A 70,627-nucleotide genomic window follows, 5' to 3' on the forward strand; every position below is an offset into this window, starting at 1 on the left:
AGAATGATTTTTGCATATGCAATTATGGTAATTGCCAGCATAGGCAGTGGGTGTTGCTGGAACAAAGTATTTTTTTAAAAAAAATGAAATACTGGATCAAGTGTCTGGAACATGCCATAAATGTTCCAAGCGCAGCCCAGCCCAGGGCATGTAACACCCATGGCACATCTAGATGGATATGGGAAAATGGGAGTTTTACAACTTGGAAGGCAAATCACGCCACCTTCCAATTTCAGTTATTTCCTCTTAGGCTTTTTCCTGTCCTGTATTTACCACAGGCTTCCTTCTGATTGCCTCAGGGATGTGCTGCCATCTCACTTAAATGATGCTCAGAGCAGAGGGTCAACTCCAGTGCAGAATCACAGAGTGGTTGAGGTTGGCAGGGACCTCTATGAATCATCTAGTCCAACCCCTGCTCCAGCAGGGACACCCAAAGCACGTGGCACAGGGTGGCATCCAGGCGGGTTTGGAAGATCTCCAGAGGAGGAGACTCCACAGCCTCTCTGGGCAGCCTGTTCCAGGGCTCTGTCACCCTCACCATCGAGAGCTTTTCCTCATCTTCAGGTGGAATGTCCTGCCCTTCAGTCTGTGGCTGTGGCCTCTCGTCCTGTCACTGGCGCCACCAAACCTGCCCCATCCTCTTGACACCTCCCTTATGGTGATGAGATCCCCCCCAGCTCTGCAGAAGGCGGGATGGGGGGATCCCCTTCTCTTCTGCAGGCAGAACAGCCCCAGCTCCCTCAGCCTCTCCTCACAGGGGAGATGCTCTGGGCCCCTCATCATCTTCGTAGCCCTGCGTGGGACTCTCTGTAGTCGCTCCATGTCCCTCTCGTGCTGGGGAGTCCAGCACTGGTCACAGGACTCCGGATGTGGCCTCAGCAGGGCTGTGTAAGGGGCAGCTTCCAGTGGCTCCTGCTGCTTTGCTCCCTAACACTCAAATCTTTGGGCTGCCGCTGAAAGACCAGAACTTCACTTCCACCCTGGCAGGCATTTTGTGCCTGCATCTCCACAAAATATCATCATCACGAGACTGCTGCTCCTTCCGAGCACTGGTGAGCTCACTTTTTTTTTCGTTTCCTAATGGGATTGACGAGTGCTGAGATAAAGTGAAGCTTCCTCGCAGGACCGGTGGCTCCGCAGACAACGGCACAGCCGGGCAGATCCTGCGTCCTCTCAGGTCCCCGTTCCAGGCTCTCCCACACACGTGGCAGCAAGGGAACAGCACGCAACTGCAGAGACTGCCATGGGGCTCAAACTGTGTAGAAATACTTTGATTTTCAGTGTTCCGTGCAGCACCTCCGCCCTCAGCTTTTGCTTTCCCTAAGAAGAGCCAGTTTAGGTGCAGCTGCTGCAGCAATCAGAGAACTCTGCTAAGGCTATTACGAGCTCCTGAGGCAGCAAGGAACAATCCTGCTGCGCAGACCATATGCAAATGCTGCGCATACCTCTGTGTCCCATTTGGGACAACCAAATACCACCCATTTAGGCTCATCAACCAGACCCATGTGAGCCCTTCGTGCGGCCACGGGACTCGAACTCGCGATCCAGCCGACGCCTCCGCCCTCTCCGGGCCCCCTCCCGGAGGGTCCCCACCCTGGGCCGCTCTGCTCGGCCTCGGCCCCGCCCCCTGCCCGCGGCGCGCCCCGCTCGCTGCGCATGCCCAGAAGGAGCCCTCCTCCGCCGCCCTCCCCTCAAGGGGGCGGGGCCATCACAGCGGCGCCCTCCTATTGGGTTGCGAGGAGGGGGTGTGTGTGCGCTGGAGGGCAGGGCGGGCAGCGCATGCGCAAAGGGCCGGGGCGGGGTGGCCTTCCCGCGCGCATGTGCCACGGCCGGGTCGGGGAAGGGGGGCGGGCTCGCGGGTGACGGTTGGTGGCCGTTGCCTGCTTGAACGGTCGGGGCGTACGAGGTGTCGCACTCCCTTCAGTCTGCCCTGCCTCGCCTGCGCTCGCCATGGAGGAGCAGAAGGTGAGAGCCGGCCGCGGCGGAGGGCGGGCGGGGAGCCGAGTGCTCGCTCCTGGGAGCGAGAGGCGAGAGCGGCTTCCCCGCGGCGGCTGCCTCCCTCTGCCGGGCAAGTCGAGCAGTCACTGCCCGCAGTGGCCCCCGGAGAAGCTCCCCGCAAGGGCCGGTGAGAAGCGTGCTGCCTCCGTGGGCAAAGGGGACTACGATTAAGGAAGCGACGGTCACGTCCTATTGTACTAGCAGGGCGGCCGTGATGGAGAGGCGCTTTTCGTTTTCTCTGTTCGTTCTGTCGAGCATTACTTTGTAGCAGGGGTACGGAGAGGTTGGAGAGTCACGTGGCTGAATACTGAGTTTTGGCCTCTCGGTGCCTGCGTTTTTGGGATGCTCGCTTTATGCTTACAGTTGCTATTTTAATAAAGTACAGCCCTGGCATAAAGCCCTTTCCTAGTGTATGTTCCTGTCATAAGCAATTACAGAGTGCAGACAGGCCCGTTGGTTTCCCATTCATGTAGAGCTGTACTGAAGGGAACTAATTAATGGAAGTATCTTTTCTTTTGCATTTTTCTTTTTTTTCATGTGACTGCTGTGCTGTAAATTCCTCCTTCCCTCACCTGCTGCTGTCTCCCTCCAGGAATTCACTGAGTAGCAGGGCTGTATTTGGTAAAGGGATTGTGGGGATTGTGCTTGGGGATTGTGCTTTTTTCCCTTACTCTTTATTTATTATTATTATTATTTTTTTTTTTAAAAAGCCCTTGCAAAAATTTTGGCTCATTGTAGCTTTTTAGCTAGCAGTCCAAACCTACTTTGCTTGCTGACTTCTTGAAGACTATGCTTTTATGTACTTAGAGTTTTGCAAGCAGTCTGCATGACTGGCATTGCTAATGGCTTGAAGTGTATTGATCTGAGAAGTTAGTTGCTTAGTTTAGCGTGTGTTACTGACTGTTCATCATCATCTATGTTTAGAAGGTGAGATGTGAACTTTCTGAGAGTGCTTCTCTAGTAGATGCTGCGTGAACTTGAAGCAGCATGTAGTTGTTTGGCATGCCCAGGATGGCTGCAACTGTCACGTGGGTGCTCTGCACGGATGTTCCTCAGTGACGTGATTGTGCATAACTGAATTTCGGTGCTACTTGGAGGCTCTGAAGGCAGTAGAATAATCATTATTAATCATATAACTAGCAATTATTCTGCTGCTGATTTGCAGCTGTCCATGACTTTGCTAAAATGCTGTAGCTCTATGATTGAAATTGGTTCTCTCATCACTTGTTTGGCTAAAACTGGAAGGTCTCGGGGACATTTTTGGCCAATAATATGAGCAAGGAAGCTAGGGATGCTCATAGAGCAGGGTGACTTGTATATTCTCTTAAGCAATTTTGCAAAACTCTGTCATTTCCAGCATGTGAAAGAAATATGGAAGACTAAGTTAATGGAGACTAAGTATGACACTTCATTTGGAAATTTGGTCCCTTTATGGAAAATTAATGTAGCATAAGCACTCATGTGCTTTAGAAATTCAGATCTGCATGCAGCCATAAGATTGAAGAGTTTAAGTTGCTTCTTAACAAGTAAGAATGATGTAATTGTTTAATTTACTAAAGTTTACTCTTTAACATTCGAGGTGCCCAGCTGCTTCGACAGATGCTGTAGGGTAATATAATGTCAATTGTTCGTTATTCAGGGAGGGGCTGTTTTCTTTTATGCTCTTGTCAAGACTACTGTGCCACCACATGCTGCAGGGCTTTGTCCTTTCACCTTTGTCAACCCTTGCAAATCAGCACTGTTGCCTTACAAATGCTGTGTATTTTTTACTTCAAAAAAGTTCTAGATTCTGAGAATAAGAGTAGGTACTGAAAACTGAAGAGGACTACTATGCCAAGTATTAGAAGGAAATGGCTTAAACTTCAACTGCTGTATAATAATCTAACGATGATATTTGGAAAATGATTTTGAAACTGATTTTTAGGACCTCACTTCAACACCCTCTAGCTAACATATCTGTTAACCTCCAAGGTGTTCCAAGAGTTATTTATAACAAAGTAATGCATTCATGAATGTAGAGTGAATTTAAGTATCCTTAGGGGGATAAATACCAAGAATTTTTATTGAACTTGATACTGTAGTTGCTGTCATATTATGTAATTTATGTATAAGGCTCAATTGCTCTGTAAATATAATTTTCCTTAGTGTGCCTGTCATTGTACATAACTGTAGTGAATTTGCAGAAATTCCATTTATAAGAAATGGAGAATAATGCAGTGGCCTGAATTTATCATATATCTTGGTAATGTTTGGAAGAAAATCTGTGTATTATGTTAGTTGCTCTTAAAAGCTGCCTTTCTATTTTAGTGTCATGTGCTTTGGTGGTTCATATACACTGTGCTGTTAGTGCTGCTGGATTTTGAGGCCTTTTTTCACCTGTTCATAGATTAGGAATGTTTATTGTTAAGATGGGTCAAACTTGAAGATGGAATTCCTCTTTGGAGATATTGGTAGCTTGCTTAGACCCTTACTGATCCTTGACTGATTGTTGAATTTAACTTCAGCTGTTTTAGGAAACAGCTTGTTTGACAGTTATTTCTAGTCTCTGCCATATTTTAGACTGCTTAGTTAAAGGCATTCTAAACACTCTTCAAATGTAGACCTTTTCTTTTAGTCTTATTTACTACTGAATAATGCTTTTGGGTTCTCTAGCTGTGTATAACAAGACTTATTTTTTCCACATGGTAGAACTGAGTAAGCCCTAAAATCCTAGTTGAAAGAGGATTGAGAGTTTTCTTGTTCATCCAAATTGACAGTTATGTTTATAGGATCTAAAGCTTAACTGCAGGCTTTCTGACATGCAAAAACAATTGCTTCTGGTCTGTAGTGAATGCAGAAGCAGCTGGTTATATCATAGCATTTCATCGCTAGCATAGTGTGGATAAAAGTTGTTTTAAATGTAAAATTTTAACCAAGCACTGAAAGGATTCTGTAATTAAGCCTTGCAAATAAGCCTCACTGTTTCAGAAAGATACCACCTTGACTTGTTTGCTTTTCTAATGAGTCCTAATTTCAGTTGTCACAAGTAATTGTATTGTATCTTTCCGTAATGGTATTGTTTCAAAGTGCGTGTTTGTAAAAAGCAGTGGAACTTCCCTTCCTGTTAGTTGTCTCATATGTGAGCTACAGTGTTTTCAGTTTGGAAGCAGACAAGAGGTCAGAGAACTGATAAATACATCCTAAGAGGTTTATTTAAAAACTGCTGATGAAGGGGCCAAAGAAAACAGGTAGAGGCACGGCTTAAGATTAGTGGTTAAGTTCCTTGAGGGAGATAGGGTTAAAGAGTTGTTTTAGATGTTTGTGTGAAAGGATAAAGGTGCTTCCTTGCTTTTAATAAACAAATGCTACTCAGTATTAAATGATTTCTTTTAAACTAACAAAAAATTTTTAGCTTGTCAGAATGCCTTTTGGGCCTTTAATATTATTTTTTTTCTTTCAAGAACAGAATATAATTTGAATGTGTATGATGGAATTCTGTTAGTGCTGTAGGAAACAATCTGTGATACCTTCCACATATGCTGAAATGGTGATGGTTAAAGTCATGTTTCTTTAGTAACGTCTTATTTTTTGTAATTCTAGGAGACGCTGCAAAGGATTGTCTCTACTCTAGCAAACAAAAATGATGAAATTCACAACTTTATAGACATGCTGAACCATACAATAAAAAATGTTCAGGTACATACATGTTTAAGGTTGAAGTTTACATCTGGGAGGGGAGATAAACATTGAGACTGAAAAATGGGAAATTATTTGAAGTTTACAAGAGGTGAGCTGTATGAATTGAGTTTAAAATCATCATGTTGGAATCAGATAGAAAAAAATCTTGTTTTTGAAGCCTGTCTACAATGGGAAGGAATGTGGCTTATTGTTTTTGTTTTTTTTCGTGTGTGAAAAGCTGTCACGAGACTTGATTTCTGTAGTAGGCAAGGCTTCAAACTCCTCTCAGTTGGAGGTAGTCTGTTTTTTAAAAATACCACTCTATTTGGTATGTGGAAAAAGAGGACTGTTTTGATGAGAAAAGAATAAGAATTCTATAATCTTTTCCTTTTTATCATGTGCAGATTGGTGTGTGTATGTCAGTTTTATCTAATTTTTGTAACTTCTGCTCCAGAACAAGGTCTAGGTGTGTTTTCCTTGTCAACGAGCAAGGTTCCCTATTGATGAGCAAAGACTGCAAGGTTTGCTATCTTTTGTTAACGCTAAACCAACTTTAGGAATGAACCTCATTCCTCATACATTCCAGATGGTTTCTTGAATGTAGATTATACAAATGTAGTGTTGAATTAAGCCATTTTTACTATAGTGGATTACCTCTTTACAAGTATCTAGTAATGAAAGGGAAATGAAGGCCTTCTGGTATTAAAGCTGCCAAATAATTGGTTATGTGCAAGTTTTGTATCATTGTCAGGCTTGCACAGATTTCAGTTGAAGTGTCCTCTTGTCAAGTCAAGTTAGGAGGTGGCAGTATTTTCTTTTCTCTGGTAAACTGAGAAGTAATAAGAAGGTAAGGTAAAGTACATAGTCATGGTAAGGTGTGTTTGGGCAGACAGCATATTTTTTGGTCAAAAAGACCTACTGTGTCATATTTTAATACTGACTGCAACAATTTCAATCCTCTTAGGAAAACTCTTCTAATGTTATCTCCGAGTTGGATGAAGAATTTGATGGTCTGTATTCCATATTGGATGAGATGAAAGGTACTATGACCAACACTATTCAACAGGAAGAGGCCCGTAAAATTCAAGCTCTACAGGTAACTTCATAGCTAAAGTAAACTTTTGCAGCTAAGTAAAAACATTTTTTAAGCTGCTTATTTAAGTCTTAACTGAAAATGATTATTTTGGTTGTGTTTGCAAGAAATATAACTGGAAATGTGTATTCTAAGTACTTACGTGGTCCCTTCTGTTAGGGTAATTCATAGTTTTTGACAATATGCAGAAAGCAAGTAGTTCTACCTATTATTTACAGCTGGAGAATGTCTGCATAGGAGCAAACTTTGGATTTACTACCATCTTACTAAAAATAGCATCTGGACTGGAATTTTTTTTTCCAGTTCAAGGCAGAACAGCAGATGAACTTACATATTGAAGTAATTTGCTAAGGCCGGGACTTGCATTGGGTTCAACACTGGGTATGTTGAACACAAAGGCCAACATCCTATTGACAGAACTGGTCATCTTCCACTTAACATTTGGAGACTTATATACACACTTTGGAAGATGCTGCATTCTTGGGAAAAATGTTACACTGGTGTCTGATACTAAACTTATATGAACTTCATATTTATACAGTTCCATTGGTTAAAGTAGGAGATTTTTGTTTTGCAGTAAGTTTCAGAGAAATTGAAGCAAAAATATAGCCGTTTGAAACACGTGCAAGGTCTGTGGTTTTTGCAGTAGTTTGTTACAAGTTAACTTCAGCTTTCAGAAAAACTAGTGTTGCTGCAGGGAGCCATAGGAAAATTTACAGCTTTTAAACAGGCCATCTTTCTAGCCTATTTTTTTTATACTCCTACTTTTATAGTCCTATAGTCCTATAGTCCTACGCTCCTCTTAGAGCGTAGTATTAGAAATCAAGTTTTGTGTTGTTCTTTTCACGTACACAAAGCAGTAAAGGTTTTCTTGAAAGCATCATGTTCCCTTACCTTTCCTATTATTTGGTTAAAGAAGTTTTAGGAACTGCTTTGTAAGATAAGGTTCCCTTTGAAGGTCTTTTTTATTACCATGCTTAAAGGTTATTGATGTAAAACTTTTCAAAACTTCTGGCTGAATATTAAAGCAGATTTAAAGTTTGTTCTGTAGTTTTATCCTGAAATAATAGACCATTCTGAGTTTTGCATGCAAGCTTTTGCTAGAGTTCCTGTGAAGAAATGTGTACAACCTTCAACTAAGGTAGTTAAGTGCTTTATTTCATGTTTTCCAGCTCTCTTGTAGCAGTACTAGGCAGTGTTTCCAAATTCTGTTTACAAATGGTCTCCTTCAGATGCCATTTGTATAATATCTGAATATTTATTAATTTTTGGATGAATAATGCAAAAAAGTTGTTATAGCAAAGCTAAGTTCTCAAAGTTCTAAGGAGGAATCTTTGTTATATTCCATCCCATCTTGTAAGAAGAGAATGTTATGGTTGTGACAATGGTCATGTTAAGTTTGACACAGAATTCATATTGCACATATGAAATTCAAAAAAAAACCACAAAAAACTCTATTGTGCAGCATGTCACTGTTGAAGATCTTTATTAGTCAGAATTTAATATATCTGTACTGAGGTATCTCTACTGTTTCTTGTTTAACTGACAGTTTGTATAGCTATTTGACTACCTTTTTTTTTTTCTTCTAGCTTATGTTCAATTTCTTCTTTTCTACTTTTCATTCTTTCATTCCTTCTTTCTCTGTGTCATATCTGTACACACTTTGAGAAATTCCAAAAGGATCTAATTAGCAACTTGAGTATTGTCTGCTCTGTAGTGTACTGAGCCGAATAAATTCCACTCCTCCATCTTGGAGCAAACACTGTTGTTTTTTTTTATTTCTCTCTCTCTCTCTCTCTCTCTCTCTCTTTCTCTAAGTGACAATGTTTGTTTCATTACAAGTTTGTAATCCTTGACTTTATTCTACCTGGGCTAGTTTAGACAAATCTTGTGGCTGTTAATCTGAAATACAAATTAATTCTGCTAACCTTTCCTCGGTCACCTATTGTTTTGTTTTGTCTCCAACTAGAGTTATTTTAAAATGCTGATTGCTTATTCCTTATATCAGGTACTGATGTATTGTTTCTGCTAGTATATCTGGTTGTGCAGCAAGTCTTGCTGGTCTTTAATGACACTAATCTTTTATACTTAGAAGTTGACAATTTTGAGTTTATATAGAGTTTTGCAGTTTTTATAGATGAATGCACCAGTGTGTATTGATTCACTAATTTCAGTGTTTTGCAAATGCTTCCTTGAAACTGGGGTGCAAACCCGAACAGATTAGAGCTGTTGGGGCCTTCTGTTAAATGCCTGCAATCTGAATGTGCGTGTACATGCAGGGGGGAGAATAGATTTTCAAGGTACCTGCAGTTTGAGGAATACTCTTCAGTGGAAAAGAAGCATTGTCAGCTGCAGTTAGAGAGACCTTTTGCAGAGTAGTAAATAAATTGTTAAAGAGGACAAGCTTAAGGATTTACTTTAAAAGTTGAGCAAGAGTCCTTAGAAGCCTAGAAAGAAGACTTAGCTGTTAGATGACGGTCTAGAGGCAAGGAAATAGACACTCTCTGAGTGCTGATAGAATTCAGAACTTCCTTTTAAGGTAATGATGAGTGAATTTCTGTACAATTCGTTAACTTGGATTCCTTTTGTTTCACTCAAGTGGGTTAAATTACAAATTGTTCTGCAAGCTTATTTGCTTTCCTACATATTGGGGGTTGGACTAGATGACCTCTAGAGGTCCCTTCCAACCGTAAGCATTCTATGATTCTATGATATTTGTGTCAGAGTGCTTGAGAACAAGAGTATTTTCAGCTCCTTGGATCTTGCTGTCCCACAAAGGCAGGGTATGTTTCTCTGTTGGAAATTCCTTTCAAAAGTATGCCTGGACTGGTTGGAGCTTAAAGTAGGGGCCTATCCAGGTCCATGGAGACACCTGGAACTGAAAGTCTTGAGAAATAAATAGCTCTTATCGAACAGCTCTCGAGGGAAGTTCAGCTTTGATTTGCATTAATTATTTTAACTTGTAGTCAAGAAGAGCTAGTATTCATCTTGCCAGTATGTGTTCTGGTACTGGAAACCATTTTGACACTTACTCATATGGCTGTTTGGCTTGACTGTATTTGTTAGTTGAATTGATCTGTTTCACTTAACAACTCAACTGGGATTGAAACAGGTTGTGAAAGCTTGTGTGTGTAGTGCTGCGGGATCAAGAATTGCTGCCTGGTACCCACGTGATAGCTCAGCCAAACAGCTGAGCTATTTCTTAAAATCAGAAGAGGATGAAGGCAAGTGGAATGTTACAGATGACTGACACAGTCATTAAGAGCCCTACTTGTCTTTCAGCAGAGGCTGGTATCCAACTGCATCCCCAAGGGATGTTCTTTTGGTGACAAGGCAAATTTCTTCTGTAACTGAGGCACAGAAGGATCTATGCAGGGAGTGCTTTTCCTAACAGTGGCTCTTAACAGACCAGACCAACAGATGACAATTGCCTTATATGTGATTTGGTTTTATCCAAATCCTCATCTTAGATCGGGATTGAAAATTGCTGTTTGAAAGGAGGGGGCCTTCTTAGTTTAATGTTCCTTTAAAATGCTTGTGCTGAAGCTAGATTCTTCTTAAGCTGCAGAGGGAAAGCTTGAAAAATAGGGGCTACATAATTCTTTTATGTTATGATTGTTTCCAAATACTCAGTTCGTATAGAAGGAACTTTGAAAGTATTTGTCTTATTTAGCACTGCCTAACTTAACAACACTAAAATGCTTATGTTCATTCCAAAATACTATATGTTAGTGAGATGCTAATGTAAACATCTAGGTACTACATAATTTCTGAAAAATAAAATGCACCTTTTGCATTTGTTGCTTTGAGGTGTTCCCTTGGAACATTTTGCCATATGATGCTTGCTGTATGACTTGGTCAGCCTTGAATATCCTCCAAAGAGGACAGCAGCTGTCTTAGGTAAATGACAACTTGCATTAATCACGTGCCCCAAAAGTCTTCTACAAACTGTGTTTAAACTTACAGCTCTTGAACTGTTTCCTTGCTGCTGTTTTGTCCTCAAGCATTACGAATGAGGTACATCTAATGTCTTGCCAAAACTAGTTATAGTTCTGAAGTGCTTGAGGGTAGTTTGTTCTTGAAGTTAATAGAATTTGATCCTGAGACACTGACTAGTTCAAGTCTTTTTTTTTTTTTTTTTCCTAAAAGCTTTTTTCAAAGAAAAATGATTATACGATGGTCATTTGTTCTAAGACTAAGGTATACAAGTATCAATTTGGTTAGAAAAATAGCTGTAGATCAAATGACAATACAAAAGCTGCTGGCAGGACTACAGTTTGAATTAACAACTTGTCAGATGTGCAGTATGCTTAGGACCCTACTCTGTATGTTTTGGAGATGTATCCATAGTATACAATACTAGAAATGATGTTGAAACACTGGACTGATTTATTTACCTGAAATGTTAGCTTAATGATAGTTTTTGGTGGTCTTGGTTAAAGAAATTTGTCTTCTACTGTTTTTCCTTTGTTCTTCCTCCCTACTGCCCCCAGTCCATTATACTGGCATAGTAGACATATGCCAGACATATACTGGCAAAGTAGACATACTTTTAGGATTTTCTTTTATGACAGTTCTACTGCTTCCCTCTGTCAAGATTATTGTTACATGAGTTAACTGATCATGTTTAATGTAATGCATTTCTGTGAATACAAGTAAATGTGGATACACTCAGACTTAAGCAGCCATCTTCTGAAATCATGATTTTTAGAATAATTAGATTTATAAATGAAATCTAGCTTTATAAATCTGAGTTACATGAATTCCATTTACTAAATTCCATTTACTCCACTCCTGAATTTTATAGGATGTGCTGTAGATATATGTGTACTAATGAGGCACAAGAACGTTCTAGTTAACATAGTATGTATCAGTTTTAGTAGCTTTGTTTAGCTAAGTAGTCCTGCTTTGCTAGTGTATAAAAATCACGTATTTGCCTCGAATAGTGATTTTTTTTTTTTTTTTTTTTTTTTTTGCTTCAGAATCAACTTAGTCAGTGTAGTAGTGCGCTGGAGAGTTCTGAAGAACTGCTAGAACTTGCTGCACAGTCTCTGGACATAAAGGACCCTGTGGAATTCTCAAAGGTAGAAAATATTAAACTGATGTGCATAAGGCAGGTGCTGATGCTTGTCTCAATGTTAAATAGCCTTTGCATTTCAGAGCCTGGCAGGAGACATTTTTCAAGAGTAAGGGTGGTGATGCACATAAAAGCATAGTTAAGTGTCCACTGGGTCTAAGAGTTACAGTCTCACCAGTTTTAAATTAGCTTTTGTCAAATTGGTCTTAGTAGCTTCATTATTCAGGGAACTTTAAAGCATAGTCAAGTTTAAATGTGTCCGCAAAGCGCTGGAGTTAAAAAGCTCAGTCTCGCTCTTTTTTTTTTTTTTTTTTTTTTTGTAGTTTAATTACCCCTAGGAGATTGAAGTAGTAATCCACTGCATTGTGGATTGCATCCACGAGTACTGCCTTGCTTAGTAATTCCATCAGAAGTGAGATCAGTTTGAGAATCTCTGTAGTGCTGTGTAGCATCTGCAGTGGAAAAGGTTACAAGCTGCAGAGCTTATGGTCAGCTACAATTTAAGTAGACTGCTATGTTAGCTGCTTTCAATCTTCAGTGTCACTTAAACACAAGTACCAGAACAATTTGAGACTTTGTGCTGAGCTGTGAGGCCATACTTAATTTGTCCTTTATGGTAGGTTATATATAGTATATTACATATATTTGTAGGGAGGAGGAAAAGGAGTTCCTTTCCGGGATAGCTAACAATCAGTGTTCAGTAGATCTGTGTTGATGCTGGGTAACCCAGGAAGTGAAGATGAAATAAATGTGCATAGTACAGAACCAAAACTTAGAATGTGAATGATAGCTAGCCCTCAGATCTTTGGCAAGTGGCCTGTCAGTTGTCCTAAACTGTTATGTGGTACTTGCCAAATGTCTCAATATTTTGTTTGTAGCCATGCATAAATGACAAGATGTGTTTGTTTTACAGAACTTTATGCAGGTGTGGATCTTTAGTTTGTAACCTTGAACTTTATAGCTGTTCTCAAAAATCTTAGGAAACCAAACTCATGGCAATTTTCCTGTATTCCCAAAAGCTAATTATGTATCTTTGCAATATGAAAACAAGACCCTATTCAGGGCCTCATATTGTCATTCTAATACAAATAGCATATATGATGCAACAACAGATCTGTAAATCGTAGTGAAAATGTGTCCAATTGGAAGGGAATACTTACAAACTAGTAAAATAAGTCAGGGGACACTTTCCTCCCATAGAGTTAGGTCTTGTTTAGTGTAGCTTGTTTTAATAAAACTTTCATCAGTAGCAGGTTCAGCCACACCAATCCAACGCCTAATTACTTTTGCCTTTCTGTGTTTTACCTGGAGCAAGGGCACAAATCATTTTAGAACAGTGCCAAGAAAGCTCTCTTAATGTGCGAATTATGCTTTTTGGATACAAGTTTGTGTGCTGTCTCGCTTCTTGAATCTCAACTTTGATTCATTTACCCTGAAGAATGACAATTTCTAAACTAGGTGTTTTTCTTAGCATTTCGGTTTAAGTTGTCTTTTTGGCTTGTCATAGTGATGTATAATGACTGAATTAGCTCTTAAGCACTGTACATATTGTTCTGAACTCATTGTAAGTTTTCTTTTTAGGTCCTCCAATTCTTTTTTTCAATCAAATATTCTAAGGAAAGTTATTCTTGAGTTCTTCTAATATTTCTTTAACATGTAGAATTTGAGACTTTAAGATAATAAAAATCAATTCAGTTAACTTTAGGACTTGAAACTTGCATTACACTAACTCGAATGTGGAAATGTGCTTTGGTTGTATTATGCATTTTAAGAAAATGCAGCCTTGGCTATTGACTAGCTGAAGCTACCACTAAACTAATAAAAATACGAACGGCTGCTGCTAGGGAAACTCCATCCCCAGCTTTAATTAGCTTCTGCAGTAGTCCAGTTCAAGAGAAATTAGCATAAGACTAAACATTTTTTTTTCTTTGTTGCTTTTCTTAGACTTTTGATGGCATCATTAGCTCATCTTGAAGTCAAAAGAACATGAATTCCACATAAGAGAGAATTTAGTGGCTAGGTAGGATGTAGTTTGACAGTTACACAGCTGTCTAACTAAAATAGGCCTTGGAAACACTGGCATAAAGTGGCCTTGAAAACAGAAGTTCAGAGAAGTTAAATCAGGTCTGTCTTGCAGTTCTGGGCACAAAATACTCTGCAAGATGTAGAAATTATGAAGGTTCCTAAGAAGGTTTTACACTTTCTGAAGTGACAGCTACAGTTTACAGCTGCCATATAGGACAATCTGTTAGTAGTTTCTATAGTAGGTTTGTTTTATATTAAGACACAGCTATCTCTTAAGCTAAGTCTTTTTTAGGCTTGTTTGCACTTTCTGCCTTGAGAATATATAATCAGTTTTAGAGCACAGGCAATCGTGATTTTCCCCTAGTGTGCTTTATAGCAAATAAAATATTTTGGAGTAATTTAAAAATATATCATAAATACCTTTTATGTTTTAAAATATTTTGGCTTGTCCTTTCTTTGAAGGCAAACTCAGTTGCATGTTAGATCAAACAGCAATGTTAACCCCAAACAGGGATTCAGTAGGTTGGTCTAAGCCATCACTTAGCTTTCTACAATAACATTTCACTCTGCATTTGCAGCTCCTCTTGGTAAGGGAGGGGGATTGTATTTCTAAATGCCAGTAAAAGCTTACCTCTGGAATTACCACTGCTATTTCTGCATCTGTTTCAGTGGTATCATTTAAATGCTGTGGTAATATTCTGTGATTTATTTATTTATTTCTATCTAGGCATATGGAGAGACCCTTTTAGGAAGCATTATCTGAGTAGCATTGTAACTTTCAGAGGAAACATGAAAGCAGGTTATAAGTAATGCTTAGGAAGTGGAGTAATTTGGAATTGGTTTGGTGTGGCTTGAGATTTGTTATAAGGTGATCCACTTTTTCAGTTCTAACCAATACCATTAACATGCTTTATGCGGAAAATTTGTTTTGATACAAATGTTAAATATGTTGTAATCTTCAAATCTGAGCACCACAGTTTTGAGAATATTGTCTTCTTGCATGTTATTGTCTCTGAGTCTTGCATGGAAACACTAACTACCTTCTCTCTCTTCTCCTGATGTGCACCAAGGCTTCCAGACAGATCAAAGATAGGTACAGTACAAAGTCTACCCTTTTTGTCTCTCTGGATTAATCTTGTTCTTGAAACTGCATTTATTTTTAAAGTGACACAGTCAACTTAAATTCATTCTAACTCTTTACTCCTTCCTAAATGTTTTCTGACATCAAAACTTAGGAAAGAAGAGGGAAAACTTGGATCCTTTTCACTTTTAGTATTGTTCTTTTTTGACTTGGGACCTTTAATACCTTACTAAAGAGAAGATGCTTTTAATCCATGGAATTATAGCTCTGTAAGAGCAAAATATAAAGTTTTTTTTAGCAAACCTGACAACTGAAATGGAATAATGTTTCGAGTTGACCGTGTCCCTTTAAATTATGATAAAACCTTGATCTTTTCTTAATACTTAGATGGGCTTGTTCCTTTTGAATGTGAGGTCTTGTAGCTGTTGAAGTGTTTCTTGTGACATCACTAGGGATGATGTCGTTGAATTCACTATCTCTAGTTGTTTTTCGTTGTTCCTTCAAAGTACTGTTCAGAAAGCTAAACTTGTATTACTTCACAATAAATTTTAAGGCCGTCTTTCCTGACTCGGAAAAATGCTAATAATGCTCTGAGACTCTGGCCTTTCAATTCATAAAACCCACATGCTCTGTGTAATTGTTTGAGACAGCCCACAAGGGGTTTTCAGCATTTGCTACTCACTGACCAAATAAATTTGCTTTAATTTGCAATCAATTTACAGTTAATCTGTCTAGTTTTTTTCTGAACTTTATTGTAATATTAGTAACTATTAGAAAAAATAATTTTGCTTTTCTGTGGATAGAGAACTAGTCCACAGTAAATCATACCAGTAGTGACAGTGACTCTTTGACAAGGAACAAATGTAGCTTTATTCCTTTCAGTTTGTTGCAATGTTCTATAGTTTAATGCTGTTGAATTAGCTGTGGCTGGTGCTGTGTAGAATCACTGAGCCTAAACAGAAGTTAGAAACTATCTGTAGTTAACTTCTTAATATTCTGTTACTGTTCACCAAGGAAGAATAATTTTTTGATTAAATTTTGGCTGTAACAGTCCAGATGAACAGTACACTCTGATAGATGGCCTGTACGGGATTTCAGAAAGTCAGCTTTATCTTGGGGAAACCATTCATCCTGTTAATTCTGTCGTCTTTTCACTCTCGTAATTGTATCGTATTTCACAATATGCTTATCATCCTTAGCATGCTCCTATTTTACTGTCCAGCCCTCATATTATTTCGTTCATCTTGTGCCTGCCTGAAATTTCGATCTTTTCCGCCATTCTTAATCTAACTGTAGCTAACACACAATCACCCTTACATACTAGTGAAGCTAGTAAGTGAAACTAAGGTTTTTTGTAACTTACACAAAATGATAAGCATTAGATGTTCCAAATATATCATATATGTGTAGGTGTGAAGTGGATACTTTTCTTTACAAGTGACTTTTTATTGTGTGTATGTTGCTTTCCAGCTATCCTTTTAAAACATAGAGAGGGGACATGTGTGCTATCTTAATTTTATTGACATGGTGCTGCATGGCTTGGAGTCTTAAGAGATAAATTACATAAGAGACTTGCTCCTTTTTGGTTTGATCAGTCCATGCACAATAGGGGTGCTGTTATAGAAGCAATCTTACACACACACACACACACACACACACACACACACCAAGCTTACATTTCAAAAGTCAAAATGGGAGTAGTTAACTCTACAGTGCTTCAGTGTCTCTTCTAAGATTAATTCCAGAACAATTTTGTCATTGTCAAATAAGGCAAAATATGAAATTAAAATATTCACCCTTTTAACCAGTATTTTAATGCCCTCTGAGTAACACTTAAAACTTAGTCTCTTCCCCACCTTGGATCTTGTTTACTGGGATGGTCTTTGTATATTTTGAATCTAAAGATTTTGCTTTAAAATTTCAGGGTATATAGTGCATGATGCTGGTTCTTCAGTACTGTAGCTTTTCGTGCTTTGTGATTTTGTGCATAATGATGGTTCTTTGTTTTGTTTCACTAGTTGGGGGAGAAAAAAAATCTGGGCTATTGAAAAGACAAGGCTTAAAGTTTTTCTGCATTCCCTCCAAATGTCTTTGTGCTAGTAAGACAGAACCACTGGGAACTTGCATCATATTCTCAAAGCAGTTGCACTAACAAACTCCGTGATTTGGAATCTTTGCTAAACATTAAGAATTTTAAAAATGTGCTAGTCTTTGATTGGAGAAGCAGTGTTCTGGTTAGCAGTTTGAAGTTAATGATACAGTCATCTAATTCCTGACTTTGAAAGTGACTGTGGCACTTAATCCAAACTGTGTTTTGCTAATGCTGTTTTCATGGCTTTAGGGTTACAATGGCTTCAGCATTCCGTATTTCTCTGAAACCAAAGGTCAGTGATAGCATGACTCATCTAATGGTGGACTTCTCCCTGGAAAGGCGGATGCTGCAAGCTGTAAAGTTTTTGCCAGGTAAAGTTGTATGCAAAATATTTAATAACGATACAGTAAATTATTCAAGTAGTAACCACTTCTACCTCCTCGTGAGAAAATTGCTTAGTTTATATTCTGGAGGTTAGGTTGAGTTAAGGTTAAGGAGGTTAAGTTGGAGGTTAAGTTAAACTACTTTTCTGGTTATATTGTGTTAATTTTCACATTATAATAGCATGTCAAAAACCATTGATTTTATGTTTAATTGATGAGTTTTGATAAATAATAACTCTTCCATACAATGTTCTGTAGGTGTTTTGTGCAGTTTCTGAGTCCTGGAAGAGGTTGGTGTTTTTTTTTTTTTTTTTCTTCCTCTCTAAATACTCACACCTCAAAACCGTGAGATACTTTAGGTTTCTTAGCATGGTAACTACGAGCTTCAAACTTTTAATGACACCTTGGATTCCATTTTCTGTAAGCTGAAATAATTTTATGCAGAAGCTGTCAGCTAGTAGGTTGCTCTTCAAAATGATAGTTAAAAAGGTTTAAAACACAAGACAATTTATTACCAGTTTAATGGAAATAAACATAGTATTCTAGTATATATGTCTCTTCATTCAGATTTAAACCAGTTTGCCCTTGACCAAGAATATCTTGGCAAGAGTAGTGTTGGCAGGGATGTAAATCATTCCAAATCCGTTAAGGACTCGGCAGTGTCAGTTTACACTTCTGCTCACTTACCTTCTGTAATGCAGTATGTGGTAACTGGGCTGCTTAATTACCAGTGTTATTCTTAGTCAGCAGCTAACAGTGTGTCCAGAAAAAAATTCCCATTCTATTCCTGGATGACAATCACAGTTCTGTATTTAGCAGATAAAGGAACAAGCAAAATAAGCTGATCAGTGCATCTGTTTTACATGAATATGAGTAAGTGTTAAGATGTGACAACAAGCATGAACAAGATCTTTTATCTAAACAAGGATATTCTTTAGTATGTCCCTTGTTATACATTCCTTTCCTTTATTAAAAATGTAGGAAGTCTATTAAATAATTAGAAAGTTATTTCTAATTATTATTTGGACTTTTGAGTGATATCAGGCAGTTGATTTTGTTTATAAAACTCGATTCCTTTAAATATAGCTCCAAACTATCAAGTTTTTCCTAAAATCCTTAACACCCAAATCAGTTATCCAGTTATCCCCTGAGCTGGAAGATATCTATGGAGAGCTGAATAATACCCCCCATAATCTGTGAGGAAACAGTCAGTGACCTGAGACTCCCCTTGGACACCCACAAGTCTGTGGGATCAGATGGGATCCACCCAAGGGTTCTGAGGAAGCTGGTGGAAGTGCTCACCAAGCTGTTCTCCATCATCTATCAGTGGTCCTGGTTGACAGAGGAGTTTCCAGATGATGGGTGACTGGCCAGTGTGATGCCCATCTACAAGAAGGGTCAGATGAAGGCTCTGCCCACAGGCCTGTCAGCCTGACTTCGATATCAGGGAAAGTTGTGGAGCAGATCGTCTTGAGGGCCACCACGTAGCATCTGCGTGACAGCCAGCAGATCAGGTGCAGCCAAGAAAGGTTCATGGAAGGCAGATCCTGCCCCAGCAAACTGATCTCCTTCTGTGACCAGGTGACCCACCTGGTGGTTGAGGGAAAGGCTTGGGATGTAGTCTGACATGGTCTTTGTTGAGAAAGACACTGAAGTGCTGGAGTGTGCCCAAAGAAGGGCTACAAAGCTGGTGAGGGGCCTGGAGCACAGACCTTATGAGGAGCAGCTGAGGGAGCTGGGGTTATTTAGCCTGCAGAGAAGGAGACTCAGGGGAGACCTTATTACTGTCTACAACTACCTGAAAAGAGGTTGTAGTGAGGTGGGGGTCGATCTCTCCTCCAGAATAGCTATGGATAGGACGAGAGGAAATGGCCTCAAGTTAAGCCAGGTTTGGTTCAGCTTCAAGCTAAGCTCTAGAACAGACTATCCAGAGAAATGGCGAGGTCACCATCTCTGGCAGAGTTCAAGAAATGTGTAGATGAGATACCTAGGGATGTGGGTTAGCAGGCAGAGTGTCGAGTGGCTTATGGTTGGAAAAGACCTTCAAGATTGAGTTCTATAATGATTCTCTCATTCTGTAAGTGCTTGAATCCTGATATTTACCACATAGGTAGAACTGTGTTGATCATTAATAGACTTTCATACCTCAGGAGATGCTAATGATCTTGTGCAGAGAGGATGTTCCGTGTTGTGGTATTTGGACACTCTTTGCCAGAGTCATGATGAAGACTTAGTCATTCTAAGCAGTTATAAAAGACTTCGTGTAGTGCTTTGCACTCTGACAGCAATAATGGGAATAGGTGCTTACATTTTGCGTATACAATATGTTGAGAAATATTTGTGCTTATCCTACTTTTTTTGTTTCAGAAAGGATATTGATGTTAAGTTATGATTGAGTGATTTTGAAATTTGATATGATACTCACAAAAGGCTTGTAATTAGAGTGTGGACACTGCAGCATTAAACCAATCCAACTTGCTAAGGAAGTACAAACATAGAAAAACGTGTTATGAAGGTTAACTCTAGTGCTAACGCTTTTTTCCTTCTCCTGTTTTGTTAGCTGTGTGTTAAGTGAAAGTGACATGCTCAGTCTTTTATCAGATTTTGCTAATGGAATATATCCCCTAAAAGGATTGTGTGACTGAGCTGAAGACAACTTCTACCTCTAATCCAGGGAGAGCCAATTAATATTCAGTCTATTTTCTTTTCTGCAGTCCCTAAAGCTCCAGAGATAGATCTTGCTGCATGTCTGGTTGCTGATAACTGTGTAACAGTATCATGGAGAATGCCTGAAGAAGACAATAGAATTGATCACTTTGTACTGGAGTACAGGAAAACCAACTTTGATGGGCTTCCTCGAGTAAAAGATGAACAGTGTTGGGAGCTAATAGACTATATTAAGGCTTCTGAGTACACATTGTCGGGTAAAGATTTTTTTATATGTCAAAAACAAGTTTCAGCTGCTTACAATTGGAACTTTTGTAAAAAACAAAAGCTCATTTCACATTTAGTGAAGCTTTCATTGTTTCATATCTTGAATGCCTCGCTGCTTAAAAGGCTCTGCCACATGTTTTGAGTTTGAGGTTTTTATGTAAATAAACATCTGGTAAATTTTTATGCTGATATATGTGTGCTTTATGCAGATTTACATAAGACAGCTATATGAAGTAGACTTTCATCTCTTTCATGTCCATGATTAATCTCAACTCACGTTTCTAAATATCCACTCTTTTAGGCCTGAAATTTGATACAAAGTATATGAACTTTAGAGTACAAGCTTGCAACAAGGCTGTGGCAGGGGAATACTCTGATCCAGTGACTCTGGAGACCAAAGGTAAAAGCAGAAAGGCTGTAAACTGACATGTACTGAATCTTGTGTGTAGATTTAGTCCTGCCTTCAGCTACGAGCTTGTATATTAATGGCTGTATTTCAGCAGTGGTTGGGCAACCATTTTCCTAAAGGATTAGGAGGGATTTTGCTATAAAGGTTTGTAAATGGGAGGTTCTTCTAGCATTCGGATGCTAAAACAGAGGCAGTGATGTAATTTTCTCCAAGGGAGCCTTATGTACATCGTTTTGGACTGTGCATGTGAGATTATCTAAGACTAGATCATGCTGAGAATATAGCAAGAGGAGATTAACTTTGTGACTGAGTGCCAGTTGGATGCTTATAGCATTTAAGCAGTTGGTGTAGCTGGTTTGTGATTGGTACTTAGCATGTGACAGGTAATGGCCTTCTGTAAATAGAAGATGCTGAGAAGTATTTTTTAACATGAGCTATAGATTCTTCTCATGATCAGCATCTAAAAGATAAACAGCCTCACATTGCTCTGATTATTAAGCCACTGTGTTAAATCAGTTGATCCGAGACTGGTAGCTTCTGATATTCAGTTGTAAACAGGCTAGATGAAAAATTCTGTGAAGCTTGCTGCTCTTGAAGCAAGGAACTGATGTTTTGTAAAAGCTGCTTAATTGTTATCATGATGGAGCTGATATTCCTAATGCTTTCATTGTGACAAGATAAAAGGGCATGGTGACTGCTAAGCATGAGATAATTAAAACGTGAATTCTGTTTCTAGGATATAGGGCTTTATTAGAAACAAAGCTGTATGAAATCTGCATGAGTTTATGTGCATTCTAAAAACTTCTAAAACTATTTAAAAATTATTTTAATACTCTTAAGCAGCAGAGACTGGTGTATAGTGTACAGAATTTGATCCTGCTATTCACTTACATTCTTCAATGTTAGAAACAATTATAATTTTGATAATCTATGAGGTTATGCTGTCCATGTTAACTTCATTGTGTATGTGCACTTTAATACTGGATCCAGTTCACCTTCTTTAATAATTGGCCCATAAAAATATATACTTGGTCCATGTACTTTATGTTTTTCAGACTTATTGTTGAACTCCAAATTCACAAATCTAAAGTACAATTTTTTTCACTAGCAGCCTGTAAAATTTGATATTAGGACACTTTATAAAATAGGCTGTAAATGTCTTTAATTGACTGAGCATTGTTTTATTGCTCAGTCAATCCATCATCATAGATGATGGATTTGGCTGCACATAAATAGAGTGCTAGCTGCATGCATGCTCTAGTGTTTTAATATCTACAGCCTGCTGTACAGTTAGGTTAGTGTCCACGTATGGAATATCTTGTCAATATCATATTCTTCATGTTTAAAAATCTTTATTAGTCAAAAACACTTAAGAGAATGAGGGCTGTACAGTATGGAAATAGTTTTATTGCGATTGGATTCATACATAGATTTCATACATTTATTGCTGTAGATTCATACAATTATAAATAGGCTACAGGTAGCAGAAAAGCACTGGTTTAAAGGTTGTATTTAATAAGCTACAGGCTGAAGATAAATAGTTGCGCTTCGAGAGGCTCTTTACCTTGATTTTAAGTATTGGACTAGTAAACTGAAATTTTATGAAGCTGCATAGTTGCTGTGGTTACAAGTTTTCCACAGCTTTTTTTTTTTTTTTTTTTTTGTAAAAATACCCATCAAGAGAGGGCAACACTTAATGTTTTTACTGTTTCATATCTTTTCTTTACCAGCATTTGTGTTCAATTTGGACAATACTTCGTCTCATCTGAACTTGAAAGTTGAAGACACTTACGTTGAATGGGATCCTACTGGAGGTAAAGGCCAAGAAAAAATAAAAGGAAAGGAGAATAAAGGCAGGTAAGAATTATAACTTGATTTGTGAAGATTTTTATTGTCTGGAATGTCTTACCTGGCAGTTAAAGAAAGGGAGAACAGTGGGAAATTGAAACAATTTCACTTCTCTGGGTACTCATATGACTGGCAGAACAGTGGAACATTAAAGGAAGTTTGACTCAGTATTGCTTTGGAGAAACTGTTCATTACAGGGGAGAGGAAATAAAGAATGAAGACTTTTTCCTCAAAGACAGATTAGTTGACCGAGCATGACTTGCTTGCTCTTAAGTTTCCAGTTTGTCCTTTCCAGGCAGCGTGGAGTGGCATAATTTATGTATGCGTTACTTTCCCTATTGCTATGTAATGTCAAGAGGCACAGTAAAAAATTCTTAAGAGGCATCTTTGGACTGGGGATAATGTACTATATCTGATAGAACCGTTGTTTAATAACTGCTTATTTCTGTCTGACAGTGGCCACAATCCTGTACTGAAGAGCAGTAAAAGGTGATAACGTACCTCCTGTTCCTAGGACACAGCTTCTAGTTTTGCTGCAATCTTCAGGGCTTTCCCTTTGTTCCTATGTCTCCTTAGATCAAGCAATCTAATAGCCTTTGTCAGTGACTAAGGCAGTACATATGCACTTCTCAAGTACTTTAGAAATTTAGTTTGGAATCATGGATATGTCTCTTTTTCAGTGAGCAGAAAACAGTGCTCCTGGAAGAATATTTCTTAGAGCGAGGGACCTTATTTGCAGTAAACTGTACTCAAGTCCCAGTACAAAGACGGCTGTTACTTATCAGTCTTTGAGGCTTAGAACGTTCGGCACACAATGACACACTAGATTTTTCACAAATGCAGTCAAGAGTATTTCCATGGGTTTAAATTGTTTTTGTATTTATTTTTGATTCAAATACTTGTTGCCATTGATATCTTGTTGCATCTTGAGAGATGAAATATCAGCTAGCTTGGAGTTTTACTTTCAAACAGGCTGAACTGAGTTACTGACTACAGCTGTTCAAAATAGGAAATTGTATTTTCAGTACAATTCAGTAAAAGCAGTTAAAATGTTTAACTGTTCTAACTATGCAATTGTTTACAATATATTTTTTCATAACTTTTTCTAAAAATCACTTTTTTTCCTCTAATATCACTGATATAGAAGGTGTAGAACAAAACTCAAATTAGAACCCACAGGTTCTTAATTTCTTGCAGAAGGCTTTTGTTTCTTGTAAGAGTATCTATGCAAATATTTTACCTTAGAGAGAAAACTTGCAGCTTGGTCCATGCTTGATGAAAAGGTGTGTAATTTTGTATGTTAAACATCAAGTGTGTGACTTTTAAAGCCTGGGAAGATGCTGGTGAAAACAAGACACTAAACTAACTTTAACAGATTTCATAGACTGGAATAAAGCTTCTAGATAACTTTAAATATCTATTATTTTACTTTTTTCTCTGAAAGACAAATCATATTGCTTAAAATGTATGCTCTTATCTGAAATGGGTAAGACGATTATGACTAACTGCAGTGTTGTAGATGACAATCCTAGTGATGAGACTAGAATATTTTTTCACTGAATATTGGAAGAAATGAATACATTTACTGTAATGGAAAACTATCACAAAACTGACTCATTTCTGTGAAATGTATTTCCTTTTTCTTTTGAAAGAGACTTTATCACTGAAAAACACACTTTTCATACTTTTATGCCTAATGCTAAATGTCACTGTCTGAACTGTTAAAGGCTATTAGATTTGAGTAGAGCAAGCCAACTCATGGCTGTTTGCAGATGATTTGAACAAAAAAAAATGTTGTTGAAGACCTACCAGTTTGTGTCTTCCTAATGTTGTGTCAAAGGTAGCAGAGCAACTGCTTTTTTTTTTTTAGTGTTTCTCTAAATGGCCAGACTGCTTTCTGCATTAACTCATTCTTAGCTGATCTAAAAGAAAGTGTTTATTTTTTATTTTATTTTATTTTTTTAATGGAAATGCAAGTGAATGGCAGTGGCACGTTTAGAGTAGGGTAGAATCTGCCATGAGTGTGTTCTCGCTTAATTTATGCTTTAATTCTTGGCTTTGCTGTTTTTCTTCCATGCAATCCCTTGCTGCTTTTTCTTTTGGTAAGTAAACTACTTTTTTTTTTTTTTTTTCCTCCTGTTAATAGAGCATTTGATGTGGTCTACACTGCATAGTGTACTCTCACCCTTTTCATGTAACTCTTGAAAAGCAATTTAGAAACTTAACATGGCTTCTGATAAATACTGTCAAATGTATATACTAAATTAGGAAAGTTAAGGTAGACAACTATTTTTGGCAGTTTGAAAAGTGATTTGTTGTAGGATTCTTTAACTGTGTTAAAAGAACTTAGTTGTGTAGTTGGAACCAGAGATTCTAGAATGCTTCGGCATGAAAGCTTTATGCCACTCAGCTTTTTTTTTTTTTTTTTTTTTTTTTTTTCCCCATGTTATTTTGTGGATGTAGTGGTACTGAGCAAAAAGCTCAAAATGCCTGTTCGTGAAATACTATTTGGAAATAATTCTAGAAAGTTTCAAATCCATGTTCAGTGAATCTAAAAGGAAGCAAATTAAAATACAGTACTGGACATTTAAGTTAACAACTTTGCCCATCTCTAATTGTAACATCATAGTAATACCATGAAATTTAAAAGAAGTTGAGTTGGAGAAAAAGCATTCTTACTGCAGTAACATTTCAAAGGTTAAAACACGATAAGCTATAAGGAAAGAGTATTTAAAAATGACTCTGCAGTTCAGCATGACGTTTGCTTCATATTGTTCAGAAAGAAAGAAATTTAACTGTAGACTGCTTAGACATCCTTGGGAAGTTAAAATTTGCTTTTAAGAACAAAAACCTGAGATGTTTCCTTGTCTCCAAGCTTTTAACATTCACTACAGTCAGCCTATGGGGATGTTAATTTTAAATTGCTAGTAGTTCTTTTTGAGGCCATAACCCAAGTCAAATAAAATGTTTAAATTCAGTCATTTAAAATTGTTCTCTGAGGCAAGTGATTCCTTATTAGACTGTTTTCCAGGGCAAAGTGTTTCTTCATTTATTTTGCTATTCCTTACGTCTTTGAAAGTATGATTAGAAGATGTAAACCTTTCTTGACTGGAGTTAGGTACTTAAATTTGGTAACTGCTCTTTTTGAAGTTCTTTGCTATTTGGCTTGCACTTTTTTTTTTTCCCTGGGACTTTATTCATTGTTTATGCAAGTCCTACATGTGCTGAAAAACCTACCTTGAACCCGTAATTGGAGTTTTCCTCATTTCCCGATACTGGAAGTTATTGGGTGCCTATGCACCAAGCATTTGTAGTGGAGTCATACTTACTTGATTCTTGGGCAGAAAAAGCCACCTGAACTCCCTAGTTTCTAAGTTTTCTACAGACGCACATTCAGACTATGCCACGCATCTGCCTTTTTTTCTGCTTTTTTTGTGTCTTAACTGCTTCTGGGCTTGTTTCACCACAATGCCTAGCATCTTTCCTGGCTATTACCTCTTCCTTCTCTGCTTTCTTTGTGCATGTTTACTAGCTCACTACTGCTTGGTGTTAAGTGCAGCTGATAGCTGTTATTTCAATATTTTTAATATATGTTTATTGCAACTTAATTGAATCTTGCATGGAAAAAATTCTTTAGTTTGCATTTCTATAATAGCATGCAAATTTTTGATGTTCTTTTCTCCTTAGAAGTGGTACACCGTCTCCAAAGAGGACATCTTTTAGTCCAAGGTCCTTAATGAGGGGCAGCAGAGATCGTTTTACTGGTGAATCATACACAGTGTTGGGTAAGGTGAACTTCTCACTTCTAGTAGGTGTGTAGTGCTGTGGAAGGGCAGTTAGGGTAGGAGTCTGAAGGAACACTCAAGTTCATTCGAGGCTGTGAACTTGATGCTGTCCTGCACAGAAGTATTTATGCCTATGCAACACTAGAATATCCTTCCTCAGCAAATGTGTTCATGCTTTTAAGATCATTGTAAAAAGGCTCTTAATGTCTGACAGTCAGTGCTATTGAAGGGGGGTTCATATTAAGTACAACTTTTGTGTGGATGTGACAAAATACTGTCTCTGTATTCTACTTTACAATGAGATCATCTTATTCACTTGAGTTATTTCTTTTGTTTAGATATTTTTGTATTTATAAGTCTCTAGTTGAAATGAAACTGAGCAGACCTTTGGTGCCATCAAGGAAGCGAGCACTTAAGTATCTAATTACAGCATTATTATTATTTTTTTTTTGTAGGAGACACTGCTATTGAAAGTGGACAGCATTACTGGGAGGTTAGAGCCCAGAAGGACTGCAAATCCTACAGCGTGGGAGTAGCATATAAAAACCTGGGAAAATTTGACCAGCTGGGAAAGACTAATTCAAGCTGGTGCATCCATATCAACAACTGGCTGCAAACCACATTTTCAGCAAAACATAATAATAAAGCCAGGACTTTAGATATACCTGTTCCAGACAGAATAGGAGTATACTGTGACTTTGATGGAGGTAAATTATGACTTTATGAGATCTAAGTAAAAAGTTATCTGACTAAAGTTACCAAGTTAAAGCAATACTAGGCTATAAATAGTGTGTAAGTATATTAATATTACTTCTTGACTGAGAGTCCCTTTCAAAAGTAAGGGACTGACCACTCTGTGTAATATTGCATGTAGTGTGAATTGACACTAGACTTAGGTGATAAATCATCTAGCTGAAATGTTTTCAAAAGTGTGGGCTTTGATAAGATCCGTACTTAATGTGTTCTAGAGAATTACTCCTGGAGAGGGATCAATCTTGGATATTTTTGCTGGGCCGGTTTTGGTAAATTTTTTTTTCTTCTCTTCCTCTTTTAGGTCAACTCACATTTTATAATGCAAACTCAAAGCAACTGTTGTATACATTCAGAACAAAATTTACTCAACCATTACTACCAGGCTTCATGGTCAGTATCTGAATTTTTCCAATTTATAGCACTGAATTCTCTACAAAATACAGTTATTAGGTTTCAGTAAAGGAGGAAAATGGGAATGCAGTTTGATTAAAACTATATATGCATTTCTTGACTATTTCTTCTTGACTTCACATAGTACTTTTAACAGCCATTCTCTTCAACAGGGGGAGCTCCCCACCTAGATGTCTCTTCTGTCAGTAAAATATCATTAAGTCCTTCTAGATTAAATTAACTGTATGTGCTGGTTGCTGATGAGTCTGCTGCAGTAACTCATCCAAACTGATGAAGCTAGAAGCCCAAGATGCTGAAAGCTGCCAGAGCTGTCGTCATGATCAGGTGCTAGATCAGGTTCTTCCCTCCAACAAAGAAGGTTCTAGCTTTCAAGGCTGAAAAGCTCTGTGGGATTTTGCTTGCCAGTCATTTCACTAATTTGCATAACTTGTTTTTTCAGGATGTAAGCAGTGGAAATGTGCTGCTATTCTACAGTCTCAAACCATTCAAAAATTTGAGAAAAGAATTCTTTGTGTTTTCTTTATTGATATAATTTATTGATAAGTAACTGAAGTTAGAGGCCTTAGTTCTGTAGCACCAAGCATGTGAATTGTGCTGTGCTACCAGGCTCTGGGTCTGAGAACTTACTGATGTGAAGGAGACCAGCGTGCTAGTTCATGCTAACAACTCAGCTGCATAGGCACTGAATAGCTTTAATTTCTTTTCTTTTTTCCTTTTTTTTTTTTTTTTTTTTGGTAATCTTAATTCAGTCCATGAAAAGCATGGCATGATAGTTTATAACTGTGATAGAGACAGTTTTTGTGGTAGGCAGGAGGAATGGAAAGAAGTAACTTGCCAAGATATTCTCTCATCTGACATCCAAACATCTTGCATTTTTGATATCACAAATGTATTTCCATTTATGGTATTGGCTAGATACACTGTCAGTGTGTCTCGATTTTAGTAGCTATTTATTTGAAAGCCACTAAACAATTGGACTTAATTAACTCTATTTTTTTTTCCATCAAAGTACTCAGAACAGATTAGCTTTAGAGCAGTTGGAACATGTCTTAGCCATCTATCTGGTATTTAAATGTATGTAACACAAAGGCAGACTCTGTTCCCCAGGCATTCAGGGAAACAGTTCAGCTTGCTGCCTGCATCTTATGCAGAATGTAGCTTGTTACTTAACTTATTTAATGTAAATATGGTAGAATTCTCTTATAGACACTGCTTGTTTTAGCATGAACACTTTAAAATAACAAAATAATACAGCTCCCATTCGAGTATATTCATAAATAAGGAGATGCATTCTTTTTAGTTTGTCAGTTGTAGAATAGAGATCACTTGCATCTGTGTACCTGAAGCATCTCATCTTAATTTTTCATACCATACTTATATTGTCACAGTTCCATCAGTTCATACCAGAACTAAGTACCAGCTTTCTAGCACATGAGTTTTGCTTTGAAATATCAGTCTGAGTAGTTGATACTAGTAAATCAGTTCTTGGAGAAGAAGCAAGTCTTATTGTGTTAGCTCTTAGAGATAGTTGCAAGAACAGACATAAACTTATGTTGAAGCATTATGGGCCTAATGATCTTAAGATGAGCTTCAGCATGGCTAGAATTCTATGCAAAATGCTGTGACTGGAAAGCAAGAGAACAAATGTGGTTGCAGGACAGGTTTTGTGTTAATACTACTGTATAGGGGCAGGAAAAGAGGTGTAAATATCCTGAATTTCACTTCTTTATTGACCTTTTTCTCTTTTTTCCCCTTCCCTAGGTCTGGTGTGGTGGACTTATATTGAGTACTGGGCTGCAGGTGCCAAGTGCTGTGAAAACGCTTCAGAAAAGTGAAAATGGATTGAGTGGTTCAGTTGGCAGTCTAAACAATGTTACTCAATAACCTGTCCATTTAAACAGTTCTATTGCTGATTGATTGTTCTGTATAGTTGCTACTCACAGAAGCTCGTGAGGCTTGGATTAACCTGGCTTTGCTACCCACTGCTGTTTTAAGGCCTGGGTACTACTAGTGCGAATGTTTTTGACTAAAGTGTTAGGAAGAAGTTGCTGTGAATCCATGGAGCCAAACAGAAAAATACTGTTATGTATTTGGAAAACAGATGGGGAAATCAAGATCTGTAGCTATGTACTTTTCTAATACTGCACTTGTATTTTGTTATGGACTTGGAATATTCATTGTGTTATAAATTTTATTTTTCTATGAGGAATATGACAAATGCTATTTTCTTAGCTGTCCTAACATGCAACACCTGACAGTTTTTTATTGTTACTGAGCTTCCACATAGAACTTGATATGACAAACACATTTCAGAAGAATACATTAATTCATGTAAGAGGTTGTAGGCAAGCCATGAATCAACAATCTGACCAATCTGTGCTGATAAGGATTGTTTCCCATAAATCACTTCAGTATTGTATTTGAAGAGTGAGTACAGCTCACGTTTATCAGAATTTATAGAAAATGTGAAAATGTAAAGGCACTTAAACACTTTTATCATCCACAGAGGCTTATAATAGCCAGCTGTTGAGCTAAGTAGTACTGTAGATATGAGATTGAGAAGCAAAAATCAAGATTTTTAAAGCCACAGCATGGTTCCTAAAATATCCTTAGTTTTGGGCCATTTCTGACATTCTAGTTTTTTGAGTGTGTTGTAACTGGACTTTGATAATTGGCAGTTTGTACTCTACCTACCATTTCAGATGGGAAGGACAAGCTAAGCCACCAGTCCTTGTCTGCCTGTAGCATAACAGCATTGCAGCTGAGATAGGGAGCAGAGGTGAGCGTGCCATGTGAATGCAACCCTCTAGGAAGGCAGGGAAGCTCTTGCTAAAGCATCTTCTGGCTTTTACTGGAGCAGCTCCAAGGCTATCTAAGACTTCTCAAAGAGCTCTCAATATCACAGCTGGTCCTGAGCAGAGGTGGCATCTGAGCTCCTGGTGGTGACGGATGTGATCTTGGCCCCAGGAGACACTGGAGCAATCCATGTTCTGGCTAGCCCAACAACTGGTACTTTCTGGACAACCAAAGACGACCCAAAATTGTATGATTTTTTCATCTAGAAAATGGAGCTTATCTATAGCATTCCACTCTTAACATACTAGCTTGTACCGTATGCATGGACTTCTCAGACTGGCTTTTACAGGACTTTCTACTTAGGGCAAGTGGAAAGTCTAAAGCCAAGGAAGTGCTTTACAAACTAACATCACATTTGCTCTTGGAACTGTTTTTTTGAATCAAATGAAATGGAGCATGAGTGTTTTTTCATCTCAATTCTTAATGGAAGCTTGTTAGTAATAATAGTCAAATAATTAGTGGGAAAGCTAAAAAAGACAAAAGATAGCATGTTATTCTTTGTGGAAGGTCTTAAACCTTTTCAGTTAGAATTACGTGTTTTATCTACTGTTCAAGTCTGTTTTCCTCTAATCAAGAACACTAGAATTTTTTAGATGTATATTTGGATTAATGGTGTTTCGTTATTGAAGATTTCACTCACCTGTTTCAAATTCATACTGCTACTGTCTAGTGCACCAGCTTCTTTTCTACAGGGCCAAAGTATTCTTTTTTCTGTAAATCTTTTCATCCTTAAAAACATGACCGTTCATTGATGTTAATGCTTGTTAACATCAGTGGGTCCTTTTTGTCTATCAAAACTTCTTAAGAAGAGAACTTGCTTGTAATAAACTGGCAGTGATACCCAGTGGAAAAGTAAATTTGAGTCTTAATTTCAGTACTTGTTTCAGAAAGTTTTGTTCTTGAGAAATTTTGAGTTTGGCAGTAAGGTTGAGCCCTTAGTGTTCATTTCTTATGTCAAACTTCACTAAAAATTGCATTATGAACAAAGCTAGTTGTTAATTTTTTTTTTCTTTTCAGAGGAAAGTGTAAAAACAATTACCAGTTGAGGTGCACCCTCCTTCGTCAATTAAGTATTGTCAGCCTTGAAATGTAAAGGTATGGGAAGGTGACATGGTTATTAAATGAACAGCATCCGAATCTGTGTATCACAAATACTGTTATCTATAGATGAATAACTGTGAGTGAACTCCAACATGATGTAAATGTAAATTTACATTTAAAATTTACATTTACATTTAAAATGTAAATTTAAATTACCAGCTTGTTTTAGCAAGATGTAAAGCAAGGTAAACCTGATTATACACAAAGTGTAATTTTTTTAAACACTGTTATAGTAGTATAGTTTGAAAGAAGCTTGAAGTATTTCGTACTGTTATTTGATTCCCAAGGTTTCATTTAACCAATATCCTAGGTAGACTTAATGTGTGACTTAAAGGATGAATTTATTATATATTAGTTTGCACAGATGTCAATCTTTTGCTGCTAACAGCTAGTCCCATTATTTTAGTGGGATAATGGGATATGAAGAATTGCCTTAAGCACTTTAGATTTTTTTTTTAGACTTTTTGAACTAGTATGTTTCAAACTGAGAACCAATGTATTAGTGATGCTTTTTAGCAGTTGACACTGTTTGTATGAAGTAAACTGGAGGAGAGAGGAGAGGGGGGGAAAAAAAAAAAAAAGGTACCTGTGCACCTGCAGAGCAAGCTCCTGAGGGAGATGCCTGCGGCCTGCGCAGCTACTCTTCTGGGGATAGCTCCTGAACGAGCCCCACCTTCTCAAGGGCTGCACTTTGCAGTTGTAGGTGTGGGCGTTCAATATACATATGTCTGCTGGTGTAAATACTCAGCTCTGCTACTCAGAGGACTTTCTTCTGTACTACCAAAACAACAGTTTTTATTAATGGTACTTAGTAAACTGGTCATTAGTATTCTAATTATCAGAATTATGTTACTGAAATAACTGGGTGTAAGAAACAGGTTTTCTCTCGAGTCCTTGCTATAGTGAACTCTGACTTTCACTGAACTCCACCAGGGAACATCACTTTTCGAAAAGATTGCTTAAAAGCACCAGATCAGCATTTCCTCCCATGCCGAACTGCTGTCCTGTGGGAAAGGAGCAGCAGGCCCTTTACAGTGTACAGTTCCCTGCAGCCTTCCTCATCCCACTCCAGTCCTTGTTCCTGAAGCCCGACTGGGGCAACTCACTGGTTCCCTCAGGGAAAGCATCTACGTGACACTTTGCTTCTGTAAACGCCCTAGTTGGGAATATCAGCTATAGCCTGGTGGGCGTTTTCATGGGGATTTTTTCTTTTTTCCTGTAAACCCGCTTCCTGTTCCTGCGACCTGCGCTGAAACCAAGGGCACACCTGACCCAGGGGATCCGGCTCTCCCGGCGCGCTGCCGGGGAGCCCTGTCTGTGTGTTTGTGTGCGCGGCCCGCGCTCCGCCTTGTACGCGACACTGCCCTTTTGTACCAATAAACAGCTCTGAAACCACGGCCGGTGCTGGGCCCGTCTGTTCCGCGCGCGTTGCTCCCCGCCGCGCTCCGGCCGTTAACGGGCTCCGTTCGTAAACAACGGGCGGCAACGGGAAATGGCGCCGCCGCGCGGCGCGCGCATGCGCGCGGCGCCCACGGGAGCCGCAGCGCCGCCGGGGCCGCTCGGTTCCGCGCGGGTCGTGTGGGTTCCGGGCCCTTCGGGTCGGTTCCGCCCGGCTCGGGTCGGCTCGGGTCGGTTCCTCGCCGCGCGGCGCTGACCCTGCCCCTCGGCCGCGCGGGGCAGCGCCGCGGGCGGGCAGGATGCGAGAGGCCGCGGCGCCCAGCGAGGCGGGCGGCGCGCGGCGCGCGGCCTGATGCAGAAGATCAACCGGAGCGCGGTCCTGGCCCTGCTCAGCGCCGCCAGCCTCCTCTTCCTGCTCTTCCAGCTCTACTACTACCGCTCGCACCCGGCGCTGAAGGTAACGCGGCCGCCGCCGGGCGCCGCGGGGCGCGGGGGGCAGGGTGAGCCCTGGCTGCAGGAACCCCCCTCCAGCGGCGGGAACGGGCAGGGAAAATGGTGTGTTCTCCCAGGATTTGTGCCTCCGGAATTTATTCTCTCCGGCTTGTTCAGAAGCAGAGCTTTTAGAAAAAGAATAAGGAGTTTTTAGAATCCTTGGTAGGGATTTTTAGAATCATCTCAATGCTGTATCTGTAGTTCGTTTTCTGTAATTTTCAAGGCATTTAAGACCAAACCCCGTTTTCGTACCTCAAGTGGTGATTTAAAATGATTTGTTCAAGGTAATCTTTCTGAAACGCGGAAAGCATTGCTAGAAATGAAACGCCCTTCTTCTGAGGAATTCGTGGTTTATAGGAACTTCTGTCAACCGCGTGCCTTCATTTTGTTTTTGCAGAAGACCTTGTGGGTATCCTGTTTCCTGGCTCTCCTTTTCCACGTGAAGGCATTCCTGATAAACGCAGGGAATCCTAGCACTGTCATTGCACCATCCACCTTGGCTTCTCTGACTAGAAAAGATGAACGAATAAGGCTGTGAATGATTCACATTTTTCCAAAGGCAGAAGCTGAGGCATTTGGCTTCATGATAGGGCTATACTCTCGTTCAGGTTTAATTCTCTAGGACTGCATCTGAGCAGAGTGAGGAATGGCCCTACCTTGTCTTTCCCGCGGTGGTGTTTGCCTGCTTGCCTGTCACCTTCCCATTTTACACATAGTGGCAAACGGGCTTAGAGACCCGAGGGCTGCTCGTGCAGCCCCTGCGTGTCTGTGAGTCCCCAGGGCCTGTGTCGTCCCTCTAAACACACTAAGCGAGAAGGGCTGGCCGTGACCGCACATCCTCTATGGGGCTGAGATCGCCGGCATAACCACAGTCATCACAGTCATTATTATAGGGTGCCGACTGCCTAAGTGCCTCTAAAAGCATTTGAAGAAATCCTAAGGAGTAATTCATACTAAACTTTTTTTTTTCCCTCTCTCCTTTGGTCTTCCTAGAATGGAGCAGGTTTTTCAAAAGGCAGAGGAAGCCAGTCAGGTCAAGACAGCACTAGATGGGTATGTACAACGTCATTCACTTATATATTTTTATATATATATTTATTTATAATTTATAGTATCTCTGCAAATCTGACAAAACTCATGCAGAATTGCAGACTGTGGATCTAACCCTCTTTCGTCTCCTCTGGACAGTTTGTATTAAGATCTAAAAGGTACTTTTTTCACTAAATAGTGCTATGAAGTGTTTGGAAATATCAGTGTAAAGGGGCCTCGAGATTGGATTACAGTTTTGCAGCCCTTGCCTGTGCAGTACTTAACAGTGTTGTTTGTATTTTAAGAGGCAAAACCTGTTCTTTCTGATGTAGAAATTTTGATGAAGGCTTTTGTGGTCTTTTTAACCAAATACTGGAAACTGTGACTTACTGCAGCTTTTTTTGACAGGATTGTAGCATGGTAACAAAATTAGTTGCAGTTCCCATGTCACAAAATACCTCTTTGCTTGCTTCAGCTGTTTGACCTGCCACTTGTATTTCGCATTGCTTGCTTGTTCTGAGTCATAAAGCTCCTTGTAAGCAGAAAGGTGTTACATTTCAACATTTACCAGTTGCCTTATTCCATTGTTCAGGAGCAGTGCTACGAGTCCCCTTAGATACTCCAGCAGGGAATTTTTGTCATGACTTATTTAAGTTTTGCAATATTGAGGGCAATCAAAGCATCATGCTGGCCTGAGGGAACCAGAAGCTCAGTTATAACATTTGTAGTTAGCACTTGTTTGGACCTTCTGTTCTACAGAAGTCATTTTGTCAATGGATCTCCCAAGAAGAGCACAGATAATTAAGAACCGAGTGTGCTTTCCTTTAAATGCAGTTTGACATATGTTGCTAGTTAGCAAAATAGCCACTTAAAACACTTGTTTGTGCTGAGTAGGAGGGAAGATGCTCTTGTTAAGAGCTGTACTTGGGGGTAATCCAAACAGACTGCTCTGGACTGTTTGCTGGCAGTAACTTCATGGGTAACTTGATTTTACAGGGTTATTAGTAACAAAGTAGATTGCTCCTCATCCCTGTCAAGCACCTGTTCCACTCGCAGCTTGCTTTAAGTGCTTGCACGAGGAGTCCAGACTATTTCATTTGAAATGATTTCTTCTTAGGTGCTTGAAATCATGACCATCTTTTTCTATTGGTTCTTTAAGTTCCAGCTTAAGTTTTGGTCAAATGACAGAAAAAAATAGTAAAATCATAAAGCCTCACATTCTAACTAAAATACCAATTTTTTTTGGAGCTGTAGATTAAGACATTAACTGATACATTTAAATGTAACAATTACAGTCAGGTTTTGAGTAACAGGGCAGCTATGACTGTTGTAAATCTTCTGTATTTCATGTACATTTAAATGTACTTAACTGAAATTCTCCACGGCGTTGAGTAATAAATGCCCGAATCCTCTTGCTACCACTTTTAGCTCCTTGTGCAAGGTGGCCATAGTTGAATGCCCAGCTGTGCTGGTACTGAAGGGCTGGACAGCAGCCTTTGGACTTCGCTTCTCGCTGAATCACCCTGCATATGCATCAAAGAACAAGAAAAATCATATATTTCTGTCAAGGTAGTAATTAATTTGCAAATGTATACTAAGCTTTTAATAGGCATCCACCTCCTAAGCATATCACCATGTTATTTTCCAGATTCCTCATGATATAGACTATTTCGTATAGTCATCGTTCAGTCTTCTGAGAGCAGTTTCATGACGAGTTATCACTATTCCTATAAACGGAAGATGTAGCAATAATTTTTAAACCACTCTATAAGATAAGACTGTACACGTCCTTCTTCCTTCATTTTACTGCTCCTTTTTTTGAGATTGTTAGGCAGTTATTTTTTTCCAGAAAGTCTAAACTCTTTCTTTCCACCAGAGGTCTCTGTTGAACCTTACAAAATCTAAAGCATGAACAGCATGGAAAATGTTTGCTACGAAGGGCCTTGCTGGTCTGCCTTAAGGATCTGCCGTGACTGATCTATTGCACGTAGAGTCTCTTGGAGGCTATATGAGGTCCTTATTCAGTATTCTTTACTAGTGTCATTTGTTAATTCATGCAGATTCCAGACTCAGGATAGAGCAGAGCTGACTAGACTGGATTACTCCAGTCTTTTACTAGCTAAACATTGAATATGTCCAAGGCGGAGATCTCAAAAGCTCTATGGGCCTCTATTCCAGTGTTTGACTGGACACAAAAAGTTACAGACGTGAGGGTAAGGATTTTCTGTGTTGTTAGTCATGGTGAGCACCTTTCAACTTGCCAGAGTGCAGCTCCATCTCCCTGGACCCTCATGTTCTGTAGTAGGAAATAGGAATTGGATCTCCCTCCCATCTTCCAGAGGCTGAACAAACCCAGTTGTCACAGGCATTTCCTGTGCTCTGGTCCCTTCACTGGACTCATTCCAGTAAGTCAGAGTCCACTTAGTCCTGGAGGGAGCCCAGAGCTGCAGATCAGACTCCAAACCCAGTGTGACGAGAGCCAGACCCAGAGGGCCGATGAGGTCTGTGGACCTCGAGGTTGCTCTGTTGCAGGTGCAGCCCAGTGCGTGCCTGGTGTGGCCGTCCTGCAGATTGCTGTTAAAGCCATGAACCAAAGCTGGCCAGTCCTGCTCACTGCTGAGGTGCCAGGAGTGTCCAGCAAGTGTCCAGCCGCGGAGCTGTTCATCAGGCGTGAGCCCCATGGAGCTGGTCTGGGCACAGCACATGGTCCTGTCGTCTGTATCGCAGCCCTTTAGGCGTGGAGTGGATTAAAAATCTTGCTGAAGTCAGGGTGAGCAGCATGCACTGTTTTCCCCTTGTCCACAGGCTGCAGACTTCTTCCTCGGAGATAATCAGGATGATGATGATTATTATTATTTACCATATTGTCCTTGGTAAAGCTGTTGTCCTTCCTAGCGGTGGTCTTGTCCCTCATGTGCTTGGATGTGCCTTTCCAGGGGCTTGTTCCAGAGGCTTCTTGGGAATGAGGTTAAGATGGTTAGCATTCCCGTGCTTTCTGAAAATGGCACTGCGTTTGCCATTTCCTTTGGGAGCTCCAGGAGCAGTTCCCCATCACTACAGCCTCTCTGGAGATCAGCTTGAGAGTGACATCAGTCACTTCCCTCAGCAGGCACAGCTGCTTCCCGTCGGGTCCTGTTGTCTCTCGTTTATTTAAGTACCTTATAGCTCAGTCTTCTAACTGCTTCTCTAACTTTTAGAAATATACCACTCTAAAAGGCTTAGGGACTCGGAAGGGCCAGGCCATTCTTCTGAAATAGAAAGTTTCTGTGTGCACAACCGTTTGTGGAAGTAAAGCTCATGCTCGGAAGAGATCGGAGTCCTGTTTGGGAGATAAGAGTTCCTTGTTTCTATAGGTCTGTAGTTTTAAGTACTAACCTTTGCATATGTGGAGTAAAGGTTTCTAACGTGTTTTTTTTTTTTTCTCTCTATCAAACAGCATGTGGTTAAGAAGTTCCTAGATTTGATATCCAGTCAAAATATACCAGTGTATTTGATTGATCCGTTGGTTCTGGGACTGATTGATAAAGACATTGAACAGATCAGAAGTACTTCTGATAGCCCTAGTCCAGAATGCAAGTATTTCTGTGCTCCAAGAGACTTCACTACATTTGCACTGCTGGACAAAACGTGGAAACATGAAGTAGGTGCCTTTTCTTCTCCAGTTCATGTTTGTGTATTGCAATTAGAGTCTCGTGACACAATGTTTTCATGTTTGTATTAAGGTCCCTGCATATATTCTCTGGGAATCTTACAGAAAGTCTTGTTGCTAATCATTTTTCTGGAGCAGAAGGTATCCGTGCAGCAGTCTGCACATGAGTCATTACATGAGAATATAAACCTCAATGCTTTGAAAGAAGTCAAAAGTAGTGCTTAGAAGATGGATGTTTTAAGAGTCATTTCAGGTAACCAGAAGTTTTTAAAGGCAGTCAACAATACTCATAAGCAGTTTTAAGAAGAGGCTGTCTACAAAAAAAAAAAAAAATAAAGTATCTTGTTAGGAAGGAAGAAGGAAACCTTAAGCCCATCATGGAGATGTACCCATGGTAGGTCTCGAGTTGCAAAGTAGAGGAATTGATGTGACCAAACTGGAAAAAAACAGTGTAGGCTGCAAGGTTACATTTCTTTTAGGACCACTTTATTTTGTACCTCTCTTTACTTACAGGATTTTATCTTGTCTATTTAATGTGCCAGGACCTATACCTTTGGTGTTTTAGGTTTTTCAGTGAACATGATGAAAACAGGTCTAACATATGATGAAGTAGTCTTAGATTGCATTTTATCCTGTATCAACCACATGCCATATGGGAATATATGTGGGAATATATGTTAATATATACAAACTAGAGATTTTTTTCTTAAGCTTATGTTAATGCTGCTTTGCTGAAGCAACCCTACTCAAGTGAAGTGCAGTGGCGCTCAGGATCTGGGTTGTTTTTCCCATTGCAGTTAAGGATTTAAGTGGAGAAGAGGGCTGTATCTGTATTGTAATACTGTTGTAGTAATGCCCCCTCCCTCTTGCTTTTTGACTCATTGATCTTATCTGTGGCATGCAACAGAGAAACTGATAGACCTGTATAACACCCTTCAGGGTGGATACATTAAGAGTTATTTCTGATAATCAAAAGTTTTTAGAATGTCTGCAATACCTTTTTTAAATAAAAATACTGAAGTCTGTTGGCTTGCATGTTACCTGACGTTGGTGTTTAGTGGCTGATGGCATTTAGACTAGTATAAAGCATAAAATAAGTTTTTCAGTAATTGTGTACTCATTAATGGTATTATTTAAGGACTCAGGAGTGCCCAATTCAGTACAAGAATAACTTCTGAGGATGGTTTGAAGCTCCAAAGTAGCAGACCTAGTCTCAATATGGAACTCTTGGTTTTGGTCTTGGATTTAAAAAAGTAAAATTTGAGTTAAAAAGAAGAGGTATTCTGACAAATAACCCATTTAAGGGTGCAAAGAAAACACTTTTTTTTTTTTTGAAATGGTCAGCTTTTGAGGATGTTGCTGTATAGCCAAAAAGTGGAGGGAAGCAAACTGCACCTATAATGAGAAAATATATAAAAAGAAAATTACTCGGAAAGAAGCAATGACTAGAGATGAATCTAGGAGAAAAACTTCTGCTTAGATTATTTCTCGGAAAGTGTTTTATTCTCTACTTAGATACTTCTTTTGCATAGAAGAGAAATAGAACAGAATAGCCGAAGTCATGAAGACTATAAAAGTTTTGGCTTTGAGATTTTCATGGAAATTTGGAGTGATGGAGTAGTAGAATCTCCAATAATGTGTATCACTGGCTTTAGCATTAATATATTTCAAAAATCTGAGTGACATCTCCTGATAGCTATCTGTGCACTTGGATAATTTTCTTATAATAGTGAAAGTAGAATTAATTGTGGGAGAGATTTTGGATTCTGTTTTGTATCAAAGAGTTTCAGTAAAGGGGTATTTTTTGATGCTACAAAAGCAAGCCTAATATAGTGTCAGAGAAAAAGCTTGCAGCATTTACTTTGATGCTTTATTGAATAATTTGAGGGAAAAAAGTCCAGGAAAAAGAGCAGTTGCAGGTGGCTGTAGCTGGGATTCAGCCTTCTGCTTTGGGTAGTTTGTGCTTGCCTCTAAACACGAAAACTGGGAATATTACAGGCTGGTGCTAAGTGCTGTAATAACTCGTGTTTTGTTCCTGTGCTCCTTATCTTGTCTCTCCCTCTCGTTTTCAGGCAGAGCTTTTTAGAGCTGCAGAGAAGATGGGGTTCCAGTGGCTGAGGATCCTACACAAAGACCCGCGCCTGGACGGAATGGACGACCTGTCCGGGACGGAAATTCCCTTGCACTACATCTTCAAACTGCCCAACCATGCTATTCACCTGGTCGTCTTCTACGAGCGGAGCGGCCACTACCTCTGGCACGGCCCCTTGAGGCTCAAGCACCAGATGGACAAAAAGTTTGTGCCTTTCCAGAAGCTCCACTTCGGTCGCTACCCTGGGGCGTACGAAAAGTGAGTTTGCAAAAGAGGAGGAAAAAGCTGTAACAGCCCTTCCACAATGACTCCTTTCTCCCGTATGTAAAATCCCTGTGCTTCCTAAAAATCAGGTTGTAAAATTCATCTCATCAATAATCAAGCTGTCAAAGTTTAGATAAACCAAAGGCATAAAGATAAATCCAAATAATCTGCTAATTAGGATTTCCTACTATTTATCACAGAATCTCTGAATAGTAGGAGTTGGAAGGGGCCTCTTAGAGATCGTCCAGTCCAGCCCCACCGCAAAAATGAGAGAGGTGAAGTAGAAGCAACAAGAAATTTAGTAATAGCAGATATACTTCGGATATGCATAAAGATATTCTGATATCCAAAAGACGCATCTGACTTAACCTTTAAAAGTATCTGATGGCAGTCACTTTGTATCTGAAGTATTCTGAAATAAATGTTGCATTGGATGTGGGTTATGTCACTGTTATTTGAGATTAAAGCAGCAGTCGTAATCAGACAGCATTCTGTAGTGATTAGTGCAGCCAAAAGCTGAATAAAGAGGTAATTTCAATGTTGATCATCAAGAAAAAATGTAAACAATGGAAGTTTATTTAATAATAGTCTAAATGAGTAGTGTTAAAGAACATAAATAAAGAGAAGTTATTTTTGTAGCACAAAGGTATGAGCCAACTCTTCCACCTAATCCTCCCTTAAAACATGGAGAGGTCTCCTACTTGGGATAAATGTTGAAGTTGGTGATATTACTTGCCAGTCTTTCTGGGGAAAAAAAAAAAAGATTATCAAAACCAGACCCATAATCATTAACTTTTAGGAATAATATACTTACTGGGTAAGAATGGGTGTGAGCCATAAGAAACTGGACAGCAACAGCCAAGCATCTGACAGGTTCAAATAAATCTACCTGTGTTTTTTCATAAAATTGAGGTCACTTTCTCCCTTTTTAAACCATGAATCTGTACTTGTTATGTACTTACACATAAAAAGTCATTTACAAAAATTATTAAATACTGCATCTCATTCATGCAAAAACTGAACAGGTTTTGTATTTTGAAGCCAACGGCCTCAAAATAAAGGCCAGAACTGAGATTCTTAAGTGCATATGTATGTAGACAACTAAAAAAATACAGCCCAAATCTTCAAATACACTGATTAAAAGCTTTGAACAAATTTACTGCAAGTCCTGAGTCTGTAGTGGAATCAGTAATTTCTCATGTGAAGGGAAGGTTTATAAACATTTAGTCTTCTTTATGCGACAATTTCCAGTTTGTAAACGCGTGAAGGATGTGTTGAAACTTCTTCTTTTATAAGAAATTTTAGGTATGTCTGGACAGAGGAATCATTGGCAATTCTGTGTGTTGAGTTTTTAACTTGATCTGGAGGAGATGACAGTGTGTGGCTTATAAAGGAATTAAATGGGGTAATTTTTCTTTCCTTGCAGGCCTGAACTTCTGCCCGTTTCCATTGATGACTTAAAAGTTCAAATTCCCCAAAATCCATCCAGTTTTCTCGAGGAGATACCACATGCTAGATTTCTTGAATGTAGGTACAGAGAAGCTCGGGCTTTCTTTCAGGTTAGTGGTAATCAGATAGTGTCTCTGAGACATAATGTAAATTGCTCGTTGACGTGCCCAAACCTACACGTTCTCCATCGTGTTTGGCTTGAATGGAACTGCATATATGAACTTAAAGTACAGTCTCTGAGACTTAATCCACAGAAATTACTAAATAGTAATGAAACCAAAACTTTACCTCAGAAACTGGAAAAGATCATCACTCTCTTTGGTTCATGAGGGTGTTTCTTTCCATGATCAAGAACTGTAAATACGGGTTATCTACCCCGTAGTTCTCTCACTTTTGTTACTGTTGAATGTATTTCATGTAAGTAAGATTTAAGATTTTGTATATCTTTGTGGTCAAAAGTGTAACCTGTGGAAATTCTCATGGTTTTCAATAATGTTTTTTTATTCATTTGAACTATGCACTGCAGTTCCACCATTCTAGCTGTGTTTATGTGAAGTGGTATATTTATTCTATTTATTCAGACATTCTTTTTTTTTCTATTCCTTTTTCTCTATGTAAGCAAATGGTTTCATCACTGCTTAGAACACTGTTTTCAGAGTATTAATGTGTGATTTAGCAGGTAGTAGAAAACTTCTTGCTGGGGCAGAGGGGTAAGAATTGAGATATAAAATTGAATTACAATAGTTCATACTACAAAGTGAGAATCAGGTCACTGAATCTGTGGCTTCCAGCTCTGTGGGAAGGGGCAAAAAGAGGACTCCAGAGTTTCCATTCTTCAGATGTTTGAGAACGTGGGGCAAAGATCGCTTTTGGCCTCTGTATGTGAAAGCCATCCCGTCTTCCTGTGCATGTACAGGGCTACATGTGGGATGTTGCTTTACCTGTGATGTCCAGAAATCAGCTTAAACAGGCACAAGCCACCTCTTATAGAAAAACATGCCTTAGAAGGTGTATTGCACTTTGGAGCTTGGCTCTTTGTGCTGAATACTCCTTGTATTGAAACCAGCAGTTGTCAGGTCTTTAGGAAAGTAAATTCTTGTTTCAGCTGTGTTTGAGGAGCTCCCAGTGAAATTAGTGATGCTGAGTGATTGGTACATCATCCACGTGCTCGGAAGGGTGATGCTTGCCTAGGCTTTTCCATACTGCTTCTGGGTTTGCATTACAAAAGATCTTGCAGCAGGATTTTTGTAGCTGAAGATGGACATTGTTTTCTGTGCACATTATTACTACTAAGTGGCAGGAGTTGTCAGGATTCAGTTGTAACACTTGGTGGCGCCAAATAAACTTGTAATGTGCTCAGAATCTGTCTAATTCTCTTTCTGTCCCCTTGGAGAATTGAGGTGCCATATACACGTATTTTTTCACCTAGTTTGATTTGCATTCTGCTGGTTTGGAAAAGCTGAGGTGTGACTTTTCAGAGTCACATTTAATTACCATTTCAGTGCATGTTGTCAAACATGGGAAGAATAATTCCCAGACAGTACATACGTAAAATTTATAAAGGTTATTTTTTCTTAGGACACTGAAAAATGAAGAGATTGTTTGCTCTCTGCAAATAGTTTACTCTTCCTTTGCTTTCTAGCTGTACCCTGATGACACCTCTCTGGATGCCGTGGAGTTCCGAAAAAAGGCAAAATCCCTGCTGCATCTGGCTGCCCTGACATTAAATAACCTGGGAGTAATGTTCTGGCTGAGCAGTGGAACCTGCCTTGGTAAAGCACTTGTGATATTGCATTATTTAAAATTGAACTGAAATTTTAAACATTTCATCCTCTATTGCTTGTACGATACAAGCTGAGGTTAACAGCTAGTATGTTGGAAGGTGGGAGGCAGGTGCTCTGTATTAGCCCTATCCAAACAAATACTTTTTTCTTTTGATCAAATACTTTTACTTGGAAATCCTGACCCTTGAAGATGATGAGCAAACTGCAAGACAAATACGTAGTGTTTTTAGCACTTGTTGTATCACAGCTTAGAAGGCAATCAGCAATTCCCTAAGTTGTGCCGCACAATTCATTGAAGTAGTAGCTGGAAAATACACGTTTCTCTGGTGCTCCTATATACTGTCACCTTATTTTCTTTGCATGTCAGTTAGTATTTATGACTGTCTTTTTAATTGTGGTTTACATTTATTTAAAAACACAACCTTTTATGTGTCAGCCTATTACTGCAGATTCTGTAGAGGTTGGAAGTAATATGTTTATCACAGGAGGAATAGAATCTGCTCCAGTTATGGTAAAGTGTAAGTCCGTACGTATGAGCATTTGACTTGCATTTGTTCAGTCTTATGGACAATCACCTTCTGAACAGACATTTACCAAAAAACTCCTTTAATGGTATGGGCAAAATGATGTACCTTTATCTTGTTTTAGAAATTAAAAGGTGATTTAGGTCTTGCTATTTGACATATGTGTTTCAAATTAAAAGCAGAGTTGTATCCATGTAACTGTTCTCTGCTGACTATATCTGGGCCCAGAAATATATATATATATATTTCTATATATATATATATGTATATTTTTTCTTTAAAGACCTTTAGGTTAGAAAACTAAAGATATTGTATCTTTAATAGTGATAGTGATTTCACTCTCATTCTTGGCTTTCTGGAGAAGGGAGCTGACTATAAGTAGAATAGTATTTGTTTTCTTCAGTATGGTCAGTTTAATACTACAAAAAGAGAGATCTTGTTCATGGCCACCTTGAAGGATCTCAAACTGCTGACCTTATGTCAGTTCGGTCTTAGTTTACTTTAGGTCTGTCTCTGTGTCTGGGTTCTGTTCTGAACCTCGTGGTTCTGAATTAACTAATTTCTCTCTCTCTCTCTCTCTTTTTTTTTTTTTTTTTCCTTCAGGCTGGTATAGACAGTGCAGTATCATTCCTTACAGCAAAGATGTGGATTTGGGAATCTTCATAAGGGACTACAAAGCAGATATCATTCCAGCATTTCAGAAAGCAGGATTACCACTGAAGCACAAATTTGGCAAGGTATGCAGATAATGAATGATTTGCTTCACGCATCTTTTTTTTTTTTTTTCTTTTTGATTTCAGGTATATTATTCTAGGTCTGGCTACAGATTATTTCCTGGATCTTTGAAGAGTGAACATATCTTGGATCTTTGAAGATCACCTACATATTTACTCATGAGTGATCTACTTCAACATGCAGTTTTATTGACTTTTATGTGTTCTCTTGGGCAGTGTGTGACTATGCAGAACGCTTTTCATAGCCCCAGTCCTGTTTGGAGAGTATGAATTCTACCTTACAGAACTTTTAAATTAACTTTAAAGGCATCTAATTTATTTTAATTGATGCTAGAGACACTAAAAAATTAAGGTGGAATTTGATCTTTGGTGCTGAATTGGCCTGGTCATCGATGAGGAATGGTGACAGCCCTCAGATTGTGTAACTTTCTGCAAAGCTAGCAGAGAGGGAAGGGTTGCTTGAGGAGAGTATCAGCTTATGTGGGCCTTTGCTTAGCTTTGCTAAAGCAAAATAGAACAGAACCTGAAGGATAAAGAGGAAAAGCAGAATTAGAGGGTTATGGAGATTTAGCCACAGTTCAGGAGATACTTCACTAACTGGTGCGAGTAGTTGTTTTATCAGAGAGGTGTTTTAAACAAAGCCAGCTATTAAATTATGTGTCTATTCACTGAGGTTTCTGTGTTCTTTGAAGAGGAGTTTCTACCAAACTACAGTCTTAGGATGTGATAGGATACTGTGAGCTGTGTGAAGAAAGGTGCTTAAGGTCACTTTTCATTCAGATGCTCAAATTATAGCAAATGCAGCTGTAGAAGCTGATCTGTTGTCATGTTAAGTGAATGAATGAAAAGTAGCTTGGACTAGACACCATCTTTCTTTACACTTATGGTGTCCTGAAAAAATTCCTGAAGAAACCACTGGTCCTTGCTTCCCTGTCAAAAGACAGGGACCCTACAGTTAAGCCCAAATAAAGAGCTCGGTATTGGCTTTGTGGGAGAGAGCAGAGATTTGGTGCTAGAGATGCTGGGGATAGATTGAAGAGGGAGAAGATAGTCTCCATCAAGGTGAAGAAAATTCCCAGTTTTCTCAAGGCATCAAAATAAGAAGTTGGTGACTCAGTGTATTCTCCTCAGTTGGCACAGGAGACACACTGCAGCACGGAACGGAATAACCTTGGTCTTTGAAACCTGCTGGCGTAAGTAGCCCTACATTTTTTTTCATTATTTTTTATGAGTGTATGTGTTTGTCTTGCAGGTAGAGGACAGCTTGGAACTGTCTTTCCAGGGAGAAGGTGATATAAAACTTGATATTTTTTTCTTCTATGAAGAGGATGACCACATATGGAATGGAGGAACTCAGGCCAAATCGGGCAAGAAATTTAAGTATGAACTTACTGCATCTGTATCTCTAGTAAGAAAGGGCTTGAACGAGTTAGTGTTGGCATCCTGTGTTGTGTGTTGTCTGGTGAAGTTCTGGAGCCAGCAGTCAGCACTCTGCTCTTGGGGGCAAGGCAGTCATCAGAGGGGAATCAGTGGAGATTTTGGGCTTTGAAATTGCAAAAAGTGAAGAGAATTCCCTTTGTCTTACTAGAAAGGTGCTGGACTTGTCAAATGTGGATTTTCTTGTGAAATCTTAAAAAATGGTGGCCTGTCAGTTTGTCACACAGACACTCTGAAATGCGCCTAAGGCAAAGAGATATGATGAGAAAAGAAGTCTTCAAAAGTGTGATATATGCATATTCTGATTTTGCAGTAAAAAATTAACCTTTGGGCATCTGTCCTGATGAGAGCATTGTGGCAGAAAGTCTTAAGTGCACATACACAGTAAAGAACATGGTTTGGGGATTTTGTTTAACGATTTTGACAGGTTTGAATGTTATGACAGCTGCACAGATGACTACTGCAGATCATTTTGTTGTTCCCATTCTCAAAGTGGAGTTTGAAATAGGATTCCGCATTTCGTGCTTCATTCCTTTCAGTATTAATAAATGCAGTTTTTTTTTTTATCTATCAGCAAACTCAGCTTGTTTTTATGATTAGATTGTTTTTGTACTTACCCTAGAAAGAAGCAGTTGCAGGGCCTTGCGCATTGGCTGTTGAGTACGTGAGAGCTGGGATTTTTCTTTCTTTCTTTTATTTTTCTTCTCTTGTTATGACCAGTCCTAGGCGTGAGAACAGAAAGGGAATTTGAATCCGTGTGCATGTGCTGAGTTACAGCTCCTGTATCCTGAGATGCTGGAGTTGTTATGAAATTCGGGCGTTCATTAAACAATAATTTTTTCCATTTTTCTGTCATTTCTTTTTTTTAAAAAAAAAATCTACTATCTTAATAACTGTATTCAGCCCAAAATGAGACTGAAATTAAAAAAAAAAAGTGAGGTATGTATGCAAAATAGTGTATTAATATTAATAGTGCATTAATAATGTGGCTTTATCCCAGCCACTTGGAATGAGCAAATGATTGGCAAGGTTTCTGGTGGTGAGAAGTATCAGTGGGAAGCTATGTGTTTTCTGTAGTGAAAGTAAATATTTTAATAGTAGTTAAGTCACTGTTTTGGTGAAAAATACCTGTTTATTCTCCTTAAAACTGACTATTCAAAATTGTTTGCTGGGTTACATCATTTCAGGGGCTTGCTGCTAGTTTTCCATGTGCACATCCACAGTAATTCAATTTTGTTTGTTATCGGATTATTTCTGTAATTAATAAGGGCTGAATATCTACTTTATGATCATAAGCCCACAGATAAAGTTTGTCTACCTTGTCTTCACCTTGGTACCTGTTGTTTTTTGACTCAAGGTTTAGTTTAGAGCTATTCAGTAGTCAGCCCCTGGATATAAATCCAGAAGTGCTTGATTATTTTTTTTTTCCACTTAAGAAATAAAATTGAGGTAGTTTTATGTTCTGAACTGTTTGTTCACTATTTAGAAATAATATTAGCTTTATGCTTTAAGGAATATGTTGGATTTTTAGCTCATGCAAGTCTTCTTCCCTTCCCAAGGGGCAAGGTACCTATGATTTCTTTTTAATCAATCATCATTCAAAATGCAATTTAAAAGTAACTTTTTCCCTGCAAGCTTTCATGACCTCAGACCTGGGGGTGCTGCTCTGCACACAGGCTCTGGTGTTTGCTCGTTTTGCAGCTGGGCTCTGCCCTCATTCTGATGAGTCTGGGGAATTTATCCTTGCATTTCTGCTGTGCATTTGCTGTGCAAATCTTTACGTTTCCACTGGTAACATACAGGTAAAGCTCCTGTTGGCCCTTCGAGAGAAAATAACAGATGCAGAGCGAAGTTGTGTTTTATTTTTTAATTTAAGTAGGCCAAACAGTCTTCAAAAAGTATAGGGTGGCAACTGTGTCTTAATACTTTGCAGCTGCTCTGACTTTGGCAGCATGTTTAAACGTGCTTTGTTTGATCCCATTGAAGGAAGGTGGAAACCTGTCTTGAAAACAAGTTATTTTTCTGGGGTTTGGACATTTTTTATGCTAGCTTTCTTATTTCGAGACCTGACTGTCTTTCATGCTGCTTTTACCAAAAATCCCCTCAAAAATTAACGTATATTGAAGCTCCTGCCACCTATATAAATACTGTTAAATCCAATTTGAGGGAAATGTGGAGATGAGAACTAAATAATTTCCTACTTAGGTGACAGAATAGTGTAGGGATAAAAAGCAATAGAATCAAGGATGTGTGGTAAATATTGTGCTTGGCTATTGTTGATAACTCTGCTGTCTAATAAGTAATTAATAAGTGTCTCTCAGGCAGGAAGATAGGTATTGAGAGAAACCATAAAATAACCTGGTGACTTGCAGTTGCTTCCTCTCTGCACAGATTTAAGCAGATTTGCACCTCATTCTCCTGCTAACGGTCGAATTCTCTTATGGTGCAGGTATCTCTTTCCCAAGTTCACTCTGTGTTGGACTGAGTTTGTGGAACTCAAGGTGCACGTGCCCTGTGAAACCCTGCAGTACGTGGAGGCCAACTACGGCCCCGACTGGAGGGTTCCCGTGAAGACGTGGGACTGGAAGAGCTCCCCATCCAACGTCCAGGACAACGGGGTCTGGCCCGTCCAAGAGTGGGACGAAGTCATCCAGATCTACTGATGGCCTGGCTAGCCGTGGAGCAGCTTGTCACTTCCCTTCTGCTTAAGGTATCAAGATGCATTCCTTTTGTAAGGTCCCATCCTCATCTGAGGAGACGTTTACGTTTCTTTTAATTAATAGTTACCTTCGTCGTGTGTTCTTCCAGACACAGTCCAAGGAAGAAACTGAAGGCTGGATGTGGGAATCGAAGAGAAGGCAAAAGGCAAAGAAAAACAAAGGGAATATAGCGAAGAAGAAAACTTATGGGCAGATGAATATTTCAGTAAAAATCTTGGCCAAATGGCTTAGACCTTCCAGAGTTCATCAAAATTCTCAGGCTTAAGAGGGAAATAAGATGGACAAATCCCAGGCAAGAGGGACAAATCCCTCTGTTTTTTTTTTTTTTTTCCTGAGGAGGCATTTTCAATTTTCAGCTCTTAAAGACAGAATTATCCCCTACCACGTGTAACAGATTGCTCTTGGTTTGGAACCTTTTTCAACTACGCAGAGCCTGTGTGAGCTGCTTTAGATGCAGGGAACTTTGGGAAACAGTGTAATATTAAATGAAATGGAGGAGGAATTGAAAGCCCTCTTCACATTGAGATTTTCCTACAAATGTTATTCTTCTCATAAACTAACCACTGCATCCAAATATGACAGGAAATGATACCTGTTTTTTTTTGCTACCTGTTTTTTTTTTCTTTCCTTTTATTAAGAACATGCAGGTGTATGCAGCTGGGGTGTGTTTCACATGAAAAAAGCATTCTGGATTTGTGTCCCAATTAGTGTTCCGAGCATACAAGTTGTGAGTAGATTTTAGAAAATTAGAGCCGTATGTACTTTCTTACAAACAGATAGAAATGGGAGTATTGATAAAACTCTGTCTAATGGGAATTGCAGAGCCGGAATCTTTGACAACAGGGGCTCTCTAGGTGCGAGCAGTAGTGTGTACAAATGCCACCTGTCCCATGAAATCTGCAGTAACTTTACTGCGAGTATGAGCATCACACTGGGCTTTGTACGGGGAGGGAGATGCAGCCTGACCACCCTCTCTGCTCTTGTTACCGCTTGCACTTTTGGGCAGTAAATAAGTTTTTTTGCTCAGTGTTTTGTTGAGAGGTAGTGGCTTTGAAATGACCTTGTGTGAGTTTGTCCCAGAGCCCTGTGCAGGGAGGGCCAGAGTGTTGGAGCTGCTGGTGAGTTAAGACTAGATGTATGGTACAGACCCGCATGTGCTTGTGAAGCACCGTCAGGATTGATGTTCCTCATGTTTTCTTACAAAATACCTGTTTTATTCGCTTATTTGCTCGAGCAAAAAGGCCGAGTCGCAGCTTTTCTGTCTGTTACTTGGTAGGAATGGGAATATTTTTACATTCTGTTGGTTTGCAGTTTTCAGCTGTGCGCATATGAACTTTGCGGTTGTGAAGAGAGGAAACAGGCGCTGCCGTGTGGCTGGGTCACGGCTGCACCGTCCCGCGTGGACGTGGGCCTGCCAGGAGGGACACCCGTGTGTTCCTGCCAATCCTGTGTTCCAGAATTGTCCTGCCGTTGAAACACTGCAGTAAGCTACTCACCTTCCAGCAAAAACTTGTGTCATGCTGGCTCTTCAAGTGGTGTGGTGACCTCGTTAGCTTTCCTGATTAGAAAGAAAGAGATGTGAAATTCTGCTGATGTCGTTTTACTTGGCAAAGTAAACCTTGCCTCGTAAAGGATCATTTCTCAGGTAGAATTTTTCGCATTTTTTTCCTTAAAATGGCAAAAGGCAAAATGTCCTGATGATTTTGGTATTCAGAATTCTGTTGTCATTAAGCTCTTTTTTACAATAATATATAATAAGACTCCTAAGTTTTGCAGATGTGATAGAACTTTGAATGAAAGAGAGGCTACCGTCAGGAAATTACAACCTTGTCCAGTTTTTGACTTTGTACTTGTAGATGGAAAGGCTAACAGAAAAAAAATGCATGTCCTTGAGAGAGAGGATGTCTTAAATATTTGACTATAACTGTGTGTAACTTATTCTTCAAATTAAAATATTTTTCTCTTCAGAGGGTAAAAAAGTGTATTTAACATGGATTAAAGGATTGAAAGTCTAATTTGCAACTGAAGATGTTGATCCATCCTTTGTTTTGTCATCTTGGTCGGTATTTAACACACTCCATTGCAGTTACTGTAAAATAACACATTTTTTGAAATGTTTCTTAATATTGCTTATTGACCGTTTGTCTTAAGCTTTTTATTTTTTAATAAATTTGAAATGTCAGTTATGCCAAGTTTTGATTTAGTGAGTACAAATGGTGTTTTATTGTATCATGTTTTGATTCCACTTGCATTGGAGTGCCCGCCAGTATCTTCATTGTGGAAGCTCTCCTTCTAGAGGAACATTTTATATCTTCAATTAGCTTTCATCTAGTTTTGCTAGAAAAACCAGGAAAACGAGGACCAAAACAAGGTCATATCTTTATTTGTTGTCCAAATGAAAAAGAAGAAGATGTTGTTCCCTTGAAATAGTTTGAGGTGCTGTTTCCTAGTGCTAAAAACAGTTTCTACTCTTTGCTGCTTTGGAATTCTCTGTCCTGCTCCTAAGTCGGTGACTTAAGAAAAAAAGTAGTTTCTGTGTGTCTGTCTTCATTGTCACAAGATGGATCTCTTTTGTACAGGTGAATAAGATGATCAAGGCGAAAAATAATTATAACAACATGGATATCCTAATTCCAGAGTTTGTCTGCCTGCAGCTCAGTTCTGTCCTTTATTTCCTTTATTATTCATTCACAGAATTCTTTTATGCTCAAGAAATTCAGGAGCAACTAACTCAATATACAGTTATTTTCTTTATGGCTGTGTAATAACATTACACTGTGAATTGCAAAATAAAATACTAAGGCTGGAGAGCTGCATGCGAGCACATATATAAGAACATTATCCAGCACTCACATTCAATATCTGTGTGCTCAGCTATGGCAAATAGGCACCAACAGCTGATTTACATCAGCCGATCGTCTTGTCTGATATCGTTAGTTTCCCTAGTAGTGTCAGTTCTCTATTGAAGCTCGGCTTCATACAGGAGTGTCCTATTGATTTAGATAGCAGCAGAGTACAAGAGTTATGAGCTGAATTAATATTGTGGAGTCGTGCAAGTCAAGAGCTGTAATTAAGGGGCGTGGGTGAAAGCTCTTGCCTTGAGAAAAGGAAATGTCAATGAAAGGTTTGGTTTTGATGAAGAGAAATGAATGCTCTTGCATCTGTGCATGTTTCCCTGAAATAAATCCCTCCTACAGCTTAAAACAGAAGTTAAATATTTGATACAGAAATTACCATGTGAAATTTCATGGCTGGTGCCTGTAGACTGTATTACACGCTCATAGGCTTCTCCTCCCGTCCTTAAAATTTCTGAATACCTTCTATTACCATAATAATGAGCTTGAATAGTAATGGCAGATTCTGGCACAACGTGTTGTCCCAACAACAACTGTCTGGGACAACTTTTTGCGCAGTCTGTGCTGGATTTCTCCTACTGTATCTGGAGAACAGAAATCTTTTTATTTGAAAATTTCAAAGTGAAACCTTTACAATTCCAAATGAAAGCTGGGCTATGCTGAATTTTCAACTTAGAAACCTAGTCTCATCGAAGTGGTATTTCTTGAGTAATTGGAGACCAGCTGTTGTGCATCATTTTTAAAATAAAAATGAAAATGAGTGAATGCTTTAAGAATGTGCTGCAGATTGCACTCCTCATGTTGCAGTGGTTTGTGAGGACACCGCAAATAGTCTTAGGCATGATGTACATCCCTGCCCAAGTCACTGTTACCAAGACAGTCACAGGATGTGAGGCCACAGGGCTGGATTTTGCAGGAATATGTTGGAAATGATGCCAGGATGGAATCCTGGTAAGTTCTACTCCAGCTGCCTCTTCTGTCTTTTACGTGATGCTGTAGGAGATGAAATTGTACGAAACAACTTCTTGGGAGAAGTTTGCACCCAAAGGTTTTGCTGTTTTCCTCCCTATTTAAACAGAATCCCCCTTTAAGCAAACAGATGACATCTCTTCTATGATGAGGAGTAAAGTACGTGTGTGCATTGGTTTGAAGGATAGCCTGCCGCGATGGCTGACGTGTATAGTGTTTCCCATTTCCACATAAGGATTTCCAGGAAAACTTACACTCAAGTAGAGCAATGCTCTGCCAAGGGGCCACAGGTGACCAGGTCTCATGTAGGTGCAGATCTGAGGTGGAGGAGCCTTTGCCCACGTGTGAAATGGAGCAATGTAGAGGAGTGCTGACAGTTGGTATCTTGTGAGTGCCTTTCTCCAGGACCCCAAGTGTGTAGAAGGATGTGATGTGGATTTTTCCGTAGTAGATGGAGTGGAGAGGGACTCAGTCTGGATTAGCTACGTGATTTCTGAGTAATGCCCGTGGTTTGCGCAGAAATGGGTGAACACCTCCTGGGAACGTGCCCTGTCTGAACAGAGCTGCCATGGCCTGGATCCGGCAGGTCCGGTGCCACACGGGGACCACAGGGAGCTACCCCGGCAGCTCTCCGTTGTCCAGGGAAGCCGGTCCATAGCAAAGAGAGCGTTTCTGACGGTGCTGGTTTGTAGGGGCACGAGGGTGGTTTGCACGTCAGCCACCAGATTCTCCATGCGAGGGCACTGAGCCTGTGCCCTGTCCCGGATAGCTGAGACACAGGCTTTATTTATAGAAAAAAAAATGTCAGGGGGGTGGGCACGAGTGGGAATGAGTCGTGCTGATAAGCCTCCTGACTGTGTTTTATTTTACCGAGGTTCTTAACAAATAATCTTTCCGCGATGCAAACCTGGCTTATCAGGATAATGCAGATTGTCTGAAATCCTTATCTCCGCGGGCCAGTTAGCTGGAGTGATCCCCTTTTCACAATGAATAGAGAATGAAGAGCCGAACACAAGCCTGGCCCTCCCTCCCTCCCATCGTTTACTGGCAGCGGAGCGAGTGGCTCTGATTCCAGACTCATAAATAACACAGGGGCCTCCGCGTGTTTCTGTCCCGTGTTTCGCAGCGGTTGCTCAGCTGCTCACGGAGCCTGAGCCCGGGGGACAGAAGGGAGGCAGGAGCCATCGGTGCAGCCTTCTCCGATGAGGTCCATGTTTAAAGCTGACATTAAATGTTAGACGGGATCTTCTCGCTCTAATCGCCGTCCACCCAAGGCAGCGAGCCCGGGCAGAGACGCCCGAGCGCGTTTCTGGGCCGTGCTGTCCAGCTCCACAGCTCCCCATGCAGCAATCCTGCTGTTTGTAGGTTAAAGATTTATGGTGAGAAAAGTCCCTGCTGCTCAAGAGGAGCTTTTGTCCCTCCGCTCTGCCCAGTCTATGCACGTGTTTTCCATACGTCTTGTGGGTCAAGTTTGTGTACCTGGAGAATGGATGGCAGATAAATAGCCCTGCTGCCTTTTCTGGGGACAAAACCATGGAAGAGAGTGATAGCAGCTGTGGGGACGTTTTATTGTTGCAGTTGAGCTCGGGGCAATACACGTAAGGGTCCATCTCTGGGATCACAGGATGGAGAAAACAAGTGCTCCTGCTGCTGTGACCAGCAGAGATGTTCTCCGTTCCCAGGACATCCATGAGATGCTCTGCACCAAGTTCTTGCCCTTAACTTTCAAAAAATAGGAAGGTCCTGTTCTAAAAGACCAAAATCTTGGAAAGAAGGAGAGGATTAATTTTGTCTGCCAGCAAACACACCCTCCATTACCTCTGTTCTCTCTCTTTTCCTTCTGAATGCTTTTTCTGCTCAGGAGCCAAGTGTCAATCTCCATGTTTATGCTCAGCTTTCAGTGCAAGGGGACCTCACCGTGCTACAGCTGCTTGAACGAGACAGGATTTGTGCCCAGTGGAGTCCCCACAGTGTGCAGTGTGGTGAAATGCTGGACAAATGCAGCGTGTGAAATTGCTGAGACTTTCTCCTTCCTCTTGGCATCTGGGCAGACACCAGGATGATGGTCTAGGTTTGATGAACTTTCCCAAAACGAGAGTTCTGGGATGCAGGGATTCAGCCTACTCCCTTGTACTGATACTAGTTAACTGCTAAATGACAGAACCACAGAGTGGTTGAGGTTGGCAGGGACCTCTAGAGACCATCTAGTCCAACCCCTGCTCCAGCAGGGACACCCAGAGCACGTGGCACAGGGTGGCATCCAGGCAGGTTTGGAAGATCTCCAGAGAAGGAGACTCCACAGCCTCTCTGGGCAGCCTGTGCCAGGGCTCTGTCACCCTCACAGGAAAGAAGCTCTTCCTCATATGGAGGTGGGACTGCCTGTGTTTCAGTTTGTACCATCTAGGTAAATCCAGGAATATGAATTACGCCAATATATGGGAGATAACTTGATGGTATCTTGGCTGTCTTGTACCGCACACTTCATTCAAAAGGTACAGTTGCTGTCCAACTTTTACTTCATGCAAGCCAAGTCATGCCAGCATCAGACATCAGAAATTGTTGTGGCACTAAGGTTTGAACCGTGGTGTCAGGGGAACATGCACCCAAAAGGCAGATTTCTGTGTTGCAGCCCTCTCCATCCCAGAAAAACAACAGCAAAATCAGAGATGAGTTTGCGTATGTTGCCAGCACATGTAAAATTACCTCTGGTCACTGCTTCCCAGGCTTTGCTCTGTTGCACTTTCCCTGCAAGCCAGAAATGGATTCCCTCTCTTCCTTCAGAAAAGGGAAAAAAACGAGGAAAAAGAATGAAAAGCGTGCAAGGCGCCCTCGTTATGCTCCGCATTCTCCCCGTTTAACCGGGTGTTAGGATTTGCTGGTGCTGCTGCAGGCGGCGGCGAGGACGCTCACGGGCGCTGCAGAGCCGCACGGTTAGTCCTGGGCGATTACCCGGGGCGGCCCTGCTCCAGGGATTGTGTTCTGTTTTTCTTGGATAACTCCAAGTCTCTTACGTTTGCATGGGCATAGCGAGCTCCCCGTGAAGGACAAACATCCAAGTGCTTCATCTTTCCCTGGATTTGATGTGTGGGAGGGCCAACTTCATGCTGCTGGGTATTTTTCCTAATCAGGAGATTTCTCTCCTCAGAGAGGAGGAGAAATCCCTTCCATTTCCATTTTGCAGAGAGTAATACCCCTCTCAGTTTGGGATTTTGCCTCGTCATTGTGGTGGGTGTTTGGGGTGCAGATGTGGCTTTGCTGAAGCCATCGGCTGAACCCGCCTTGTCTTGTCAGAACCTGGATGTCATCCATGTCCCCTGCCCTTTAGGGTAGCCTGACGCTGGCCCAGACGCTGTTTTGCACTGCTGAGTTCTCAAGTATGTTTGAAGGAGCTCCTCTCCACTGAACATCCTTGGATACCACCAGCAGAGCTCGCGTCTCTTCCCTACACTTCTCCATGCCCTCAGTCCTGCTCCCTGTCCGTGTGTCCTGGGCCCGCCGGGGCTGCTGAGCCTTTGCCCCTTAATCCACCACGTGGATCTAGGGCTAATCTCTAGGGCTGCCAGCCCTGGGCCTCCTGGGCAAGGGGCAGCGACCGTTTAGCTCGTGTACATCAATGTGCGCTCCGAGAAGCAGGTCCCCTTGCCGTAAAGACCGTTGTGTGACGTGGGGTGAGCTTTGGGCTGCGGGGCTTGGCAGGGAGGCAGCATCCCCAGAACCGCTGCTGCTCCTCGACCGCCGGCTTCCTCCGACACCGCGTCCCTCTGCACGGCCTGCTCCGGATCCACACACCGCTGTGTCGCTGGGTCTCGCCGTGGGCCCCACGTCCGCGGCGTTTTCAGCCTTTTCCACGCGCTGCCCCCCTGCGCGAGGCTCCCGCCGGAGCAGCTTCCCGGAGCCCGTGGAAGCAGCGGGGCCCTCAGCGCGGGGCAGAGGCTGCTCCTGGCACTGCCAGCCGGGCCGGCTGCCCCCGGATTGACGCAGATGGATCAATTAGGGGCTGCGCAAGGGGAGCTGCAGGTCCTCGGCCCTTCCCCCTGCCCCCCGTAATAAAAACGTGTTCCCCCTCCCTTGCCTTCCCCCCTGAACACCCCAGGGGAGAATTAGCTGCTGCTGCAGGTGCAGTCGTCCTGCAGGGTGGTGAGAGCAATGAATAGTAAGGTTTTTAGCTCAAGCACACTAAGGCTGTTCAGCGGCCATTGGATAATCCCCCGTTAATCAGATTATGTAAATTCCTACTTCAGCATCCCTAAACCATCTCTCGTCCCCCTGCTCTCCAAGCTGGAAATAAAAGGCACTCTTAAAAGGGAACATTTAAACTGCAAAAAGGCAGCGCGGCTGAAAAGGGGCGGGCAGAGGGTGCGGGGCCTAATTGGGCTTTGTGTGTGTGCAGACGGGCATTCCCGCTCGGCATTCCCGTTGGCAAAGCCAACAGCTCCAGGAGAGGCTGGCGAGGGAGGCCCTGCGGGCCCTGGAGGCCCATGCACTTGGTGCATTGGAAGAGCATCCTTGGAGCCAAGAAGTGACATCCTTTCTGTCTTGTGACTGTCCTTCCTGTCGGGTTTTGGGCTGCAAAACCCCATCCTATGGATATGGCTGTGATGGGGGGTGCTGGGAGCAGCTGAATGATGGGACAAAGTATGAGAAACAGCCACAGAACCTCTGCCTGCAAACACGCAGGTAGAGCATCACCCAAACCTGCATGTGTGCTTCACTGCGTGCAAGGAAACCACATCCTCGGGCCCTGGGCCTCATATGGGATTATCCCTCTCTGAAAGACTTGTCGGGGGCCCGGGCAGTTCCAGCAGTGTCTCATGTAAGTGCTGTCTCTTGAGCACCGGTGCCAAAATCGTCGCTTGTGGCACTGGTTTCATCCCTGAGGTTGTCACATTTTCATAAAGGTAGGAGCGTTCTGTACAAGCTGGAGGGGGAAGCTCAGGAAGGCAAGAGAGGTCAGTTGCAACCAGAATAGAGGAGCTAAGAGCCTATTTATCCTCTGTGTAGCCACTGAAAGCCACCCAGAGAGCCGAGCTGACCTACATTTGCTGTGTAAGACTCTTTTCTGAAAGCAGGTCCTTTTGTTTGCAGCGGAGATGGGGGCTGCCTTCCCTGCGGCAGATGCAGCGCACGGGAGAACCGCAGTTTTCCAGCAGCTTTCCAGATGGGCAGAGCTGCCTGCAGAGTTACTCGCAGGCTGCTAAAAACCACGGTGATGCACGCACGGAGCTCAGGCTTGGCTGGCTTGGTGGGTCAGGATGGCTCTCATGGGATACGGTGACCCAGCAGGGCGCAAACGTGCTAGTGTTTGTACGTGAAGGACTTACTTACTTTATTGGCAATGCTGGAACTGCCCCCCTGTGCAGCACAGCATGTCCATGTCCTGGTCTATGCTAGCACGAGGAGGTGGTTGACATGAGAGTGGTGGTGCAGATCTGTTAAAAAGAGCGGCTGAGCGATTTCCGAGCGCTGCGCATCAGGGTCATCCTGCAGCAGCCAAGGCGGGTACAGCAGCTTGCACCAGCTGAGCGTCTGAAACACAGAGATTACTTAAAAACATGTGAAGCCATCGGAAACGGATTTCAGAAGGAATTGTGCCATCTCCCCATTATCACGGCAGCATCGAGGGCAAATATTCGTGCCTGAGAAAGAAACAGAATAGCAAACACGCAGAAGTGAAGGAAGGAAGCTACATTTAGTAGCCATAATATCCTGTAAGGTTTTCCCACACCAACGGGATTGTGTGGTTGGAAAGAACCCCTGAGAGACCTGTCTCCTCTATGGCAGAGGCCCTTTGGGGAGCTTTTCTTACCCTCTTACATTTCTTAAAAACGAGCTGTGCAACCTTCGGAGAAGGCCCCAGCCTCCTCCTTCTGCAGCCCAACATTTTCTTGGAGGCTGTTGGCAAGCGCCAGCATTAAAAAGGAAACGGTTTCTGGCCTCTGGAATTAAGCTGGAAAGTGTGCCCGGAATTCAAAGCACCCCCTGATGCGAGTGTTTTGTTAATGCTAATAGGAAGCTCAAAAGGTTACAAAAAGCTTCAGATGATCGAAGTTTAATATTTCAGCAGTCTGCATGCAGCTGCTGCCCTGGACCTCCAGCAACCTCTCCAGCTTGTTATATTCAACACCTATTGATTTATACTTTATTTTTAAAGGGCAGGAGCCCAGATGTGTGTAACTGCTTGTTACTGTCCCCAGCTATAAAACGTGTCTCCGAGCTCACAGTGATGACGGGCTGCGTGGTGTCCTCTTGCTCTCCTTCTTCACAGAATCACCGAGTGGCTGAGGTTGGAAGGGACCTCTATGGATCATCTAGTCCAACCCCTGCTCCAGCAGGGACACCCAGAGCACGTGGCACAGGGTGGCATCCAGGCGGGTTTGGAAGATCTCCAGAGAAGGAGACTCCACAACCTCTCTGGGCAGCCTGTTCCAGGGCTCTGTCACCCTCACAGGAAAGAAGTTCTTCCTCATATGGAGGTGGAACTGCCTGTGTTTCAGTTTGTACCCATTACCCCTTGTCCTGTCACTGGTCACCACTGAGAAGAGTTTGGCTGGATCCTCCCTACATTCACCCCTCAGGTACTTGTACATGTTGGTCAGATCTCCTCTCAGTCTTCTCTTCTCCAGACTAACCAGGCCAACTCGCTTGGCCTTTCCTCATATGACAAATGCTCCAGTCCCTTAATCATCTTCGTGGCTCTACGCTGGATCCTCTCTAGAAGCTCCACATCCTTCTTGTCCTGGGACTTCTTGTTGTTCCAGTCACCACTTTTGCCATAAGGAAAGGGACAGAAAATTTTATTTCTGCCAAGAGGCAGAAAATAAGTCGAGCCCATGGCTGCCTTCTGACATCCCTGCCCACGTCAAGGCCATGTTAAGGCTTCGCTCTGATTTCCTCCTCACCCTCAGCAAGCACAGTGATCCCAAGGGCTTGGGGTCCGGCCCTCTGTGAAGCACAACGTTTTTGTTTCCATCTGGGAGCTGGTTCCACCCAGCAGAAACTCTGAGAAGGGAGAACTGACAATTACAGGAGCAAATAGCCCATATCAAGCTGCAGTGTGGAGTAAAATGCCAGTTAGGGGCTACTTGCAAGGATGCAAACAATGACAAAAAAATCCTCTTGACTTTTCGTCAACTGATTACAGGTGGGTGCTAAAAAACAGACCGGCTGCAGGAAGAGAGTCGCCCTAACCCTCACCCAAACATTCAGGATGGATCCCTGCAGGAATCTCCACGAGGAAGAGCATGGCCAAGGTGTGATGCTGCTTGCACTGTGTTGCTTCCCTTCCCTGTAAATCCAAACTTTCCCGGCAGCTACGAGTCACTCCTGGGAAAAGCAACCCCGGGATGCGCTGATGTATTGATATATTGAATGCCATATCCCTGCCGAGCTCGCCCGTGCCAAGTAATCACATTCCAGCAAAAACACACAGCAGCCCCCGGCGCTCCTGCCTGCCAGGGTGGGCGCTTCCCTGGACGTGCGATTCCCGGCGCTCCGTCCGGCTGCGCTTCAGGAGGTCGGGATCGATACGGGGTCAATACGGACCAGCAGACGCCTGTGGGCCGGCGGGAGCATCCCGGGCCTCAGGAAGTAACGCAGAGGAGCTGCACGCTGCAACTCTCCGACACGAATTCCATGGGAATGAGGCGCCATTCCAGAGGCCCCTCTGGAACAGGCCATCGGCTGAGGGAGCGCTTGTGCTAAAGGAGGCGGCTGGCGCAGCAGTCAGGCCGTGGTGACGCTCCTAATTTTCCGCTTCCCACGCGGACCTGCTGTGCCAGGGTCCCCTCCGGAGCGCAGCCCCGCGCGATCCTGGAAACCGCAACGTCTGCAACGCTTTCCAAGGGCCATGGAGACACCCTGTCCCGTCCCGCTGACCGTGGCGTGCGTGGGGATGAGGCGACCCGGGCCAGGCCAGCTTCCCGAGGCTGCTCACGGCGGCTGCGGAGCCGGCGCATCCTGACGTGCCCTGCTCCATAGGGGCTGCTCAGCTCCTCCACAATTTCCGAGAGATTACACCTATTAGAGATTAGGTTTATCAGATATTAGATTCTTTAATAGACTTATTAGATGTTTATTAGATTCTTCTCTTTTTCTGGTGCACCGCTCTCGCTCTCCCCACTTGCTCCTGCCACCACCCAAAGCCAAGTCCCGGCGCTCTCGTGGGTCCCCAGGGCTTTCCTTCGGGCGCTGAATTCCTGTTTCCAGCAGGCTTTACAGCTGGCGGAAAATAAATAAATAAATAAATAGTTGAAAAAAAAAAAAAAATTAAAAACAATAATACTAACAGAACCCAGCGCGTGCCCCCCGTCCCTGCGGAGCGCGTGCGTCCTGGCCGGTGCCGCGTCCCGTGTCCCGCGTCCCGCTCCGTGCGGGAAGCAGCATCCCGCGGGATGCGCGGGGTCTCCGGGGACCCGCGGCGCCGGCTCCGGGGCCGCACAAAGGAGCCCGTCGCGCATAAAAGAGGCAGCGCCGGCAGCCGGGACGGACTCGGCGGGAGCAGCTTCCAGAGACGCCGGCGCGCGGAAAAGTAAGTGACAGCGGCCCCGGCTCTGCTCCCGGCGCGTTGGGGCTTCCCGTGCGGCTTCCCGTGCCGCGCGCGGGCTTCCTTTCCGGGAAGCGTCCTCGGAGGGAGGAATCCTGCAAGTAACCGTTTGCCGCCCGCTGGATTTGTGTTTCCTATCGGGGCGCCTCCGCATCTTGTCATTGCAAAGCTGGTGACAAGGCTGCGTCCCCAGGGAACCGGGTAGTTCTGGAAGCTGCCACCTAACAGGTGACTGCACTTGATCGAGAGGAGCGCCCACGCTGCCTTGTTACATGCCTGGGTTTTTCACGATGTTCTAAAATTCAGACTGTCAGGGTCTGCTGAGACTTAGTGAAGAAAATCTCACGCCAGGAGAAATTATTACCTGGCTCTCCCTCTTTTGGGAAGAAGTGCCAATGACCAGAAGGTGTGGAGCAAGCAACGCGGTTTGAGAAATGCTGCTCCCAGTCTTGCTCACATCCAAACAGTAATGGCACAGGGCATTCTGACCGGCACATATTTGAAAATAGTCTCGCTGCTTTACTGGTCATCTGCTTTACAGCTAGTTGTGCAAAATGCATAGGAATCTGATTTTCATTCAGTACAACAGTTTGATTAGGAGCAACCACTTTTATTTCACCAGGTAAATGCCATCCACATTTTTGAAATGACTCTATATCTGGAATGGATTCATATATCCAGGGCTAGTCTAACACACAGAGATGTATTTGCCTGGGAAAGGTAATAAATGGTAAATAATAAGTGGTAAAGGGAACATTTTTCTGAAGCAGCTGGAGCAGCCTCTTGGCGCTCCGAGACCTATCCCAGGTCTCTGGAGCAGACACCAGTGCAGGTTCAGCAAATACAGGGTTAACCCCTGCTGGAGGATGAGTCTTTCTTAGCCGTGGTACCTTGCAAGTCGTCCTGTTCACGCCAATATCCTGGACCTTGATTTAACACAAACCAAGCTGCAGCCATGAGAGCAGCTCTTATTTTCCTTCCTTCCCTGCTTCCTCGCTTCCTTCCTTCTCAACAGCTATGTGATGTAATTTGACTTAGTGCAAAAAACTTTAAAGGGAACTGGCAAAGGGGGAGCCACGGGGAAAACAACAACAACAAAAAAAATCCCAAACCAAAGAACAGATCCATTTTCCCCTGTATGCAGGGGAATTAGCTGTGCAAATTGCTCTGCTGCTCCTGTTTTAGTTCTTAACCACACACTTTGCCCTCGGCCAAGCGCCTCTCGGGTTGGAGCCTGTTGCTTCCCAGACTGCAGCTTCCCAGGGCAACAACTCCAGGGAACTCGACTCGAAGGTGCCCAAGGAAGGAGCCTGCGGGGAATCGGCATTCCCAGGATCCGTGAGCGCCCTCCCGGCAGGAAGGAGCCCCTGAGGAGCCCCCGTGTCCGAGCGCTGGGCGCTCTGAACCTGGGATCGGGTCTGTTTTAGGCAAATTGCCCAAAACAGCAAGGCAGATTTCCACCTCCAGGACTTTACACGGATGCTTTGGAAGACTTTGGTTGCTTTGAAATCCCGGTGCAAAGTGTTGAACATCCCATGCCCAGGGGCACTGCTCCTCGATGAGGGTTTGCAGCAGTTGCTGGGCAATGTCCCGGTGGGGACGGGGCTTCGCGCCCAAGCGGCAGCTCCGGGATTGCCTGGGGTGCCGGGATGGCTCTTGCTGGAGAGGCTCCCTCTCCTGAGCGAGATCTGCACCTCCTCTCTGCACTCCTCCTCCTGCACAGATCTCTTTGCACGCTGCAGATGCGGGCCCTAGCTCATGAAGCTGTGCTTACCCCCACCTCTCGATTTGCCATCTTGGCCCTGTCCTCAATGGCAACATTTCACTTTTCCAAGAAATTCCTCCACACCCACATTCCTGAGGGCAGAACTAATCCCTTTGGGTGGGCAGGTATCTCCTGGCCTCCCTTCTGACCCAGCTTGGCCAACCAGCTGCTGGGCTGTGGTTGCTGAGGTGGCCACGTGTGGAGTCCGTGCCTGCCGCTTAAGGCAATCTACCTGTGCTACGTGCAAACAAACGGGTGGTCTCTGCACGGATTTGAAGTGGATTGGTGGGACAGAAGCTACAAGCAGCCACGAGGTGACGCATTATTTCACGCACCGCGCCAGAAGGAGCAAGGGAAAACATTACTTGGATGTGCAACGTTAGCAAAGATCGGGAGCCGCAAGTGATCTCCAGTGTTGGTGGGGAGATGGAGGGAAGAGGAGGAAAACAGAGGCAAAAGGCGCGTAAATCACAGCCCTTGTCAGGAAAGCCCTCAGGGACTGCAGGGGGCTGCAGTCACGGAGGGCTAGAGAGAAGGGTTGGTGAGGCTACAGGAGGGGAAGCAACGCTGAAACATCACCATTAGTGCAGTTTTGCATCCGTGCTTACAGCAGAAACTCAGCAAGAAATGCTAAGGAACCTGCGGCATTAATGGGCAGAAAAAGAGTGAGGAATTCAAAGTGGGGAGAAGCGTGTAGGTGTCTGGCACTGGAAATGAAGTGTCCCCACAGAGCCACCTGCTCCAGAGGGGACACTTGGGGAGGGGGGAGGCCGCTTCTTCCTGGTGCTGAATTAACACCAAAGCACAGACACAGGTTTGTGAAGTGCAAAGCAGGAGCGGCTCTCACAAAGAGCTCTGTTTGCCAACAAGGCCTGTGATCACAAACGTAGTATTGTCCTTTCCCGACCCAAAGAGCAGGGAGACAAAGGAAGGATGGTGTTAGGGAGCAGGCTGGTGTTGTTTTTTCTGCCAACAACACCGCGAGGACGGGATGAGATGCCTGCAGTGCCAGGGTTATGTGCTAACCCGATGGGGGCCATCGGCAGCCGCAGGGAAGGAGCTGGAGGCTCTGCCAGCCAGGGCAGAACCAGGTACCAGAGCACAAGGCAGAGGCTAAAAGGCCTGGCAAAATAACACAACCCACTGGGGCCGTTAGGAGAAACAAGGAGGCCCAGGTAGGTTTCCCTGCTTTAGAAAAGCAAGTGCCTTTGTACATGGGTAAATTTTATCTTTAAAAAAAAGAAAGAAAGAAAGAAAGAAGGGGGAGTTGTGGGATAAGCAGGTCTGTTTCATATGGAGCCAAGCAGCTGCTTGGAAGAATTAAGCTGTAAAGGAAGAAAACTGTATTGTAGCCAGGGGATGAACATGCCACAGTACAGAGGAGCAATAAAAGACAATGCTTAAATCCATACCAGTGATTCTGAAGCATTTTGGTAAAGAGGTGCACAACAGCTCTTTCAAGTACGTGCAAAATCCCAAGCAGATTTGTCCCCACAGCACAAAGCAAAGCCCGGAACAGGAGGACAAAAACAGAAATCCTAACTCAGATGAGACAACAGGTCTCCAAATTTATGTCCACAAAGAGATATGAATAACTCTTAGTCTGAAATAGGAGGGTTTGCTTTCAAATAACCCTCCTGTGACAGAACTTTCTTTTCCCCCGGAGGCAGTGTAGGCAAGTGGGTCATGGCAGTAATTTCGAGGCTCTACAGAAGCAGCAGTGTGGGCAGCCCTCCAAAGCATCGGCGTGGAGCCTGGCACATACGGGTAGCGTGTTCACGTATAGTGCACGCGGGTGCATCTGTATGAGCTGCATCTCTGGCTATGGGGAGTTTTGCTCCCTGCGCCTCTGGGATTGCTGTGAGGATGAGTTTGCCGATGGGCTTGAAGAGCAGAGGTTTCCACATGGAAACGTTTGTCCTTGGCTGGTAGTTTTCTTGCCTGGCTCCAACTGTCTGTGTGCCATGGGCACGGAGAGCAGCTTCAGAAATGGAAAACGAGCGCGTCCAGCCAAAGCCAGGGCTATTTTAAGGAGAAAGGAGGGCTCTGCAGAGGGGAGCTGAAACCACGGTGTGTTTCTGAGCTGGGGGACTGTGGGGATGGACGCTGTCCTGGGAGGAGGCGGGTCTGGGACGGCTGTGACTGGTTATACAGATACACAACGGCCGCGGGAGCAGCACTAGGCCGACGTGGAGAGCTTCTGAAAACCTCCCTGCTAAACAGCACTTAGAAATGACCCACGCGGCGAGCGCGGCTCCCGATGCGGCCAGCGCTGCGGCCCGTCGCAGGAGCCGCGGCCTCCCCCAAGGCGGCCCCGGCCCGGCAGGCCCGGCTGGGCCTGGCCGAGCTCCAGCTGGGAGCTGCGGAGCTGCCTGCGGCCAGCGGCCTCCGAGGGGTCTGGGGCTTGGGAAGCACCGAGGGGCTTCTACACGGGACGAGCGGCGAAGCCCTGGAAGCGGCTGCCCGGGGGAGCGGCGTTGTCCCCGTCCCCAGCAGTGCTCAGGAAACGTGTAGGGGAGGCGCCCAGGGGCATGGTTTAGCAGGCAGCGTGGTGAGGGCCTTGTGGTTGGGCTCGGTGATCTCGACGGCCTCTTCCAACCATGATGGTTCTAGGATTATGTGACCGGCTCTGGGCCTTCCTTCTTCCACGCGTCCCGTAGGCAGCCCGAGGGGGCTAAATGCAATGGGACTTCTGCTGCAGGAGGCTGGGCAGCGGCACAGCAAAACCGGATTCCACTTAATGCTTTGGGAACAGATTATTTATTGGACACTGGTGCCTGATTGCAGCTGTTGTGTCTGTGACTGCTGCCGAGATGGGGATGTCACTTTAGGGATTAGGGGGAATCTGTGCAGGATAAGGGTGCCAGCCATAGCAAACAAACACCAGCAATTTTTAACACCACCACACGCTCTCAGCTGGCCCCAAAGCTGCTGTGTATCTATCTGCTCACCTTCTCCTTTGCCTTGCAGCGCTGGGAGGATGACAAGGAAGATCTTCACCAACACCAGGGAGAGATGGAGGCAGCAAAACGTCAACAGCGCTTTCGCCAAGCTGAGAAAACTCATTCCCACCCACCCTCCGGACAAAAAGCTGAGCAAGAACGAGACGCTCCGCTTAGCTATGAGATACATCAACTTCCTCGTGAAGGTGCTGGGGGAGCCGGGCCTGCAGCAGGCCGGGGTGGCCGCGCGGGGCGGCATCATGGGCCTCTTCCAGCAGGCCCCGCACCTGCAAAGCGTGGGGCAGCTGGTGGAAACCTGTGGTGTCCCATCACCCGGCACGAGCAGCACCATTGCGGAGCGCTGGTCAGAGGCACCGTCTCCTTAGCAGGCCACGGGAGACGCAGTCTGGCTGTTGGCCCAACAGTCCCTCTCCTCCTGCAGAAATCTGTGCGTTGCTCCTGTGCGTGCAACGATTATCTATTTATTTCTATTTCTGCTTTTTATTATCTATTTATTTCTATTTTTGTCATCTATTTATTTCTATCGCTGTTAAATCAAAAATGCTGATTTAAAATGTGAGAAGGCGTAGTCACAGGTGACTTTTGGTGGGTTTAGAAGGAAGAGAAGCATCAGTAAATCTTGCCTCTAGCAGTGAAAGCCAATACATGAAGGAACTTGGTCTTCAAAGACCAAGCTTCAAAGCCTTTAGAGATGGTCTCCAGCTACCTTCAAAGCCTATCAAACTGTCTGTGGGCTAAACTTCCTTATTCTTGAATAGATGTAGCCATGTTATAAAGCTGCCCAGAGCAGTAGAATAGATGCCATGGGGATTAAGCAGGACTCACTCCTGGTCAGATTTTGTTCACACTGAAGTAGGGCCTGTTTTATCTATATAGCTGCCTTTCCAAACACCTCAGCCGTGAGGACAGTTTTCCTCTCAACTCCCAGGCACCTTTCAGGGTTGCACCAAAGGAAATAGGAGTAGTCCCTGTCAAGGGACATGGTCCTGTGCTTTGGTGAGGACTAAGGTTGGACAGGGATACATCTTGCTTAGCCTAGAGTGCTCCTATAGGTACCCTATGAAGAGATTTTAACTGAAAGTTAAAAAAAAATGAAAAGGTTAGTGATTGCTTCATTTGGTTTCTGAATAATGTTAATTTTCAATTTTCTTGCCTCTGTATCTCTGAGCTGACAGAGCTGGGGATTATACAGCATGCAAACACACTGAGGGTTTCAGCGCTGCTGAGCAGAGCACGGTCTCTCCGGCTCATTGCTCCAAAGGTAATGAGCCAAGTTCTCGTCTCCCAGGTTTCGGCTGGCTTGAAGGGAGTTACAGCATGATAAATGAGTCCAAGAAAATCAGAGCACTTATCAGTGGGGTAGCGTGGTGCCATTCGGTCTGCCCAATGATTGCTGTACTACAAAAGACACTGGTCACCAAGACAAGTCAAAATGTCCATGAGCAGAGGTGGGAACGAAAACCTGGCAGTTCCGTAACATAACATGCTAGTGATTTTGTGTCTTGAAAAAGGTTCTCATTACTGTTTTTATCCACACCAGCACTTTCTCTGTACTCCTTTCTCTTTGGGAGCTCCCTACTCTCATGTACAGCATGTGTTTGACTAGATCTATCTACCAAAGACCTTTTCTCGTGAGAACTTTTTCTATGTGTTTTGTGGATTTCTTTTCTGTATGACCATGAACAGACATGGTGTAACTTATTGTATTTTGTCGTATATGATGTTATTTAACTCCTAATATATTCTAAATAAATTATTTAAGAGATTAATCCTTGTCATCTCAAACTTTTCTCACATTTCATTCTACATTTGTGTACCACTTGTTAGGGGATGCAAAAGTAATACAATGTAGCTTTCTGTAACGAATCATTCTGCTGTTCAGCACTCATGTAAGATTTTTAATCTTAGAAATAATTTTGAGATACTATCAGCTGATGATGAAAGAAGGGAATACTTTGTTTATAACAACTTTTTACACTTTTGCCCAAGCTACTTTCCTGATTTATGTATTAGGAAGATTTTGACCAGGTCTTGGAAAAGAGATAAATACAATTTCACTGTGAAACACTGCAGTGTTTGTCTTGAATATATTTATGATTCAAAATATTTTAACCAACTCCAGACTCCTCTCAGAAGGAGTCTCGGAAGCAAGGGGGTCTGATCTGAACCCTGTGACTCAACGGGAGGGTCTTCCTGATAATTCTGTGTGTATCTTGAACCCCCATGCAGTAAATAATAAGTGGCCTTGCCAAAACATCTCACAAAACCATTGCTCTTATCAATAAAACCTACTACTATTTCTTTCACACGAGTGAAGTGCATTGTGTCACTCACCCCCACCACCACTCGTTCCGTGACAATACTTCCCCATGTTACACCATGAGAGGAATTCCAAAGCTAAGTGATTTCTGTATGAAATGTACCAGAGAAACGAACTGGCTCAAATGATTCTATATCAAAATCACCAAAGCAGCAAGCATGAGCCTCAAAATACATATCTACATGTGCAAGACAGTGCCACTTCAGAGAAGACCCTCTGCATACAAATAATTCAGAATTAGGTGTATGTTCAGGATCATAAAGCAATGGTTTTGCTGGATGTGGACACCACAAAAAACACCACAGTGGACTTAACATGGTGCTGTGTTGTGAGATAATGGGACCTGTGGCATGGAGACACACTGAATCATTCAAAACTGTCTGGAAATGTCTACCATGTTCTGTAGCAATGAAAAATACTATAAATGGCAAAAATAATGCCTCTACATCATTTTATAGTAGTAACTAGCACTTCTAAATACGGTCATGTGAATAGAACTTTACTCTTTTATTTATTACTTTATTTTACTTTTCCCGTGATGGCAGAGAACATGTCTGGCAATGTTGCAGGGCAGATGAGCCAAGATGATACCTTCTAGAAGCGTGTCTGGTATCTGCTGATACCCAAATCCATGGTGCAAGGTTAAAAAAAGACGTGTCTCCTTCCAACCCATGGTAACTCTACCCTGCACAGAGGAAGTGTGACATGACTGTCATGCCTGGCTGGAGCAGAAATCTTGGTGACACACAAGGAATAAGATTACTTTACTGGAAGTCTCCAGCAGGACTAGGAGAAGAATATAGCTCCAAATTCAGGTCAGATGAGAATTACTTTCTTTAGAAGATGGTGCTATGTGAGACGTGCTTGCTCTTTGCTATCACATAACCAAGAGGAACTGATGCCAGGAGACATACAACTTGGCCTGCCTGTAAAAGTAACCCATGCATCATGAGGAACAAGCCTGCTGTGGCCAGGGGCACACGATTCACGACTCATTTAGCAATTCCTCTTGCAGTATCTAAATGGGTCCCATGAATTTCTAAGCTGATAGGGGATGATATGCAGTGGCCACGGCTAAAGCAGACTGACTGTGCAAGGCAGATCTGACTTTTGTTCTCTGAAGGCTGCCCGATGAAAGGAGATGGAGAGAATGGGCGACTTAACTACTGACCTGTGGGGCAGAGGTCACTTGGGAGCAGAGCCTTAAATCTAAAGGCCATAGATAAAGCGACAGAGTCTAAATCCACCAGTTTTCAGGGATGTAATTGTATTTTTAAAGCAGCAGGTGCTGGGAGAATCAAAGAGGAGAAGGTGGGTGGAGGAAGCAGCTCAAACATGTATTTAGATTGTACAAGGTAGAGATTGCCCTAGTGTGCCTGGTTCAATTTATTCAATGTTAATGTGTCACTAAACTGGTGCAGGATTTTCCTAGCAGTCTGGGTTGGTCCGGCTCTTCTCAGGGAGATACAGCTACCCTCACCCCATTATCTTCTCCCACCAAATCCCCCAGTATATATGAACAAATGCACATCCAATACCTCCATACTTTGTTTTGCCACCACAGACGGCAAGCCAGGCAAATCAGGAGAATATGTCACTTTCTTAAATGCTTCCTCACACTTCTGCATGGAAGGACAGATCCTTTCCTAGCAAGGTTAAAGCCTTAAAGAAAAAGTTGAAGATGATTGATAGCCTACAGAGAACATTACTACAGCAAGACACTCTGCCTCTTGCCCTGAGTATACGCAACAATATCTGACACATAAAGACTTATAAATAAATCCATCCAACTTCTACCCTATCCCCATGAGATTGCCCATATGTCTACAAAACCCTATAGGGCTTAGGGCTTGGGTTAGGTTATAATCCTGTATCTAAAAATGATAGAGCAAGAGAAACAACTTCCACTCTTCAAGTTCCAGGGAAGATCCAACTCAATGTGAAATCCCAGAGGAGTATCATGGTTTCCACCTTCGTCGGCCTAGGCCACGGAGCCCAGCAGCACAGGAAATGCCTCATGACGCCCGAGAAACCGGTCTGCCCTCATCAGAAGGGAACCCGAGATCTCTCCCATCACTTATGCAGCTTTGGATTACAGCACTGATTTTGTCAAAGCGGTGTTTGGTAAACACGGCATG

The 70,627-nt window shown here is 42.2% G+C and overlaps 3 protein-coding genes across 7 annotated transcripts; all 3 read left to right on the top strand.

Annotated features, from left to right (window-relative positions):
* Positions 1-1,911: 1,911 nt before the first annotated feature.
* FSD1L (fibronectin type III and SPRY domain containing 1 like) lies at positions 1,912-29,971 on the top strand. 4 transcript variants are annotated; one of them, XM_088530415.1, is made up of 14 exons: positions 1,912-1,965; positions 5,578-5,673; positions 6,620-6,751; positions 11,731-11,832; positions 14,921-14,943; positions 17,273-17,394; positions 20,121-20,330; positions 20,642-20,740; positions 22,480-22,606; positions 23,054-23,086; positions 26,285-26,382; positions 26,838-27,089; positions 27,437-27,525; positions 29,308-29,971. In XM_088530415.1, exons 1-14 carry the CDS (start codon positions 1,951-1,953, stop codon positions 29,428-29,430), a joined length of 1,521 nt encoding a protein of 506 aa, XP_088386541.1. In that variant the 5' UTR covers positions 1,912-1,950; the 3' UTR covers positions 29,431-29,971. The 4 variants fall into 4 exon arrangements, with proteins under 4 accessions (XP_088386541.1, XP_088386542.1, XP_088386543.1 ...); XM_088530416.1 differs by having other exon boundaries at positions 26,288-26,382; XM_088530417.1 differs by lacking the exon at positions 23,054-23,086.
* Positions 29,972-33,244: 3,273 nt separating this feature from the next.
* Positions 33,245-49,019, top strand: FKTN (fukutin). 2 transcript variants are annotated; one of them, XM_088530419.1, is made up of 9 exons: positions 33,245-33,358; positions 34,387-34,446; positions 37,859-38,066; positions 40,148-40,421; positions 41,854-41,986; positions 43,519-43,648; positions 44,788-44,921; positions 46,171-46,298; positions 48,805-49,019. In XM_088530419.1, exons 1-9 carry the CDS (start codon positions 33,254-33,256, stop codon positions 49,016-49,018), a joined length of 1,386 nt encoding a protein of 461 aa, XP_088386545.1. In that variant the 5' UTR covers positions 33,245-33,253; the 3' UTR covers position 49,019. The 2 variants fall into 2 exon arrangements, with proteins under 2 accessions (XP_088386545.1, XP_088386546.1); XM_088530420.1 differs by lacking the exon at positions 34,387-34,446 and having other exon boundaries at positions 33,250-33,358.
* A 17,160-nt stretch (positions 49,020-66,179) lies between these two features.
* TAL2 (TAL bHLH transcription factor 2) lies at positions 66,180-66,534 on the top strand. Its single transcript, XM_010216664.2, has one exon. It carries the CDS (start codon positions 66,187-66,189, stop codon positions 66,532-66,534), a length of 348 nt encoding a protein of 115 aa, XP_010214966.2. The 5' UTR covers positions 66,180-66,186.
* Positions 66,535-70,627: the final 4,093 nt, after the last annotated feature.

The sequence above is a fragment of the Tinamus guttatus genome, unplaced genomic scaffold (genome assembly GCF_059628265.1).
Source record: "Tinamus guttatus ecotype Peru unplaced genomic scaffold, ASM5962826v1 Tinamus_guttatus_pri_ptg000372l, whole genome shotgun sequence".
Lineage (NCBI taxonomy): Eukaryota > Metazoa > Chordata > Aves > Tinamiformes > Tinamidae > Tinamus > Tinamus guttatus.

Coding starts and splice junctions, on each gene's coding strand:
- FSD1L (XM_088530415.1), top strand. Junction 5,674..6,619: donor ATACAATAAAAAATGTTCAG/GTACATACATGT, acceptor CAATCCTCTTAG/GAAAACTCTTCTAATGTTAT. Junction 27,090..27,436: donor ATACTGTGACTTTGATGGAG/GTAAATTATGAC, acceptor TTCCTCTTTTAG/GTCAACTCACATTTTATAAT.
- FKTN (XM_088530419.1), top strand. CDS start 33,254: ATGCAGAAGATCAACCGGAGCGCGGTCCTGGCCCTGCTCAGCGCCGCC. Junction 40,422..41,853: donor TACCCTGGGGCGTACGAAAA/GTGAGTTTGCAA, acceptor CTTTCCTTGCAG/GCCTGAACTTCTGCCCGTTT. Junction 43,649..44,787: donor GAGCAGTGGAACCTGCCTTG/GTAAAGCACTTG, acceptor TTTTTCCTTCAG/GCTGGTATAGACAGTGCAGT.
- TAL2 (XM_010216664.2), top strand. CDS start 66,187: ATGACAAGGAAGATCTTCACCAACACCAGGGAGAGATGGAGGCAGCAA.